Here is a 72,089-nt window from a genome sequence, read left to right as displayed (position 1 = left end):
AACAATATATTTACTGCGTCTTCTAAGAAATCTGACGATTCTGTGAGTTATTTTTCTTTTTGTGCGTGAAACATCATAAAAAAGACTTGCAGCGTTTCATTTCTTTTTCTATTACACTCTCTTGCTGTTTTTATAATGCTCTTTCTAAAAAGTATAGATATATAATAACAAGAAAATTTGTTTTCAGAATAGAATGGATCACACATTGGGTTTATATCTCTGTGTGTGTATTTTTCTCCCCAGCCATATTTGTACACATGGGAAATAATCCTGTCTATAATGTCATCTTTAAAGGGCTGCCTCAAGGAATTTCAGTGTTGTTGGCAAAATTGAATTTTGCTGCCCTGGATCACATTATTGCTTTTCTAATTTGACTATGGCTCATCCAGAACTAGAAAACTTGGTCAGCTGGCCTATTGATTGCTTACCCAAAAAACTTTTCCACTTGTCCCTCAAGCTGAACTTGCACCTCATATTTTAACTTGCTGTTCAGAAGACACAAGGTTCAGGTTTTTAATCTTTCTGAAAATGGTGGTTTTACAGATTTCCTTTTTCTTCTTTTGAAGTGCTAGTGCCACTCGAGAATGACGCAGGCCAAGGAGGCAGAGATGAGAAGGCGACTTTATTTAACCTGTGTAGATATCTGATTCGAACGTGAGACAGATGCTGGGACCACTGACTCCCACCACTTCTGGAGGGGGCATGCAGTGATAGGAAAGTGCACTGCCATAGCAGACCCAGAAATCCAGAAGCCCTGGATTTTTAGTGCTGGCTGTGCCACTAACTACCTGTGTGACCCTGGGCAAGTCACCATATCATTCTGGTCCTCAGTCATCTCAGCTAGGCAATGATGAGCTTGGATGGTATGCCTTTCCATCTAAGCCAAAATAATACTTTCTGGAATGCAACTTTATAATGTTTCTATACACATTCTATGTTATCAGTAGCTCCTTCCCTGACCAGGCAGGGTCAAGAGCAAGAGGATGAGCACCCTTTCATTTTCCTAACCATGAAACATCTTAGCGTGCTTTAGGGAGCAGGAAGAACGCTCCTCTACTACAAACTCCTCAGCCAATCCCTTCAAGGCCTGTTCTCTGACATCTTTGGCATTACTTTATGCTTAACTCCTGGAAGATATTCCCACTGATGATGCTTTTCTTCATTTAACATTCCAAAACCAGATTATCCCCTTAGAGGAGGGCAACGTTGATGTTTACTATGTAACATTAGAAATTCTCACTGCCGTCCTGTCTCCTTTGCGACCTGCACTCAATGAACGGGCTTGTCTGAATTACCACAGTAGAAAATCTCTTCACCCCCATTCTCAAAACAAGTGACCACGCAGAAAATTGATACTTGGGATAACCAAGCACTCTTGCTTTGGGTTATGACTCTCTCTCGCAGTGGTTTCAAATTGGCCTCCCTCCTCAGGTCCCCGCGATGCCTCAGGAGCTACCTCTGAGGTGCCAAACAGAAAGAACTCTGGCTACCCCAGCTTCACTCAGATCAATTCCATTACTTCTTTGCTCCAATTTTATTGATATTAATCCTAGAGTTCTATATAATATTTCATTTTGGGAAACAATGTTTTACAGCTTTAAAACTTATAATGAAAAAGATGGAAAACCATTGCCTCACTGAACCTCTCTAGATCTGCACCCATTGTCAAGCTCCTCCTTTCAAAAGATTTTTGTCCACTTCCCTCAGTTCATCTGCCCACTTTACAAAAATATGGTCATGTGCCACAGAGTATGCACATGTGCCAATTATTATGTTGGGTGTGGGAGAACTCAAGTTAAAATACACAAACGTTGTCTTAGTCTTGTTTCTACCTGCAAAAACAGAGCTGGAGAAAAAGAGTTTCATTCGGGACTATGATCCCAGGGAGCAGGGTAGCAGGAGAGGATTTGTGAAAGAGGGAAGCGAAGAAACCAAAATGCAGATGAATCAGCAAGTTGCCCATCCACTCCTGATGCAGGAACCTAGAATGCTAGGGAATCAATGCCGCTTCCAACTCCCAGCAGGCCTAAAGAAAAGACGGCAGCAATTGACGTCTAAATATACTCTAGCTCCTTCACCCATGGAGAGGGGAAGGGCCATGGAGGCAAGTCTTCTACATTGACTCCTAGAGTTTCTAGGAGCATTAAGCTCTAGTTGCCCACAGTATGAATTGCTTTGGTGATGCACCCTTCGCCTCCTGCCCTTCCCTGTCTCACTTCCCGACTCCCCTACCAGTGTTTTCTGGAAATCTCCACCCAAGTAAACTACTTGCACTTGAATCCTTGTCTCAGGGTTGGCTGCTAAGGTAAGATAGGGATATTTCGCAGAATGTCAGAAATTTGGGGTTGGAACATGAAAGAGAGAGATTGGACAAAAACATCGATTCAAAACCAAATAGCACTTTTATTTTTATATGACACAGTATCTAACATAATTCTCCCAGTACTGTGGACAATTCTTGGTTAGATTGATGCATGACTTCAGAAACCACATAGCTGGACTAGAATTAATCTCCACTTCTGATGGCACGATTAGTCCCAAAAAATAGCCCACTGCCTTCTCAGTGTTTCACTAATCTCTCACTAATGGCACCCAGTGGGACCTCTGGGATACCTTCCTAGTTTTTGGTAACTCTTGGTTTCTTAGGTGTTCCCACCTTTGGTTGAGAATTTCTTTGTCCCTGGCTTGGTTCACTTTGAACCAACTCCTGTACTTATGGCATTTGGAGACTGTCTCCACAAAAGGGAGGTGATTCTCAGTGGAAGAATTGAAGCTGTGGCGTGACCTACTGCCACCATTAACAAGCAGTGCTCCGTAGAGTACTCTGACTCTGTGCAAACAGCAGAGGATTTAAATGACATTTTAAATACCTATAATATTTTTAAATGTATTTGTAAACTGTGATGACAGAACAGCATGCATATTTAGATGTATTTAACAAATATTAACCCATTGAAGATCACGGAAGCACAACTTCTCCTTTTGTGCATTTGAAATGAAGGTTCTCCTACTGGAAATACAGGAGCTGACCACTAAATATTTGTTGAAAGAAGGACTTTCTAGGCCTGTATCTAAATTTCATATAATGTGTAATTGACCGGGAAAGTTTTAGTCAGCCCTGGGGTTGTGTATGTGTGTGATGGAACCTTAGACATGTCTGCTCGGTCCTTGTCCCAGGATAAGAACTAGCGAATCATGTAAAGAGGAATGTTGAAAAGACTGCTGATCTTTTCTAACTTTTAGGATTACGGTAGTGTTGACTAGATCGAGAATTTTTGGCTTGATGACAAGAACTCAAAATTTGGAATTTCCTTAGGGCGACTTTCATTAAGCAGATAATTAGCAACAGGTAGAAGGAAAGGAATTACTTTTAAATAACGTGCAACTGGAATATGTAATGTGTGGTGCTTTCATTCTTCAATTGATTTTGTTTGTGGCCCATGTAATACGTCACAATCACAGTGCCCCTGCCCTAGCAGGAACTGCCATTGTGCTACTGAATGATGAGTTCCAGAAAATGCAAGAACCGCTGCATCGCTGACTCATTATATATTGAGCAGCTTGTATATTCAGATCGCAGTATGTGGGGGTGGGTGCTGTGTACACACAAAGGCAAAATCCCGATGCAGTGGAATCAGCCTCTCCCTTAACATCCTGTTTACAGCTAAACATGCAGAAGCCCACTGTGCCTACCAGCCAGGAGGACAAATTGCGTTTGTGCTGGTCTGGGCTGCCTTTCAGTTAGGCTTTTTAAAAGAGTAGCCTAGAGTATTTCTGAATAATGAAGGTTGTTTTCTTCCCCCTCACATACCAGAGGTTTTTCCTATAGCCTTGAATATGAGCTTTTGAATTCCTGAAAGCCCTCACCACACAATACTTTTTCTTTTCAAAGAGTACGGTATCGGGAAATTCTTTTTCTGAGATGAATAACACGGTTTTAAAGTGATTGCCGAGTTCCTGAAGTTAGTAGGACTTTGGAGAATACAGGACAACTTGAACTTAAGGTGCTTAAGACCCTTGTAAAAGTTTTATGGTTCTTTCATGCTTTTGCTTTTGTGTTCTAAAATGCAGAAAGACCTTGAGGGAGAGAAGAGGAAGCAAAATGTTATCAGAAGGAAAAAAAATCTCGCGAATGCTACGTGGAGGGGAAAATGTGAAGCTGGATCTTAATTTCCTTTTTGTTTTTTAGAAAAATGTTGCTGCCTGTGAAATAGGAGGCCTGTTAAGGACAAAATGTTCCAAAGTCACTCCTATAACAGCCCCCAAATTCCACATCTGGGGTGTTTTCCCCACGTGATTGATTGGACAATTGTAACTGACTGTAAAGGCTCTGGGGCGCCCTTTTTCTCCACTCACACGTCTCATTCTCCAGTTCCCTGTCACCTATCAGGTATTATTCATTCAATAACTACTTTTGTAATACCTACTATGTGCCAGGTACAGCATCATGTTGTGAAGATGCAAAGCTGGAGATAACAGTGAGCAAAACAGATACCTTCCTTTATCTCTTGGAGTTTACCATCTAGTGTACACAGAGATAATTGCAACAACTCTGGGTGTTGCCAAGGAGGACAGGAGAGGCCATAAGCACAGGAAGACCTATCTGCTTTGGGGGTCAGGAAACAGGCCCCTGGAAGGCAGTAATGATTGAGCTGAAATCTGAAGGGACATTCCAGGCTGTGGGAAGAACCCAGAAAAAGACTCTAGGACAGGAAGGAAGGTGCATGCTCCTGGAACTGAAAGACCAGAATGGAAAAATGGAGGTAGGGTGGGGAAAATTTGGGGGAAGGAGGCTCCAGCGTACGCCTGAGCAGATCATAGAGCTGCTTTTTGGCCTCTTCTGGATTTTTGCCTTTATGTTAAAGAAAATGGGCAGCCATTACAGGATGTGAAAGATGTGACAAGATTTGATGGGTGTTTTAAAAAGGTCACTCTGGCTAGAGGGTAGACAAGAGGTTGGAAGGCAGCAGGAGGGGTTATGGGGGTTTCAGTTCAAAGGCTGTAGCTGTAGTCCCAACAAGAGATAGTGGTGACTTGAAACAGACTGGTGGCAGAAGAGATAGAATTGGAGAGTGTCTTGAAATATTTGGGCCAGTACCTGAGAGCTGGATTGGGAGAGTGAGCAATATGAAGGGCTGATGGCCATGTCCCCAGCTGGTGTAAGCGGCTGGATAATGGGGCCGATAACTGAGAGGCAGAGCAGGAGAGAAGGACCGGGGGTTGTGTGTCAGCAGGTGAGGAGAGAGTGAGGTGTGGATGGCAACGGCAGGGAAGAGCAGAAGTTCATCCCCTTCTAGCGCCTGTGCCTTCAATTTTTCCAACCAAAGCCGTGGCTTTCAATTTTTTGACAGTGACCCACAGTAAGAAATACATTTTACACAGCCTCCCCGTACTCATACAGGGTATTTAGAAATTCGCAAAACAGTGCTCCCTCAGTTCACGTGCAATTCAGGGATATTTCCTATCTTACTCCATTAAAAAAATAAAGACAGCACCATGGGCCACGAGACGGTGACGGAGGCGGTGACGGAGGTGATGACGGCGGTGATGACGGTGGCGATGACAGCGGCGGTGACCACTGTGGCGTTGTTTGTGTCATCCTTTGTGACGCCACGACCTGGGGAGGCTGGCTGCTAGGGCGCTGGGGCCGTGGTCCAGACACACCGCGCTGCAGCTTCAGACTGGAGCGCGGCGGGCGGCTGCGGCGGCCCAACCCTCGAGCGGAGGCCCTTCACTCCCCAAGCATGGCGGCCTCCACCACCTCGCAGCACCGGCCCATCAAGGGGATCCTGAAGAACAAAGGCTCCACGGCTTCCTCGATGGCGGCCTCCACCCAGCAGTCCGGAGGGGCTACCCAGGAGGTGCAGAGAAAAAAGTCCCAGAAGTGGGACGAATCGAACATCCTGGCGACATACCGCCCAGCATACAGAGATCATGAATTAATGAAGACAAATGAGCCCAGTAGTCCGCACCTCAGTGTGCAAGATGATGGGGAAGATGCAATGAGTGATTTAGAAGCAAAAGAAGTCATGACCCTAGACATCTTAGCCTTGAAATTAGCTGTCACTGATATGTCGGAGTCCAACTATCAGGTCGGGGAGCCAGAGAGCCACGGGGCGCACACCAGCAAAATCTTCGTCGACATTCAAGAAAAACATCAGCAGTTCGAAATGAAAAGAAAGCTTCACTACAACGAGGGGCTGAACATCAAATTAGCTAGACAATTAATTTCGAAAGAGCTACAACTGGAAGAAGAGGATAAAAACGAAGAAAGTCTACATGCTACTAACGAAGAGAAGACTACTACAGAAGAATCGGATGAAGGTCCTGACGGTGATCAACTGCAAACCCAGGGCCGCTATGCGTAGAAGACACTTGTTCGACGCTGCAATTGGAAGAAACAAGCCCTGGTACTACAGCTAACTGCTTCTTGTTCTGTAGAGCTCATGCTTCAAGTACTGAAATACTTACAGTTGAATTGTACAGCAATAATTAAATGGTAAACCTAGAAAATAACAGATTAAGTGAAAATTGTGTGCTTGATATCCTTGTGCCTGGTTATTTCGCCACAAATACAGATTCTAACAGTCCAAAACTGCATTACTTTTATAAAACTATTAATTAATGCATATGTTATATAGCTTTTTATGTGTTAAAGGCTTAAAGGGGGAATATTTTATATTCACTTCTAGTTGTTGTACTAGCTTTTATAGAAAAGGTTCTGTTACAAAATCAAAATGCAGTTGGTACAGAGGTTATGTAGTCTGATAAATATTCAGGCTGAAAAACACTTGTCTTTAGGGAGATTTGCCTGTTTAACTGAGAGGGAATACATTATAAGAGTTAGTGTTGCATTTCCTTAGTACCTTTAAATTTTCTCTTAATTTTCTTTGTGTTCACAAGGAAATGACTGAACTTTTTCTCATAAAAAATAATCCATTTTCATGAATCATCAGGTTAAAATTGTGCCGATGTCTATTCTGACTGTTTTTTGTACACTAGATAGGCAGATTTGCTATCAATATTTTTTAAAGTCTAATGTTATCTCAGTAGTCCCTTCTCATACCTGTCTTAACCTCTACCCTTTGTTCCGCAGTCCTCCTGGCACGTGGACACAAAGGCCTTTATGGACTATCATAGATTGTCAAGACATTAGGAACTGTTCCTTCTCTCAAATAGTCTATCATTTATTGCAACAGTGTCTTTTGTATTTTGACCGCCAGGGCCTGTTCAGTCTTCCAATATGTGGAGAAAATAGATTGAATAGCAGAAGTGCTATAGTCAGGAAATAGAATTCAACTGCTAAATTTCTACACCTTTTTGGTTTACAGCTTGCTAAATAGCTTGCTATTATTAGTTTATCATTGGACCTAATTAGCTTTTAGAAAGCATCTAAGGTTTTTTTTCATGACAGAATCCTGTGCAACCAGTGACATGGTTATGAATGTACATGGACAGAAGTAAGCCCAAAGGTTTTTCATATGTGTTTTTGCTTAGTTTAAAATTTTACTGAGATAATTTTAGATTCATGTGCAGTTGTGGGAAATAGTATGGAGAGATCCTGCATGCCATTGACCCAGGTTCCCCTAATGGTAACATACTGCAAAACTATAGTACAATGCCACAACTAGGATATTGACGTTCATACAGTCAAGATACAAGAACATTCCATCACCACAAAGATTCCTCATGTTGCCCTTTCATAGCCACATCGGTTCTCCATTTTTATAATTTTGTCATTTCAAGAATATTATATAAATGAAATCATAGAGTAAATAAACCTTTAGGATGTATCACAATTTTTTTAGCCATTCAACCATTGAAGGACATCTGGACTAGTCCCAGGTTTTGGTATAACAAGTGAAGCTATTGTGAACATTTGTGTACAGGTTTTTGTGTGAACGTAAGTTTTCACTTTTCTGGGAAAAATGCCCAGGAATGCAATTGCAGGTTTGCATGGTAGTTGCAGTTTCTTAAGAAACTGCCAAACTGTTTTCCAGAGTGGCTGTGCCATTTTACATTCCCACCAGCAATTCCACCTTCTCTGCATCCTCACCAGCATTTGGTATTGTTGCTACTTTTAAGTCATTTTTATAAATGTGTCCTGATGTCTTAATTTGCATTTCACTAATGGCTAATGATGTTGAGCATCTTTTCATGTGCTTATTTGCCATCTGTATATCCTCTTCTGTGAAATGTCCTTTGCCCTTTTTTTGGTTTGAGTATTTGTTTTTACTGCTGAGTTTTTAATTAATTAATTTATTTTTTAAACTATTCTTTTTTTTTTTTTTCAAGACTGGCACCTGGGCTAACAACTGTTGCCAATCTTCCTTTTTTTTTTCTGCTTTATCTCCCCAAACCCCCTCTGTACACAGTTGTATATCTTAGTTGCATGTCCTTCTAGTTGTGGGATGTGGGACACCACCTCAATGTGGCCTGACGAGTGGTGCCATGTCCGTGCCCAGGATCTGAACCCTGGGCCGCCACAGCGGAGCGCGCAAACTTAACCACTCGGCCACAGAGCCAGCCCCTACTGCTGAGTTTTGAGAGTTCTTTGATTTGCAAATCTTTTCTCACAATCTGTAGCTTATCTTATCCTCTTACAGAGACTTTTGCAGAGCAAAAGTTTTTAGTTTTGATGTAGTTCAGTTTATCGGTTTTTCCTTTTACGCATGATGCTCTTGGTACCCTAGTTAAATATAATCCAGAAAGATTTTTCCCAAATCATGTTTTCCTAATTAAGTGACATGGCATTTGGCTGTATAGAAAATGGACCTTTATTATTTAAGTTAGATTTTCCTTTGGAGACAGAGATCTGACAATGTTCAGTTCCAATTTCAACTCTATATCCATTTCACCTCCTCTGCTTAACTCCTTTGATGCCACTATTTGTTTCCTCATTTTTCGGACTGAAATTCAACAAGGTTGGTTATTTAAAACCTGGGACATAACATACAAATAGATTGTTACATACAAGTAACTTCCACTTGAAGGTTAAAGCAAATACATTTTCCCCCTAGATTTTTGAACTGTTTACAATTTTCTCCTCTACATTAGGACACTAAAATAGCATGTTGTAAGAAGGTGCAATAATATGAAAAGAATGATAGTCAGGAGCCACTAAATTGATTCCTTTAAATTGCAACCTGCAATTTGAAAAACACTGAACTCAAAGGATCTTAATGTTTCTCAGTTAGAGGATTTTGTTCTTCTTTGTGTGAAAATATCACCTGAGAGTAACACTGTGGCTGCTAATCAGCCATTCACACCTTAGAGTAAATTAAGAACATAATATGAAGTATAGATTGGGAAGGGAGTGGGCCAGAATTGGGAGAGCAGGCATTATAAAAATGAAAGGAGAGGAAGAAGTACCCAGAAGTGAGGAGTTGGAAAAGGAAGGGAAAATCAAATGAGAAAAAAGAATAGAGGATTAAGTTCACCAGCTTTAAAAGTTATGGCTGTAATGGAATACTGCTCAGCCATAAGAAATGATGAAATCCGGCCATTTGTGACAACATGGATGGACCCTGAGGGTATTATGCTGAGTGAAAAAAGTCAGAGGGAGAAAGTCAAATACCATATGATCTCACTCATAAGTAGAAGATAAAAACAACGACAAGCAAACACATAGCAACTGAGATTGGATTGGTGGTTACCACAGGGGAAGGGGGGAGGGGGGAGGGCAAAAGGGGTGATTAGGCTCACGTGTAAGGGGATGGACCATAATCGGGCTTTGGGTGGTGAACATGATGTAATCTACACAGAATTTGAAATACATTACGATGTACATCTGAAAGCTATGTAACGTTATAATCCAATGTTACTGCAATTAAAAAAATAAAAAATTTAAAAAAAATTTTTTTAAAAGTTATGGCTGACTCTCAGTGAGTCAGTAACACTCTGAACTGTCATAAAGAGGACACAAAATCTTAGTGAAGAAATGATGAGGAAAAGGATAGTTCTCTTTTCCACCCAACCAAAAAATTATAGCAATACTATTACCACTACTACTACTAATTGCCATTTATTGAGTATATGCGATGTGTCAGCCCCTGTACTAGGGCTTCAAAAACATTGTCTCATTCAAGTACGCCAAGAATCCTTTGAAATAGTCTTGTTTTGCCCATTTTAGTGATGAGAAATTTTAAAATCAAGGCAATTACCTAACTTCCCCAAATCCACAGCTACTAGGTGATAGAATCAGGAGTCAAACTCAGGCTTGTCTGGCTTACTCTGTCTTTTCCCCACTACACCACACTGGATTGAAGGCCCTTTTCCTGTTGCTCTCTAAGCACAGGTCTCCCCTGACAATGCAGCAGGGGCTGCTTTTCTGTACAGCTGTAAAGTGGGAGTGGTCTAAGGAGAATGTTCTCCAATCTAGGAGCTGCCCTCCCCCCACCACACCACACTGCCTTGAGCCCCAAGTCCTCGTGCTACACCCTCCCACCTTCTGCTCTGAGTCTGCGCTCAGCAAGAAACCTGAGATGTTCACTCATACAGAGATGCCACTGGATGAAAGCAACATTTTTGTCAATTGGACTTTCAACAAGTAAACATTTACCAAACATGGCCATGTGCCAGGGGCAGTAGCTGGTGCTAGGGAGAGAAAGAGACACAGCCTCTGCCCAAAGGAGGTCTGAGTCTAGTCGAGGAGACCTCTATGGTTCTGAAATGATCATTTATGATGCCTTCCAAGGAAGAGAATGCCTATATTAAAAGAGGGACAATAGTCCTTGTTTAGGTTACATAACTACTTGAAAGCAAAGAAGTGGTTTCCAGGTGCCTGCAGAGTGAGCACCAGCCTCCAGAAGAGGTTTGCTCTCTTCTGAATTCCTTCTGTATGAAGGTGAGGATAGAGGGAGCCCAGCCCTCAAGACCTGTTCTGCTTCAGGAGAAGAGGAAGCCCAGCTGACACTTGCTAAGGTTAGGGGAGGAGCACAGCATGGAAAAGACGAGGGGAAAACCATAGAAGGATTCACAAGTGGGAAGGAAAATAGAGAGATGAGCACATTGGAGGGAATAATACATGGTTCTGTGTTGAGTGGGGAGTGTCCACTTAGAGAATGCTTTTCCATAAGATGATGCTCAGAGTTTTCAGAAGTGAAGCAGTTACGTAAAATATGAACCGTAAACCATGCTTTCTTTTGTTGGGTCATGCTTTAGCTATATTGTCCTCCTCTGGAACATTGGGGCCTATTGTTGTAACTGTGGGTCAGAGAAGATGCTGTTTGTGATGTGGGAAGAGGAGTGTACAACGCTATACTTTAAGTCCTCCACACCTAGACTGCTGGGGAGGAAGCAGGGAGAAAGGCCAGGGGAGTGGCAGGAAGAGAGGCAAGTCAGGATGGAGCATAACAGAAGGAAAGAAGAGAGGGAAGAAAAACGAAGATGAAAGACTCAGGTTATGCTTGGAAATACTGGGAAAGAAACGACAGCATTCAAGACCATAAACCTCTTGCACTTTTCCAATATTTTACAATTTTGCATCTGTTTCTTGGGTTATTGAGCCAGTTCCTATCTGTTTTATAAATGGTATGAGTCCTGCCACTCCTGTGCTACCCTAGTGACAGGTCTTTGGGGAGGGTACCTGGGCGAGAGGCTGGTGAGTGAGGACAGAAATGAGAAGTAGGGAAGAGCAAATGCAGACAAAATGAGGTGGCTGGAAAGATAGAGATTTGGGAGCAAGAGGGGAGTGAAATGATGTCATGTGTTGGGCCAAACCACTTAGGAGCCACCTCTGTGCCCCCTCTTGTTCTCTGGCTTCTTTCCCCTCCCCACCCCCAGTCTCAGGTGGTGACCAAGTCTCCCCCTCCGTGTTGATGACGCTCATACTATTGTTTACCCAACACAATACTACACTTTGATTATAAGGATTATTAGGGAGAAATATACATGGGCAAGGAGAGAGATGAGGGATGGAGCCTCCAAAACCCAAACTTAGGGAAGAATACAACTGAAAATGTTTTATAAGAAACTTGATCAAATTAGTGCTACCATCTTAAATTTGGAAAAGTCAGTCCATAAGTTACAGGATGCAACATTTATACGCATTCATCTTATAAGCTCTCTCAGTGTCCACACTGGTTGGGCTTTAGCAGCTGAAGCTGCGTGTGCAGGGGCTTTTGGAGGATTTCAGGATGCAGGCTGCAAAAAGTCTGGGGAACACTGAAAATTACAGATATGTGTTTATGCCTGTGTTTGTGTGTGTGTGTGTGTGTGCATGTGTGTGTGTGAGCATGGGGGAAAGCTGCCTTAGGCATTCTTCCTTACCAGTATAAACACGGTTCTCTAATACAAGGTTATACATTATTAGCTCTAAAAAATATAAAGAATTGTTTTCATCATTGTGTAGGCAGAGCATTTTTGCATCACTGAACCTGCCTATGCATGCTGCGTACTAATAGCTTATTCTTTCAAGGAGCCTTCTTTTTCCTCTTCTTTTTTTTTTTTTTCCTCTTTTAAAGCTGGCTCTTTGAAAGGTGCATATGAACCCGGTTTCCATAGCAATTGCAAGCATCAGTGATAACCCAGAGCTTCTAAGTTATAATATACAGGCTACCCTATTAATGAGTTTCAAACTGCATTTCCATGAGACAACGGCTCAGCCACTGATAGATAAGGTCAGACCCCATCTCCAAACTTTAAATTAAATCAGGATAGATCAAAATGCAGCAGAAGGAGTGTCCTTTTGGAAAGTGTGCTGTTAAAAAAATATGTTCTTTGTGGAGGCAAAACAGTTGCTTTTGTGGTTTGTAATGCCCAGATGGAAAAATCCTAAAACAGATACAGCTTTTTCTGGGTTATTAATGGCATATTATTTCCTTATTCTATTTGTGAACAAATTTTTCTTGTGGTAGCTCAGACTCTAAGAAAACACATAATCGTTTGCCCCAGGAAAAGCAGATGTGATGGTTAATTCTCACCAGGTCTGGAATAACACTAGTTCAATTATAATTTATTAACCTGTTTATTCATGTGCTAAGTGCCAAGACTCAGTGCCTACCTTCAAGGAGCTCTCAAATTAGTGGAGAGCTCAGCCTTGTCACCAGGCCATTTCTATTCTGTGCAAGAGTGCTTCACAGAGGCCCATGAGGGGCGTTGCCCAAGGTCTTGAAAGACCTTCTGATGGAGTTGATTTCAAGGATAACACTTGGAGCAGAAAGGGAACTTAACCAAATGAAGAGAGGTGGGCCTGGGGAGATTGACATTCCAGATGTGGGTAAGAGGCAATACGGCTTTTTCAGGGAGCTGCAAGGCATCCTATAAAGGAGAATATGAGGGATTAAAGAGGTAGGAAGAGCTCTGAAAGGATTAATATACCATGCAAAGGCAAAGGGAGCCATGAACATTTTTAAGCATGAGAGTGACATGATCAGACTCCTGGTTTTGAAAGATTCTATGGCTAGAACAGAATAGGGTGGGGAGGACAAAGCTGGAGACAGGAGCACAAACATGATATTGGTTTCAGGAAGTGAACGATTTTTACGTTCAAATGCTGAACCTCTCACCTTTCACTCACAGCAAAGTCATACCCCGCCCTACATCAGTGCCATATAAAGCTTGTTCCCAAGAACTGCAGCATTAGCATCACTTGGAAGTTGGTTAGAAATGCAAATTCTCAGGCCCCACCCCAGACTTACTGAATCAGCATGTTGGGCTGGTGCCCAACAATGTGTGCTTTAACAAGTTTCCCGGGGGATTCTTATGGATATGGATGTTCAAGTCTGAGAACCACTGCCCTATAATGCAGATTTTTAGTTAGCTGAGCTCAACTCTCTGTGGGATAGACCTCACTGTTACTGTGAGTGTGTGTGTGTGTGTGTGTGTGTATAATGTGTGCACCATTTTTCAAAAAATCATCACATTAAATGTCAGGACTGCACACAGGTTTGCTGAGAAGCTTCCACAGGTATGCTGCCTCATTCAAATCACAGCTATACTCAGTCTGTTCCCACCCTTCCGCATGCAACGCCTTCTCTCTTCCCTCCCCCTCCCTATCCTGTACACTACCCCCACACACACATGTACACACTCACTGGTGCAGTGGGCGTTCTACTGCCACCTGCAGAGTCTCAGGACTTTTTCCACATCTCCATCTGCTTGGGCTATTCATTTTGCCCAGAATATATATCTTCCTGTTTTTACTGCAAGTTTTACTCAGTCTTCCAAATTCAGTACAAACCACACCTCTAACTCCTAAGTAAGAATAGCGGGTGCCTGCCTTTGGGGAGACAGAAGAGTACAGTCATTGACAGTAAAGGATTTAAAATCAAAAAGATCTAGATTTGAATCCAGGCTCTACCATATATTAGCTGAGTCACCTGAGGCAAACCACGTCACCTCTTTGAACCAAGTTTCCTCACATTCAAATGACGGTAATAATGACAATACCTTCCACTTATGGTTGTTGGCATGATTAAATGAAAAGATCTTAGTAAGACACATGGTCTTTAGTAAGTATTCAATAAAGGGTAGCTATTATTATATTATTTTTATCATCTGCACACATTTTTCTCTACCTCTGTTAAACTGCTGATCATTTCTGTAATTGTGCTAGACATTTCTGAATTTCTCTCTTTTCTCCCACTGGACTGAGGGGCTCTTGGAGACAAGAGTTGTGCCCACATGTCTGACATCTCCCAGCATGGTGCCCTCTACCCAATAAATGTTGTAGGATGGAACTGAGAAGTTGCACTTGAACGTTTCTTCCTCCTGTCCATTTGGATTCTATAATTCACCTGTGACTTACCTACTCAAATACAGCTTATTCCCTGAGGCTCCTCAAGCGTCAGTGCCATGAGCTGTGAGGGGCACAGGTGAAGACAAAGTGAAAAGTGACAGTCCCAAAAGGTAAGGCTTGAGTGGCAGCTGCTTCAAGTAACCTTCTCTTTGAAGATGTCCTTGGTGTTTTCATCACCATTAAGTTTGCAAAGTAGGAGATGAAATGGGAGGACAGCAAGCAGGATTTAGATGTAAAGCCAGTCTACATTTTAATTTTAAAATGCATTAAAACTTCTAGGACACAGCCAAGTTTATGAAATAAAGGAATTAATTCTGTCTCATGAATCCAAACTACAGGTAAGAACCACATTCAGTTATTTATAGTAAAACATGACACTTTATATTCTCAGAATGTTTCTCGTTTCCTCTGAATTCTCTTTATTAATTACCGTCGACTTTGAAAGCAACATAATCTTTTAGAGCTGGGAGAGGTCTTATAGACCCTTTAGTTCAACTGCCTCACCTTACAGGTAAGTTTCTCCGTCTCATAAGCAGCAGAGACCAAAAGATCACCCAGGGCTTATGAAACCAAGGGGGAGGCGATGTTGGCTTATAGACACACCATCTCTCCCTTTATATACAGGGAACATAAATTGAAGACAGATTGAAGTGTGTTTTTAAATTGATTCGGGGGCTGCTCTTATATGTAGAACTCAGAAAAGCCTTCAGGGAGAGTCTGTCCTTTCTTAGAAAGCCTGACCCCAGACCAACACCTGACTCCCTCTCTGGCTGATACTTCACCTTTTCCAGCTGTGTAGGTGGGCACCTTGCTCCTCTGGGAGCATCTGAGCATAAAGACAATGGAGGAAAATAAGAAAGATCAGTGATGCACCTGATCAACCCACTACCTCCAAATTCCTCATCTTCTTGAATGATGGAAGAGGAGGCACTCATGGTCCCCCCACTGCCTCTGTCCCCTCAGCTTCTTCATTGGTAAGATGCAAAACCACCTATATCATAGGGTTGTTGTGAGGACTTCATGAAGTAACACACAAAGAGGGCTTGGAACAGTGCCAGGCACTGTTGTCTATATTTAATATTCTTCTTGCTGTTGTTAGCACTGTCTTGGAGCTCTCCATGGAGCTCTAGGATTGATCAGAGCCAGCTGGGGCCCTACCTTTAGACCTGGCAGGTCTAAACAAGGGCAGACTCTGCTGCTCACAGATAGGCAGGATGCATCACAGGAGCCAGCACACTCTTCAACTCACAGGCTAGGCTTGGTGCTTGAACTGTGACTTGGCTGCACTGAAATTAGACTTTGTGATGAACACTGTGATCCACCATCCAGACCCCTCCTTCAGCATTACAGCTGCTGAGAGTGCCCTCAGCAGACAGCCCTCAACTGTCAGCCCTCTCCTCCCCAGGACTGCCTCAGCTGAAGAGAAACACTTGGCTCAGGATCATGCCTGTTTCCTGGGATGGCCCAAACTCAATGACTGATCAATGTGGGGGTTTAAGGCGCCTGTCCATTTGGCCCCAATTTGGGACAACTCTGAAAGGCCATTCCAGCTTCAGAGCTTCCTGCGGAGCTGGCTGAGACTTACCACTGAGACTTCATCACAGATAGACTTCCCCCTCTGCCCAGTCCTCTTCCTTCCCCTACCAGAGTTGCTCCCAAGAGTCCCTGTGATAACTTCCTGTTTGCTAATCTCCAACTCAGAGTCAGCTTCCAAAGGAAATCAACCTGTGAGAGACTTCTAACATCAAAAATGCTGAGCTGAGTGTGATTTAATGTCAAACCCAAACCTCTCTGCCCTGTCTTCAGAAATGGGCCATCTGAAGCTGCTGAAATTTCAGAGATATGTCTGGCTACTGGCTTTTTCTTGGCACGGCAGCAGACAAAGTTAGTGACAGAGGGTCGTTAGCAGTGAGAAATAAACAGGGGACAGAACAGCCACCTTAAGCATTGCCACACTAAGGTATTGCTCTGACAGGACCCTCCCACCCCCAACTGTTGGCATGGACTCTGGAAAGAGCCAAGGCTGCCCTTGTTCCATTGGCTCTGTCAGAGCTTTAATCAGCCTTTTGTTTGGGTCCCACAGGACCTCCAAATCTCTTTTTATCCAGAATGTACTAGGGATTTCTGGCCCATTAGTTCATCAAACTCTGATCAGTAATGACTCTCAGTATGGACACTGATTGATGACAATCTCAAGTCCAGCCGACAACAAATAAATACCAGCTACATTGTTAAAAATCCATCAGACATACCTAAGACTGGCTGGTTATGCCATCTGTTAGAAAATACACGCAAGTTATCATTATGAGATGGAAGCTCTTCTATGTTAACTCTGAAATTCACTGAAACTTTATCATAGTTTGAATATTATATATAGTTTTGGTGTATCAACTCTGAAACTCTAATCTGTGCTCTTCTGGTGCCCTGTGATAAGGGGAAAAAATTATATTCTAATTTTCTGTCTACTTCTTCTATTGCTAAAAATTATCTTCTGTCTATGACATTGGATTTTGGAGAAAATATGATGGAGAAGAATAAAGGTAATGTGAATGCTATTTAGTGTTACTTATTTATTTTCATGCAAGACCATTAATATCCTTGGGGTAGCCAAAACTGTTTATATCCTATCTGTTTTCTTCCTGCCACAAACAAAACTTCCATGCCCTGGAAGGCTTTGATACTACTGCTCTGAAGCTTCAGAAAGAACGTGTGCAAACATTCTGAAGTGTGTAAGCATCATGCAGGAAGAAGAAAAAAATTTAAAAAAAACAACAAAAGCAAAAGAATTCTAGAATTTATATCCTCAAATCTCATCTCAGGGTCAGAAATGAGAGTAACCACTGGTGGAAGATATTATGTGCATTGTCAGGTTCTTGACCATCTGGGCCTCCAACAGTTTTGTTTGTTTAAATGTTTACCCTCTATGTATTGAGCTGAATAACAGTAGTGGTATGAACTTTCCTAAAAAGTCACACAATGAGTCTCACTTTTGTAAGTTCGTTGTCTCTAGAGGGCCCAAGAATATGGAAGGGAGTATATAGATTTGGTATTGCCGCTAATGTCCCTTTGTTTAAGTAACTTTAATCAAATATCCTTGAGCTTGAAATTTTACATAAATTTTATACTGCTTTGGGAATGCAAAAAGGAATGATTTGGTCCATGTTCTCAAGGAGCTCCTTTAACTGGGGCAAATGTTTGCTGAATAACTTCAACACATTGTGACAAAGATTTAACAGGTTAGTGTTTAGGAAGCACAGATAAAGGGTACTTAATGCTTGTTTTAAATAGATTACTGCACCCTCCCCAACTTCTATCCATAGAATTTACGTAGCACCACATCTTTGATTAATGGTTAACGAGAACAGAGAGAATTTTATGATCATTCCCAGCTTTAATCTTTAATATTCTTAGCACGTTGAAACAATCTGATACATTGGAAATAACTCGAATTTGGAGTCAGAAAATATGAATTTGTATCTAGGATCTGTTTCTTATTAACTGAGTCTAAGAGTGACTTGACTGATGCCAAATAGTTTTGCCATCTGTAAAAGGGAAAAAAGGGACAATTATGAAGAAAACAATAATAATAATAATAACTAATATTTATTGAGCACTTATAATATGCCAGGCTCTGTTCTAAGTGTTTACAGATATTATAATTTCTTATCATGACCCTTTGAGGGAATTACAATCAGTAATCTAAGTTTACAGATAAAATTAAGTACAAGAAAAATTAAGTAGTTTATAGAAGATTAAGATAGCTTTCAGCAAGTTAACTGGCAACTCCAAGACTAGAAACAAAGCAGTCTAGTTGTCTTCACCATGATGAAGCAGCTAGTATAACCTGATATACCTACCTTAAAGGCTTGTAATGAGGTTCAACTGAGACATATGTAAATACATTATAAGCTTAGTAAACTGTAAACATGTGCATAGAGATTTTAATTGTGCAGTACGGGTAGTTTAATAACAATTAACATTTGTGTATAATTGTTAAATTTGTGTCAGGTATAATTTAGTAATAGAATATGCCAACCAGCATTTCAATATTTAGGATGCCAAGGGAACTTCTGGGAACAGGATTTGAAAGATGGAACTACTACATAAAAATTAACGTAAATAGCCTGACTCCTTTCTATAATTCTCTTTCCTTTGGGGCAGACTTCAGTAGAATGAGGTTTATCTAAAGTTCGTTCAGCTTCCCTCAGGATGGCAGGCTTTATTTTTTCTTTCCAAATCTCACTGAAATGACGGTAAAGAAGCATAAAAAGGAATACATCTACGATAGAACTAAAAAGGGGATAAAGGGCCAAGGATTGACCAGAGATTTTGGCAAGTTTCTGAAAGACTGAAAACATAAAGGGTTATTTCAACAGATGAAATAGTAGAGGGTGCAACAGCTCACAACACAGAAGGCAGAAGGGGAGGAGGCAGCTGAGCAGCCTCTGAAGGTGGAGGGGTTTTGAACTAGAAGCTATCAGGTACAAAGAGTTGGATTGGGAAGTGAGGTGTAACTCAGAAGATTAACGGAAATACTGTGTTAGAAATATCTATATAGGTACTCCACCCCCACATTCCAACGTGGAGAGATTGTCTCTACTTTCAAACAGGAGAATGGTTCTATACAGAAATTGAAAGATCTGGAGTCCTAATGTGGTTCTTGGCAAAGTTATAGTAAAGGCCTCTTTGTTTTAGCTATGTGGGAAATATTCAACCTACCTCCCTTATTTCTGTCCTTTCACCCTCCGAAATAAATTTCCCCCCATGAATGATATGCCTTCCCTTTCAGGTGGAGAACGATTTACGCAGCACCAGAAAAAATCAATACCAACTGCTTTTAAACTTCAACCTGTTCCCACATTTCTAAGTTCAAATGTACAATCTAGGATTACATGGCATTTTAAGAATGCAACAACTCACAATAGAAGAACATAATGTAATAATTTTTAAAAGACTCCAAAAGAGAAGAAAGAATTCAGGGAATAGAAGAGAACTTAAAAACAAGTCTATTTAAAATAGAAGTTTGAGAAAATATTGCATGAATAAAATAAGATGTTATAAAAAGGAGCACGCAAAGGAAAAGAAAAATTCCTGAAAATTAAAAATATAATTCATTAAATACACTTGAGAAAAGACATAAACTTAAAAAAATTGAGATATAGAAGATCACATGTATATGGTTGAATATCTATCTAATAAAAATTCCAGAAAGATGGAGCAAGGAAATGGAGGGAAGAAAATAACCAAAGAAATACTAGAAGAAAACTTACCAGAGTTTAATAGAATCATATCTTCAACTTTAAAGAGCCCAATAAATGTCCAGCAGAATAAGTACAGAAAAGCTCACACTGAGACACACAACTAAAATGTCATAATAATAGTGATGAAGGCATGATCCTAAAACCTTCTAAGGGTAAGAGGTCAGTGGGGAATGGAAAAAGAAATCATAATGATACATGACATCACAAACACCACATGCTAGAAGACAATGGGGAAATGTCTCAAAGTTCTGAAGGAACATTTTTTAAACATATTATTCTATATCCAGGAAAATTTTTAACAAGGTCTAGAAGCCAAATAGAGACATTTTCGGACAGGCAAAGATCGAGGAAGGTTAATAACTACACACACTTCTGAAAACAATTTAAGTTACTTGAGAATATATTTCAGCAAAACCCGAAATAGAAGCAATCCAAGAATGAGAAAAATGAGGAAGACTGGAGAACCAAGACACAGTGCAATGAAAAGAAATTCCAGGAAGACAACTTTACAGCAAGCTTCTAAGGCAACAGGTCAGTATTAAACACAGACATATGAAGGCATGAAGAATTTCTTTAAGCATATGGATTTATTTTAACAAAGTGATTTTGAAGTGGGTGGTCTTAGTGATTAGGTGAAAACATATGCCACATTTGTTAATAAGGAGACAGAAAATGGGCGATTAAAAATTCCAAAGGGGGAAAAACCTAATCAAAAAGAATATAGTCAAAGTAAGAAAACACAATAAAATGTGATGTAAATTTTACTAAGTGAGATAAAGAAGGCAAGGAGGGCAGAAGGTTTGAGGGTGTTTGTGGTGGAGAGAGAGGAGCTGTGAAATAGTAGTGTTCTAACAAGTGTTAGTACATTCTCTTTTATCTAAAATATCCACTAGATAGAAACAGGCTGTTACTAACTATACCTCATGGACATTGTCAGTTTTTCAAGGAAGTGACACATAATAAAATGCATTTAATATTAATGCCATTTTGAATATAATTTAGTCTTTGATGATACAGAAGAAATTCTAAGATGATGCATTGATCAAAGGTCACAGTTCTGAATACCTCGTTCTGATGAGACATAGGATAAAAAGCAAGAAATAGGTTTTTATTCTATGGTGTACACACACACACACACACACACACACACAAAATGAATACTGAGGAACAGCATTCAAGCCTGTCAGTGTTTTCTAAACAATGACTAGAGTTCTGAACACTCACACTTGTTACCCACGGGGCCTGTGGAAGTAGAAATTACACTCCAGAATATTCAACTCATAAACTCATTAATGGCACGAATGGGAACTGTCTACTTCATCTCTCCCCTCTCCCCCATCAATGCTCTACCACATCCTCCTTACTCATCCTTGGTCAGGTGGCATAGAATTTTTGTTTAAAGAATATCCCATGGAGCACTAGAAATGGCATAGAGGGAACTCAGGGGCTCAGAACTTGGAAGGGATGGAGAACCACCTAAACCATCCATCTCTACTACCTCATTCTTAACTAGAGCAGCTTCTCTCTTATTCGCTTTATGTATTATGCTTCCCTGTCAGCTTGCATTTGAAGAAAGAGTTTGCTTCCAGGGAGAAACAATTGCCACAAAATAACTACTAAATCATGAGTTATTAGATTATGAGTCTATCTCTTATGTTGAAATCTATGACATATTGATTGACTTTAGAGCAGCGTATCTGCTGCCTCTGGTCCTTTGCATCACATGGAACTACCCAGTTCCATAAATACCTAGCCATTGGACAGCAGCCTTCTGAACCTGGTACTATACATGGCCACTTTCCCTTGCCCATTAGGATCTTCTTCTTGAATTCCTCCTCTCATAAATCTCACCCTTGGCCCCATACACTGGTCTCAGGACCTACCTTGGATCCACCTTGCTATCATATCCAAATGAGCAACTCTCAACCAACATTTCCCAAATTTCTACTTTGCCTGCCCCACAGCTTGGCATAGCTCCAGGTTGGGAGATCCTTTATTAACCACAAACCCAACTCTGCCCCACCCAACCTCTTCATGAAGAGGGCAGATCAAACAGAAAGACGAGCTCCCTCTAAAAACTCAGTTTATGGTAGGCATGGGAACAGAACCAGAGTGAGTGCACATGGATATGAGAGTTCTGCATGGTAGGCTTCTTCCTGACATAATCTGGGATTCAGGAAGTCGTGCCTGCTGAGCATCCTCGCGGGACCATGGGTACGCCTACACTACTGCATTCCCTGAAAGGCAAACTCTGCCCTACTTATTCTGTGACTCACTCGGCGCCTGTTCCCTCTTGGAATTAACCCAAGGAAAAGAGTCCTCTCAGCAAAACAAAGTTTGCCTGCTTCCTTGTGTGTGGCCTGCTTATTTTAATTTTTGGAGCTTTGCTTTAGAAGTGCAGAGCAGCCTGAAGGCCCTTTTTCTCCATTTTGTTTTGTGTGTCTTCTTAAAATTACGTCTTGGCTAGAACTACTCTTTCTCCCTTTGTGATTTTATAACTCACAAGTTGAACCATGACCCTGAAAGATCGACAGGAATATCCTCAGGGTAAGTAAAAAGAGTATCATATATAACAAATATGCTTCCCAGCACTGGAACAGGGGCCTCAGGAAGAAAGATATGCATTCTATCTTGGTTATGGGAAAATGGGACCAAGAGGGACAGAAGTATTAATACTTCAGGGTAACCTCAGGGCAGAGTTTAAACCCAATAGATACCTTGGGACGAGGAAGAAGTATATTTGAAAAATGCTCTGGGTTTGGGAATGAGATGACAGGAAGAATATGTCCTTATTCCTCTGAATGCCCCACTATCCTAACCTTATACTAGGTCCATGTGAAATTCTAAATACAGTCGTGCATTGTCTAAAGACGATACATTCTGAGAAATGCGTTGTTAGGTGATTCCATCATTGTGCAAACATCATAGAGTGTACTTACACAAACGTAGATGGTATAGCCTACTACACACCTAGGGTATATGGTACTAATCTTATGGGATCACAGTTGTATACACAGTCCGTCATTGACTGAAATGGCGTTATGCGGTGCATGACTATATTTGATTTTACAGGTCTTAGCCTGAGTTACCTAGGAAACAGAGCTTTAAGCAAAAAGCTTATGAGCCAAACTTTATTGGAGAGAGCAAATTCAAGAAAGCAGGAGTGAGGGGAAAGGGGGTTCTGAAGCAGGGAAGGTGGGAGAAAAGTTTTTGAAGATATGTTTTCAAGCTAGCCACAGCTTCATAACAAGTGTAGACAATTGCCTGGTCTTGTGAGGCATTTTCAGAAAGCCTGTTTGAACTATAGCATCTCAGAACAGTCTATCATGGTGGAAGAAAGAAACATGTATCCTCTGGACAGAGTAGGCCCCTGCCATGATAGAAGTTCTCAAAAACAGATATACAGATGCTAGCAGTTGGAAGTCAAGCCAGGGTGCACTAAAATTAGTTGAGCCTAGGGGGAATATGAAGGAGATATTGACAGTATCTGCTACAACTGGACTGATCTGATAAACGCGTTAATTTTTAATTTCTATTAGTGAAGTTTTAGAGATCACTTTTAGTTGTGAAGCATTTGTGGTGGACAGACTCTAGGATGGCCCCAAATTTTCCCTGCCTCTTGATATTCACATAGTTGTGTGATCCCCCCACTCTAGTGTGAGAGGGACTTGTGACTTTCTTCCAACCAGTAGAGTAATTGGTGGGATGTCACTTCCAATAGATAACTAATATAGCATTCTAGGAGAAGGCATGGCTTGGAGGGTAGGTTAAGGGACAAGATGAGCCTCTGGTGAGTGTCAGGGAGTGTTAGTGTAAAATAAAATGGACCTGGAGAGTGGAACAGGTTTGAGATCACGTGTAGACATGATGATGCTTTTGGACAACAGGAGGGGTCCTGAAATGCTACTGCCAAGTGCAAAGACATTTTTGTTGTTGTTAATTAGCACTGTCCAGTCGATTCCAACTCCTAGTGACCCTGTGTATGGCATTTCACTCTACCCAGTCTTTTTGTACCTTCTGGCACTATATCAGACAATGCTCGGTTGCTATTCATAGAGTTTTTGAGGCCAATTTTTCAGAACTGCATGGCCAGTTCCTTCTTCCTAGTCTGTCTTAGTCTGGAAGCTCTGCTGAAACCTGCCCACCATGGATGACCCTGCTGGTATTGGAAATACTGGTGGCATAGTTTTCAGTATCACAGCAACACACAACTGCTACAGTATGGCAATTGACAGATAGGTGGTGTGGTTCCCTGACTGAGAAATGAATCTGGTCTACAGCAGTAAGAGCACCAAATCTTAACCACTAGACCACCAGGGCTGGGCAATGACATCTTCAGGAGATTGCAATTGGAAATGTTCAATAGCAAGAATGTTCAAGAAGTTTTTTGTGATTGTGTATAGAGCTCATTAGACACTGAAGAAGAAACAAGTTTTCACAAAGCTTTGAATATAGTAGGACTTCCACAGATGGTTTTGAGTTGCCCACGTCCCTTTGCTATAAGTAATTGTATGGTTACCATGATAATGTAGCTGAGTTGGGGGTTAAGTGAAGCAGATAAAATTTTCTCGAAGCCCATACACTGAGAAAAGGGAAGCATGGTAGTAAAAGTAACCTCTGTGCTTGCTATTTGTTCCAGGGGGGCTCATGAAGGAGGAGAAGATAGAAGATTCCCACTGGACACACGAGACTCAACATCACGGCCCTGAAAGAGGATGGTATGATAATTGCAAGCGTTTTTTCTGCATTTGATGCAGTAGTAAGATAATGCATACTTTATAGGGAGATTTTCTGGTCTCAGAAGGATGTGGTATGGCGGTCAGGATTGTGAGGGAATATTGTTTTATTCAGGCTTTCTTCAGTCACAGAATCCATTAGCAATCTTTCTTTAGCCATAAAATCTAGTAGCAATAGATATGTTTTGTGTTCAGACGAAGGAGAGAAAGGAGAATTTCCCCATCTGTAATGCATGCTTCCTACATATAGGATGAAATAGTCACTTTTCTCTTCTCTCTGCCATTTTGTGATGGTTAGGTTTCCTATACACGATTCTGAGGCTTAAGCTACAAAATAGTTGCTGTTTTGTAGATAAATGAGGGATTTAAGGATGGCTGTATGTGGTATCCATGGTTGATGCAGGCCTAAGGAGTGGGCAGAGGGGGAGCATTCTAAACCCTGGAATACAGTGTTTTATTCCTACCTCTAAGACTGAGGCTGGAAGATTCTGTTTATAAAATATCTTCAAAATTATAGATTTCCTTCTATATTTGAAAGCATTGTCCTGGGCCTGCTAGAATAATCAAAGAAATAGCTTAAAAAAAAAAAAGAAAAAGAAAAGAGCTTAACAAGCATCTGAAGCAGAGCTAACACCATAAAAACACTTTGGGATAGAACAATTGGTGGGGAAATGATCCCCAGAACAATTGATTTTTCTGTGCATTCAACAAGTGCCTATTAGTTACACCCATCAACTTAAGGGGGAAAATATACGCTACCATATACACCTCTGAATATGCTTTACAATAGCTACAATTTCAGAGAAATGAGACCTTATTTAAAGGATGGATTCTCAAAGCTGTTGCAATTTTTGAGTAACACTAATAGGCAGGGGAGGAGCTGGCTTCGGTAATAGTGCTTTATTTTTTTGTAAAAATGCTACTCAGTGGCCCACATCCTATTTCTTGTTCCATACAATTTTTACTACCAAAGGCAGGGTGCAAGGGGAGAGGGGGGACTTGAAAGACCAAACACAAAGATTGAATCCCAGAGCAGAGCACTCCAGCAAAAGGACCCTCCTGACACTCTCACTAGCCAGCAATCTTCTTACCCAACATTATTTTTCAAATTTGAACAATGTACAAATTTCTTTTGAAGGAAAAAAACCCAAAGATTTCAAGTGTTATCTTTGCTATTTCTTATTGTATTATCTAAATCTGTAGGGATATGATGCTAGCTATCATCAACTGCACATGTGTATAGTTATTGTACAAATATAAATAGAAAATAGCTTTACAAATGAAATATGAGCAAAGCTGCAAAGTGGAAAAATACAAATTAACAACATGAATGTGATAAATAAGGTGGATGTGATAAAGTCAAGCTGGAACTCACAGTGTAAACATGAATTCATTCATGCGTTTGCTCGTTTGTTCAACACATGTTAATGGAGCACCTGTTATTTCCAATGATGCTCTTCCAGGGGCTTCAGATACGTCGGTGAGCAAAAGAAAATTCCCTGCCCTCATGGAGCTCACATTCTAGTATGATAAGACAGATAATAAGCCAAATAAATGAGTGAAATATATGGTGTATCAGATCATAATGAGTGCTAAGGAGAAAAATCGAGGGAAGGAGAGACAAAGATTTGGAGGGAACGGGTGTTGCAATTTGTAATATATGAAAGCCCTCACAGAGAGGGTGACACATATGAAAACCTGAAGAGGATGAAAGAGTGAGTATTTGGGTATTATTTGGGGAGGCAGGCAGTAGTGAGTGTTCCAGGCAGAGGGAACAGCGAGTGCAAAGGCTCTGAGGCAGGCGTGAGCCTATTTCTAAGTGGTTCTGCTACAGAGCAGGTTCTTTTGAGTTCAGCAAAACTTTCCTACCATGTGCCATATGGCAACTCAATTTTCGCACTGCTTTTTCCTTTGCCAAACTACTGTGAAACCTTTGCTCTTACTGCGTTGGCTGTTAGATCATTTGTCTTTTACTAGAGGCTAAAGACACCCTTTATATATTATGTCAACGTTATTCTTTTTTAAATTTCATAATGTGATAGTTAATTTTATGCATCAATTTGACTGGCCTAAAGGATGCCCAGAGAGCTAGGAAAACATTATTTCTGGGTGTGTCTGTGAAGGTGTTTCTAGAAGAGATTAGCACTGGACTCAGTAGACTGAGTGAAGAGCTCCACCCTCACCGCTGTGGGTGGGCGTCACCCAATTCACTGGGGGCCAAAATGAACAAAAAGGCAAAGAAGGGCAAATTCTCTCTTCTTGAGCTGGAACATCTATCTTCTCCTGTCCTCGGACATCGTAGCTTCTGGTTCTTGGACCATCAGACTCTGGGACTTATGCCAGGGGCCCCCTGGTTCTCAGGCCCTTGGAATCAGACTGAATTATACCACTGGCTTTCCTGGTTCTCCAGCTTGCAGATGGCAGATTGTGGGACTTCTTGGCCTCCATAACCACGTGAGCCAATTTCTATAATAAATCTCTTCTTAAATATATCTATGTCTATCTATATATCTATAAACATAGATATATCCTATTGGTTCTGTTTCTCTAGAGAACCCTGACAAATACAGGTAATGACAGCAAAGCGATATTATTTAACACCAATGTGACAGCAAACTTAATCACACATGCAGGCACTGAAATAGAGTAACAGGACTCAGAGTTAACTGGTCAATGGAATTATATCGATTATGCTTAATTTAATATATTTAAATCATCAAAATCTAAATATCGAATTAGTAAATTTTCATAGAACACTGACAGACTTCTGACAATATGTCCATGGGCCCTCTGTAGTCTGAGGAATCCCACTTTAGCAAACAAGGAGGGATCCCTTTGAAGCTGGCCTTCTTACTGACTGGCTCATGGCCATATGGTACACTAGCGAGTATGGAAATAAAAGATTTCTCCACTTCAGCCCCTGTGATGTGGGTGAATAATTCAACACATGGTTGGGGAATTTGCAAGACGTGTGTCTAGAAAATAAATCCAAGACAATAACCTTAGTTCTTTTGCTGTCGTACCCACCTGTGAGAAATGCTTCTGCGATTTAGGCTATGTACTGCCCGAATCCTCTGCCCACAATTATCTGGGCAGGAAACAACTTTGTAAATTTTTCAGTATAGAGAGGAGATTAGAGTCTAGGCAAGCAGTATCTGCAGCACTTCTATTGCACCTCCGATCTGCAGCTCCCACAGCATGGAGAGCTTGAAAGCACATTTTGTGATGCTGCCCCATTAGTCATGTGGCAAGACTGGGTCTTAGGGTTGAAAGGGAAATGACATGTAAGGCGACGAAAGTTCAGGCAAAATGTCTTTTTGCCCACGTCTTAGGAGGCTTCGCTGCTGGAGATGACAGTCTGAGAAAGTTCTTTTCCAAAAAAGCATAACACAAGAGAGGTAAATAGGGCCCCACCATTAGAAATGAATGTAGCTGACAATATCTGTTACAATAACTGGTGCATATCTGTGACATTTAAGATGACATTGGAAGAACTTCAAGATATTTTGTAAAGGAACTGTGCATAGTAAAAAAAAAATTCTTACCATGGTCTGGAAAAGCGGCTATGTATTCTTGACCAAAGTTTTTAAATTAACTTCACACGGAAAAGTAAATTATTTTGATAGGCTATCCTGACTAATCCGGACTGGATGGAACTGCTTTAAGGCTCCATCCTTAAATTTTTCTCATCAGCAGTAATTTTAGACCACAGCCTAGCCCTCCTAACTTTCAGTGTAGACTTCCATGAAGTTCCAGGATATGATCTTGGCAGAATAAGATGATTATCACCTCTTAGAATAAGAACATAAATTTCACATGTACAAAAATCTTTTCTCTTTTATTCATGCTCTCTCCTTATACATTTACCACCATCAGCACCACTTTCCCCCCATACACACCCCACACACATTTAAGAGACAGAACTTTCTGGAATCCCATAGAAGTAACATATTGTTTGATCAACTCCAAGAGGTAAGAAATGGAGATCTCGTATTTGAGATCTTACATCATCTTTCGTGTGGGGTATCAGAAGACACATGGAATCAGCATTCGATATCACAAAGGAGCATAGCATAGGGATGAGAAGCAGAAACTCTAGAAGTAGACTACCTGGGTTGAAATCTCAGTTCTACTACCAACCAGCTGTGTGAATTACCTAACCTTCTTTGTGCGTCAGTTTGCTCATCTATAAACTGGGTTTAATAATTTTACCTAATTTGTTGGAGTATTATGAAAATTCAATGAATATTTTTGAAGCAGTTAGAACAGTGTGTGGTACATAGTAAGCACTATGTAATTAATAAATCAAAATAAATAAGCAAATAAATAAAGCTTAGAAAAAATAGTAAAGAGATTATTATAAATTGTGAAAACATGACAATGAGGTAGTCAGAAAGTGTTAGAATCCTGAAATAATAGCAGATATTCATTTTTCAATTTGTGTGGGATTTTGGCTATGCAGATGACATTGTTTTTGAGTAGAAAATAATCAATGCCTCAGAACTATTTGGCATTTTACCCCCTAAGGTGAAGTATGAGTTGTAAGAAAAAGTAATACATATTCATGAAAATTCACTGATAGGCTGAGAAATCAACAACTGCTTGATATTCTTGAAATATCTTTTTCAGTATATCACGAGGGAACTCAGGAATGAGTGCCGTTTGTAGAATAAAAACTCAGTAGATATTAAGAACCAGAAAGAACAAAATGTCCTTAATTGTTGCAGGTGTGCTTGCTTCATATATTATACGCATTGTAGTGGATGCTGTGATGTGCTGCTAAAATGCTACCTGAAGGTTGAAACACTCATTCCCTCAGCTTTTGAGAGTGCTGGCAGCTGAAAGCCTTTAGTTGTTAGCCCTCTCTACAAACTGTCCTCTGCTCAAGGCCACGCCCCCTTCCTGTGGGGAACTGACATCCAGTGATTGCTTGATCTGAGTATATAAAGACCTAACCCACTTAACCCAATTTGGGACAATTCTTTGGGGCCATCCCACGTCTTCAGTGTCCCATAGGATTGGCTGAAGCCTTTGTTGTAATTGCTTCTCAATTCAACTGCTCCTTCTACCCAATCTTGCGTCTTCCATTCTCCCATAGTTATTAAACCCAAAAGTACTCCCCAATAAACCTCCTACATGGAAATCTCTGTCTCAGAGTCTAGTTCTTAGGAACTTGACCTGCAACAGGTACATGTTGAGTAGGGCTTATACCAGCTGCAATGATATGGGATCATGGCCATTCTAATATCTCATTTCCCTTTTCCACAGGGATATCTTCATGTGTTGCAATCTTCTTTAAGGGCTTCCTTAATTTCTTCAACAGGGTCATCATCTATTGGTCCCTGGATCAGACCTGATCAAAGCACCTGGCTACAGTCAGAATCCAAGAATGCAAGATCTCCAGAGAACAATGGCCAAGTCCAGAGTGAATAGAATTTCCAACCAAAAGTCCTACACTTAAACTGATGCCTGCTGAATGAATGTTTAAGCAGTCCTAATTATGATTGTTAAAGAACAGGTGAAATAGTAGTGGGTGAGGTCAAATCATGCAATACCTTGCCCTCAGAAAGAACACGAAGGAGTTTATCAAGTGTCAAGAAAAAGAGTGTGAGTGCTGTTTAAATGCCTTGTTCTGTGAAGTTCCCATGTGATCACATCAAACTAACTCTTATCATTGAGCATAAAGGAAAGCATAATCAGTGCAGTCAAGAAACTTGGGCAATGTGTTTTGTTCAAGGATACTTTGTCTGGTTAGATGCCAAAGATCTTTATTTTTCATCTTAAGCTTAGAAAACAGGTAAGCCTCTATCCTTCACGTGAGGTGGGTCAAGATCTGTATCTAGCCGAAATGGATTTGGCTATCCTCGTGAGTTCCTAAGTTCTCACACAGTGCCCTGAGAATGCTATGACAAAATTCCTGCAGATACACAATTCAAACAGTAGTAATGGCTTGAACATTAATATCCAGTATGATAAAGCAGCCAGGTTCCAAGTTTTCTTGTTGTGGTCTTTTGTAACAACACACAGTAGCAAACAGTGTGGGTATATTGGATAAATATTTACTGAACACATAAAAGGATAAGGATGCTAGCAGAGTTAATTATGCAAATGTAGTGTAGATTATGGCAGCAAGCTGCATTCATGAAAAAGTTATCATTGTTATTTAGATGACTACTTGGTAATTCTAACATTGGCAAGTGACATCTTAAAAAAAGATTGGAGGTATTATTACCAGTTATGAATTCCACACAACAGAGACATCTCCATTTTGAAAGCAGAGCCACTACTGTAAGTTACTGAAAATGCCACATGGTACAGAAGTGTGTTGGTACTGAAACCAGGCCATGTGACATGCTCTCATAGCTCCTGGACTGAGTTTAGCAGCTTTTGATTGGCATACTCTTTCAAGGCCAGTCCAACTTTCAGGACAATCTGCATTTAACGTCCTTGAAGATGTAAACATACTTCCACCTCTTGGGATGGTTGATATGTGCTCAAAATCCTCAGCAGTCTTCCTTATGTTATGCTAGTCCGGATGACAAGAGGTCTATGACTGTGGCTTAAGTACAATACTTATTCCATAAAACAAACTGTGTTTCATCTATGAGCCCTGCCTTCAATAGATTTCACATTCTGTTGGAAGTTATTTCATTTATTTATTTAGTTATTTATTTTGGTGAGGAAGATTCACCCTGAGCTAACATCTGTGCCAATCTGCCTCTATTTTGTATGTGGGTTGCCACCACAGCATGGCTGCCAATGAGTGGTGTAGGTCCATACCCAGGAACTGAACTGGGGCTGCCAAAGCAGAGCATGCCAAATTTAACCACTAGGCCACAGGGCTGCCCCCTGGAAGCTATTTCAAATCTTGGTGAAGAAAGGATCTCTCTTGCTGGATAATTATCTTGAGCATCAAAAATTATGTAATTTCATTCAATCAAGAAACACCATTGGATTACTTTGTTGTAGACCATGTACAAGACACGCCCTCACATACTATGTAAGGACACTCTCTTAAATTATAGTGTTAAAATAAATGACACCTCACTGTGAGGTAAACAGTAATTCCTTTACCAGATTGATTCTGTTTGTGACATTTAAGTCTCTAAACCATGACTGTGCTGGGGAGGAAGGTGTGGCAGATTACATTTTTCAAAAATAGCCTACCCCACATGCTCTTCTGCAATGTGACCTTGCTACTATCCCAGCAAGAGGTGGAGTCTATTTCTCTACCTTTTAAATCTTGGTAAGCCCTATGAATGCTTTGACCTTAAGAGTATGGCAGAAGTGACACCATGCCATTTCTGGGTAAAGCCATTAGTTGGTTCGGCAAATTTTCCTCTTGCATCTTGGAAGCCAGCCACCAGGTTGGAAGTGTAACCACCCTGAAAACACCTTACTGTGAGAAGCCCAAGCCACATGGAATGTGAGATCCCATATGAAAAGAGACAGAGAAAGAGAGAGAGAACAAAGTACCAAGCATGTATGTGAAGTCACCTTGGAAGTACCTCTAGCTCCGGTCACCCCAACTGATGCCACATGGACTCAGGAAGGGCTCAGCTGACAATAAAAGGGCTCAACTCACAAAATCATGAACAAAATAAAATGATTTTTTTAATCCACTAAGTTTTGGGATAGTTTGTTATGTAGCAATAGAGAGCTGAAGCAAAGGGATTTGCTAATAACTTGATTAATTGATCAAACGTGCTGCTCAATATAGGCAGTTAGGTGCATCACTGAGACTAGGGAGCCAGACTGCCTGCCTTTAGATCCTGGCTTTGCCACTTAAAAGCTCTATGATGTTGGGGCTGGCCCCGGGGCCGAGTGGTTAAGTTCGTGCCCTCCGCTGCAGGCGGCCCAGTGTTTCTTTGGTTCGAATCCTGGGCGCAGACATGGCACTGCTCATCGAACCATGCTGAGGCAGCGTCCCACATGCCACAACTGGAAGGAACCACAACGAAGAATATACAACTATGTACCGGGGGGCTTTGGGGAGAAAAAGGAAAAAAAATAAAATCTTAAAAAAAAAAGACACCTGTTTTTTTTTAAAAAAATAAGCTCTATGATGTTGAGTAACCCATACCTCAGTTCTCTCATCTATAAAATGGAGATAATAACTACCTCAGGTTGTTAGGAGAATTTAATTAATTACAACTTACAACAGTGCCTGGAACTTTAGGGAACACTATATAGATTTTAGCTATTATTACTGTGACAGGTAGCTGGGTCTCAATAATGTTGACCAGTACACTGCCCTTCAGTTTAACAGTTAGAGTGAGCCTTTAGATTAAGACAGAGCTGAGACTAAATCCTACATCAACCATCTATGTGTAATTCTGGAGCCATCTCTGGGCCTCAATTTTTCCATCTGTAGTATGGGGATGGTAATATTTACTTCTCAAGGCTGTTGTGAGCATTAGATGAACTAACCAGGTAAAGTGCTGGGCTCAGAGCCTGGTGTGCAGTTAGTGTTTGGTAATTGATTCCTTTGGTTCCCAACCTCCTTATTTGATCCCACATAAGATGAAATTCTCTCAGCACAAGAGAAGAAGAGGATGACTGGTTTTAAATTCTTCAGCAATGTTATACACAGAGAATACTCGGATTTCAGGGTGAAGGCCTAGTTCAGTTGTTTTCAAGGAATATCTGGAAGTGTACCTATTTACAAGAGTAATCTGATGATATCCAGTTTTCTTTTCACAGGATATTATTCTTGTCATACAAAACTGTACTGCTTGGGTAGCGGTAACTGGCTAAGGATGAGTGGCATCAATTATCTATTACAACTCAAAGCTATCAATCAAAACACATGTTATTTCCTATGCCCCAGGCAACCAAAGGCTTCACACTAACCAGAACTCAGAGGAGCAGATAAACATGAATATTGAGCTACCAACTTCCCAGGAACACACAGCACAATAGGAGTCCTTAGTCCCATCAGCCCACTCCAGCTAGTACCAGATGCTGGTAGAAACATAGGGCAGGGGGTGGAGGGGAAATGGGGCAAAAAAAATCCCAAGACTAGAGCTAACATAAACTCGAAAGAGAATGTAAACACTCACTCTGCTGCAGGGAGCAAACAAAGCCTCATCAAAATAAAGGCAGGAGGGCTTGGCCAATGATTCCAGGAGACTTGCCCCCTGGACAAAAGCAATAAGAAAACTTAGAGTGATGTCTGCTCATGAGAAAATAATGGCAAAATCAGAAAAAAATAGAGAAGTGAATCAGAATAAATCACCTTTTAAGTGAGCAGAGTCAGGGACCAGGAAGGAAAAAATTCCCAATACCTGTTTTTTATCAGCGTGGGAAACTAGCTCATTTTACCCTGTCATTGTACATAAATCACTCTTCAAGCTTGGTAGAGGCAGGAATTCTTCCTTTAATACATCATATTTACCTGAAAATGGGTTGCCATAAAACTATAATGGTGGTTATTGCTAAGGAATATGCCACAAGTACAAGAATTGACCCCCAAGAGAAGATAGGTGTGAGGGGAAAGAGTGAAACATACTCTTAAAAGACATTAAAATATGATCAAATTCTTGGTATACTGGGTAAAATAAAGGAAACTGTAATATCATAGTGTAGAGAGTGCTAACTAATAATCGAATGAGCCCTGAATTCCATATTCCTCAATCAGAAGTGATCTAGTGACCTCAACCCTACATCAAGATGTCAATAAATCATACAATAACATGGTATTTATTGAGTATCAGTTGTATGCTAGGATCAGTGCTCCTCTTTTCAAACGCACGGCTTTATTTAATCCTTGCAATAACCCTATGATGCAGGAACCATTTTTAACTCTCATTATGTAAGCAAATAAATTAAGACAGAGAAACTAACCTTCTTGCCCAAAGTCTCACTGCTACCAAGTGGCTGAGTCAGGACTTGAATTTAAAACTCCTTGGTTCCAGAGTCAACCCCCTCAAGCTCTATGCCATATCACCTCTATAAATTCTAGGTGATACTTATATGCTCATGAAGACCTCCCCAACATGGTTACCTAGAATAGGTCATTTCATCTCCTCAGATAACTTTTACTTTCTACATTCTATAACTAGGGTAAATAAAACAAAGAAATAAATTGAAGTCCCATGTATTATAACAGGAGGAGATAGGGCAAATGGTTTAGGAAAGATTCCAGCATATTTTGTACTGCTTGAAATCCTGACTGACTAGTTAACTCCTACACAAAGAAGATACACAGTAAATGCTGTTCATTGACTGACAAATCACTAACTGACCTTGGAAGAAATGTTTTTACCAGGTTTCTAAACAAAGTGAATTAAATGCCTGTGGTAGAGATCCTCTAAGAGATCCCCAGTGGTCTCTGCCTCCTGGTATCCATATTATTTGTGTAATTAATCCCCTCTCCTTTGAGTGTGGACTGGCTCAGGTGGCTTGATTCTAACTAGTTGTTGTTAGTGCCATCAAGTCGATTCCAACTCCTAGCGACCCTGTGTACAGCAGAGTCCCTTCTGAGATTAGGTTACAGAAAGCCCTCTCCCTCTTTCTCTTAGAGCGTCCTCAGTCTCGGGGAAGCAAACTGCCACGTTGTGAAGTACCCTATGGATATGTCCATGTGACAAGCAATTGAAGGAGGCCTCTGGCCAACAGCCAGCGAGACCCTGAGGCCCTCAGTCTGACAGTCCCCCCAAAACTGAATCCTGCCAATAACTATATGAGTGAGCTTGAAGGCTAATCCTCCCTGAGATGAGCCTGCAGCCTCAGCTGGCACCTTGTTTGCAGCCTTGTGAGAAACCTTAAGTCTGAGGACCTAGTCTAGCTGCTCCCAGATTCCTGACCCACAGAAAGTGGGAGATAATAAACATTTGTTGTTTTAAGCCAGTAAGTTTGGGGGTAACTTGTTATGCAGCCATAGATAACTAATACAGCACCCCTCTATTCTTGTGACAAACAAAGGGTGGCAGTGATATAGACGTTTCCATTTAAGAAAGACCAGTTAGAAAAAAATCTCACAGGAAATCTTGTTGCCATGACAACATGTTACTGTTTTCTGATGCCCAGTGTAAACACTGGATAATAATCCCGATGGGTCTGAGCCCACAAGTTTCCTCAATGAAAAGAGGAATCAAATGTTGAGGGAGGCATAGATTGTGGGCCTCTCACACCGTCTTTGGTCTGGGCATCATTCCACAGTGGCCTCTTTGGCATTCTAGTGGTTGCTTTAGGACTGAGCAGAAGGAACAGTAGGGGGAGTTATTACTTAGTCTTTGGCAAGAAGGGTGGAGGTAAAGGAAAGCCAGCTAGATCTCCCATTTCCAGCCAAATAGAGAGGACATTACTTTGCTATCAGATACTTTCAGTTGGAGAAATGGTAACGGAGGAATGAGCTGAATACTTTGCATTTGTTAAATGCTCCATTTTTTTTCAAGCCACTGCCATGATGTTATCTCGTTGGCACCTCACAGTGATCTAATCAGATGGGCAGGGAATTCACTGATTTACATTTGATGTGGTAAAGTGTATTATTGTAATGCGTGCCTTGTATTTAAAAACTGCAAGTGACTATCAGAGAAGTGACTCTTCTGATATCACGAGACCACTGGTCCGCAGAAGTAGGGTGAGAACCAAGTGCTCATTTCCCCAGTGCTGAGTCTTTTCTTTCCGTGGTCACTCACTACAGTCAGACGTTCTCCCTAGCAAGCATTTCTGTTCCACTCTGGAAATATAGCAGTACCGTTTTGGAGGTAGTGCCCCTGAGCCAACACTGGCACCATGAAGCTTGTATGTCTTTTCCAGGAGTTGTAAGAGGCCATCTGTACTTTTCTGCCCTGACATCCCAGAGGCTACTTTTACACTTTAAAAATTAAGGTCATTCTTGTAACTTGTTCAGACAGCAGCACTTTTTAAAACTTAATGCGCAGAGTTGCCTAGGAACTGAGTTAATGTTCAGATTCACAGGCCCCACCTCCCAGAGAGTCTGATTAATTAGAACTGGAATGGGGCCCGAGAGTGCATTTTTTTCCAAGCACTTCCATGTGATTCTGATGGAGTCATAGCCAACTTTGACGAATGCTGCCTGACAAACTTCTCCTTATCAGTGCTGTGCTGTAACAAAGAGCTAAAAGACACGCATGAGCACACACACGAATACACGCAGAGAGGAATATCTTGCTTTACACAGTAAGTTGTTTCTAAAAAGGTTCTATGTGTATTACATTTTATACATCAGTTCACATGTGAAATACTTTACATTCACATAGTATTTCCCTTCAGGGAAAGGACTGCACATTAAAGGTTGTTTAATCCTTAGCACCTAAGCGCAATGCCTGGTACCTAATATTGCTTGAACTGGTATTGGCTGAATGAATGACTATTCACTTTGTTCAAAGCAGGGATAGGTCTGAGTATAACGTGATGATAAGTCAAAGGCTCATTCAGCATACAGCAGCACATCTTAACATCATTCACTCCTATCTCCACTTAATCATCGTAAAGCACTGCTCTCATTTTAGGATTCAGAAGGGTGAAAGACAAAATTTAAGATGGACCCTGAATAGCTCTGTGAATGAGAAACCGTTAGGAAAGAGGTTACCTTAGTCTCAGGGTCTTTCTTTTCCTCTCTAACCTTAAAAGTTACAACCTCTCAGCCTTGCCAGGAGACTTTATGATCTATTACATTTGTAACTCCATGCGAAGAAGGGCTGTGATAAATGGAACCAACATAAGGCCTCAAATTCCCGTCTCCCAAACAACAGAGTACAGGCTTTGTTCCTGAATCAACAAATTACAGCATATTATTTAGCAAAGTGAATTAGAACCTCCTAAACAGATGTGGAACAGTACTACATATACTCACTAGAACAGAAGCTGGTGGGGGTCTCGGTGGCCCAGCTTAGGAGATCAAAATACAGCAAAGACCTGGCTTTGGTATGCTCTGCAGCAAGCGTTTTTCCTGATCTGCTAAATGGAGGTTTTCGGCTGATTTGTTTATGTGACAGCTTGCCTGTTAACAGAAAAATATTGATTCCTCTGGCTTAGCAATGAGACTCCTAAAACATTTCATCCCTAAACTCATAAATTGGTAATAAAAAAATTTAAGCTTTCCCAAGGAGTTTGCTTGGCCTCAAATGTTTGATTGGACAAGGCACAGATATTTTTCCTGATTCTGCTGTTAAAAGCCAGACTTTCCACTTTCTCTGGGATGACTTATTGGATAAGCCTTTTGAAAAATGGAACTTGTACTTAGTGTGTTTTATTTTAACCTCAATGATGATATGCACCTCAGCAGTAAATTTTTAAATAGCTGTGTTATATATGCTGAATAAAAGATGAACCCAATTGTGCTTTCAGCTATTCTCATAGAGCATCTGGAAGGTAATGAGGGTCAAGATTCAGAGACAGAAATACAGAGAGGGAGAAAGATATAATATATGCCATGTTCTGACAAGTGAAGAATCATTGATTTATGACAAATTAGACTTAAAAAAACTAAAACCACCATATATGGTACAATCATTGGTGACACACTCCCCACACACCAAGAAAGGTCTTGTGAAAATTTGCATAAGTAAACTTCATCATCAACACTTAACAAAGTTGGTAAGATATAGGCCTAGATAATAACAGCAGCTAACATTGTACACTGTTTCTAAAGCCCTTGCATATGCAGTATCTCATTTCATCATAATAGTCCTTTCATGTAAGAATTACGATCATTCTGTTTTTTTCTTTAATTTTCAACAGCTTTATTGAGGCATAATTGACATGCAATAAGCTGTACATATTTAAAGTATATAATTTAAATTTTGACATATATATACACCTATGAAACCATTGCCACTATCAAGATGGTGAACATATGCGTCACCCCCAAAAGTTTCCTCATTCCCCTTTAGAATCCCTCTCTCCCACCCCTCCCAACCCTCTCCCAAGCAACCGCTAATTTGCTTTCTGTCACAATACATTAGTTCGCACTTTCTAAAATTTTATATAAATAGAATCATATACTATGTACTCTTTTTTGTTGTTATTGGGGCTCTTTCACTCAGCATAATTGAGTTTCATCTGTGTTGTTGCGTATTTCAAAGTTCATTCGTTTTAACTGTTGAGTAGCATTCTATTGTATGGATATACCACAATGTTGATACCTTCACTTGTTGAGGACACTTGGGTGGTTTCCAGTTTGAGGCCATTACAAATAAAGTTACTATGAACATTCACATACAAGTCTTTGTATGAGCGTGTGCTTTCTTTCCTCTTGGGTAAACGCTTATGTGTGAAATACCTGGATCGTATGGTAGGCATATGTTTAATTTTCTAAGAAACTGCAAAAATTTTTCCAAAGTAGTTACATCATTTTATATTCACAGCAGCAGTATATGAAAGTTTCAGTTCCTCTGCATTCTCACCAAATCTTGGTATGGTCAGTCTTTATAATTTAATTTGAATTTGAATTTAAATTAATAGATATGTAGTGGTATTTCATTGTGACTTTAATTTACATTTCCTTACTGACTAATTATGTTGAACATATTTTCCTGTGCTTATTTGTCATCAGCATATATTTAGTGAAGTATCTGTTAAAACAGTTTGCCCATTTTTTGGATTGTTTGTTTTCTTATTATTGAGCTTTGAGAGTTCTTTATATATTTGGAATAGAAGTCTTGTATCAGACACATGCTTTGTAAAGATTTTCCCTCATGTTTTCTATTAGAAGTTTTATAGTTTTAGTTTTTATATTTAACTCTAGGATCCATATTGAGTTAAATTTTGTATATAGTACAAGGTACGGACTGAAGTTTTTTTTTTTTGCACATGGTTATCTGATTGCTCTAGCACAGTTTGTTGAAAAGACTATCTTTCTCCATTGAATTGCCATTAAGCTTTTGTCTAAAATCAGTTGTCCACACGTAAATGAGTCCATGAGTCCATTTTTGAACTTTCTATTCTGTTTCATTGGTCTATTTGTCTGTCTTGATGCAATTCCATATTGTCTTGATTACTACTATAGCTTCATAATAAGTCTTGAAATCAGGTAGTGTATGTCATCTAAAATTATTGTTCTTCAAAGTTGTTCTGATCATTCTAGGTCTTTTGCATTTCCACATAAATTTTAGAGTTTGATTTTCATTTTCTATGAAAAAGTCCTGTTGAGACTTTGAATGAGATTATATTAAATCTATTGATCAATTTAAGGAAGCTTCATATCTGAATTATATTGTCTTCTGATCCATAAACTAGGTATACCTCTCCATTTATTTAGATCTTGTTTGATTTCTCTCAGCAATGTTTTCTAATCTTTGGTGTATAAGACTTCCACGTCTTTTGTCAGATTTATCCCTATTTCATATTTTTGATGTTATTTCAAATGTTATTGCCTATTTAAGTTCAATTTCTGATTGTTTAGGAATACAGTGAATTTTTGTATAATGATCTTACATTCTGCAAATTTGCTAAACTTATGTTTTAGTTCCAGTAGATTTTTGTAGATGCAATCAGATTTTTCTCATAGATGATAATATTGTCTAAGAATAAAGGGAGTTTTACATCTTACTTTCCAATCTGAATGTCTTGTATTTATTTTCCTTGTTTGACTGTACTGGCTAGAACTCTAATCCAATGTTGAATAGAAGTGGTGAAAGCAAACATCCTTGTCTTGTTTCTGATCTTAGGCAGAAAGCATTTAATCTTTCACTATTAAGTATAATGTTAGTAGGAGATTTTTTGTACATGCCTATATTCATTTTCTATTGCTGCATGACAAATTACCCCAAAACTCAGCAACTTAAAGTAACAGACATTTATTATCTCACAATTTCTGTCTGTCAGGAATCCAGACGTGACTTAGCTGGATGTCTCTGCCTCAAGGTTTCTCACAGACTGTGATCAAGATATTAGCTGTGGCTCTTGTTTCATCTGAAGTCTGAGTTCAGGGAAGATCTGATTCCAACCTCACTTATGTGGTTGGGGGCAGGATTTATTTCTTCCCAGGCTGTTTGATCGTGTCAGTTTCTCTTTGGCTGTTGGCCTGGGGACTCCATCAGTTCTTTGCCACATGGGGCATTCCGTAGGGCAGCTGAGCTTCCCTGAAAGCAAGCCAACAAGAGCAAGAGAGGGCAAGCAAGATGGAAGTCACATTCGTTTTGTAAGTTAATCTCAGAAGTGACATCCTAACACTTTTACAGAATTCTATTTGTAAAAAGTGTCACTCCTAGGTCTGACCCACACTCAGGGGAAGGGCTTACATAGGAGGCAGGGATCATTGGAAGCCATCTTAGAGTCGGCCTCCCACAATGCCCGTTAACGAGTTGAGGAAGTCCCCTTCTATTATTACTTTGCTGAGAGTTTTTATCAGAAAGGTATACTGGATTACATCAAATGAACTTTGCTTCTATTGAAATGATTATGAGGGTTTTTTTAGTTTTTTCATATGGTGACTCTTTAAGGTTTGTTTACATTGATTGATTTTCAGATGTTAAACAGAAACTGAATTCCTAGGATTAACATCACTTAGTCGTGATGTATTATCCTTTTTATACGTTGTTTGATTCTACTTGATACAATTCTGTTTATAATTTTTGCGTGTATGTTAATGCAATATGAGGGATATTGGTCTGTACTTTTTTCCCCCTGTAATGTGTTTGCCTGGCTTTGGTGAGAGGGCAGGAGTGTTGGCCTCATAGAACCAGTTAAGAAGTAGCCCCCTTCCTGAGCAATTTTTGGGAAGAGCTTGTGTAAAACTGGTATTGTTTCTTCCTTATATATTTGGTAGAACTTATCAGTGAAGCTTTTTGGGCCTGGAGTTTTCTTTGTGGGAAGGTTTTTAACTACAAATTCGATTTTCTTAATGGATATGGACCTATTCAGGTTATCTATGTCTTCTTGGTAAGCGTGGTATGTGTCTTTCAAGGAATTTTTTCATTTTATCTAAGTTGTCAAATTTATTCAGCACAAAGTTGTTCATAACATTCCCTCTTACCCTTTTAATACATGTAGGATCTGTAATGTCACCTCTCTCATTCCTGATATTGGTAATTTGTGTCTTTCTTTTTCCTGAGCAGTCTGACTAGAGGTTAATCCATTTTAATTTTTTTCAAAGAAAGAATTATTGGTTTCATTGATTTACTGCTCTGATTTCTAGTACATTGATTTCAGCTTTGATTTCTCCTAACTCCTTTCTTCTGCTTACTTTGCTTTTCTTTTTCTAGTTTCTTAAGGTAGAAACTTAGGTCATCGATTGAGACTGTCTTGTCTAATATAAGCATTTATTGCTATAAATTTCTTCCTAAGTACTGCTTTGGCAGCAGCCCACGAATTCTCACGTTTTCATTTCATTTAGTAAAAAGTAATTCATAATTTCTCTTTTGATTTCTTCTTTGATTCATGGTTTATTTAAAAATGTGTTATGTTATTTCAAAATATTTGGAGACTTTACAAATATTTTTGTTATTGAATTTTAATTTAATTCCATTGTGGTTAGAGAACCTAATTTGTAAGACTTACCTACTTTTAAAGGTATTGATACTTGTGTTATGGCCCACAATATGAGCTATCTTGGTAAATGTATCTTGCGTATTTGAAAGGGAGATGTTTTGATGCTCTTATTGAGTGGACCGTTCTGTAAATGTCAATCAGGTAAAGTTGCTTGATGGTGTTATTGAAGTCTTCTACGTCTTTGCTGATTTTCCATCTACTCGTTCTATCAATTATTGAGAGAGAAGTATTAAAATCTCCAACTATAATTGTGTATTTGTGAATTTCTCCTTCCAGCGCTGTCAGTTTTTGCTTCATGAATTTGAAAGCTGTTTTATTAGGTTAATAAACATTTAGGATTGTTATGTACTCTTGATGAATTAACTCTATTGTCAAGTGGCCCACTCTATCCCTGGTAATATTCCTTGCCTTAAAATCTGCTTTGTTTGTTATTAATATAGCCACTAAAGCTTTTTTTCCCCTAGTGTTAGTATGATTATCTTTCACCATCCTTTTACTTTTAACCTAGTTGTGTTATAATATTTAAATTGCATTTCTGTTGGCGGCATGTAAGTAAGTCTTGTTTTCTTTTTCAATCTGACAACCTGACTTTTGCTGGATCTTTAGACCATTTACATTTAATGTGATTATTGACATTCTTTGGTTTACATCTACCATCTTGCTATTAGTTTTCTATTTATTTGTCCCATTTTTTCTTTGTTCCCATATTTACCTTTTTCTGCCTTTTTTGTTTTAATTATTTTTAAATTTTATTTTATACCCTCTATTGACTTATTAGCTATAACTTTGTTTTGTTGTATTAGTGGTAGATTTAGGGTTTATACTATGCAGCTTTCACTTACCACAGTCTACCTTCAAGTGATACTATTTCACTTCGTGTCTAGTATAAGAATCTTACAATAGTGTAGTTCCATTTTTCCCCTTCCAGCTTTTATGTTATGGTTGTCATACATTTTATTTAGGCATATGTTAAAAACTCCATTATACATTGTGTTTTTTAAATTTGTTTTTGTTGTTCTTTAAGCAGTCAATTATCTTTTCAAGAGCTTTAAATCATAAATAAAACTCATAAATTTACCCAGGTAGTTACCATTTCCAGTGTTTTTAATTCCTTTGTATAGATCCATATTTCCTTTTAGTATCTATTACCGTGTCCTAAAGTCCACTAGTCTTTACTCCTGCCGTTTATAATCTTCTGTTAATCCCATCCAGTGTGGTTTTTTCATGCCTGACCTGGCAGTTTTCATGGTAGTTTCCATGTTTCCTCAGGCATGGAAGTTTGATTCTTTATATCTTCCATGTTTCCACTTAACATTTTGAGCATATAGAATACTATATAATGACTATATTTTAGAGTCCTTGTCTGCTAATTCTAACATTTGTGCCAACACTGGGTTGGATTTGACTGATTGATTATCTTCCTCCTTATGGGTCTTATTTTCCTGCTTCCTTGCATGCCTTGCAATCTTTGATTTGATGCCAGCCATTGTGAATTTTGTCTTGTTGGCTTCTGGATATTTTTGTATTCCTATCAGTCTTTTCAGGTGGTGCTTTTATGATTCGCTAGGCAGGTTTGGAGCAGTGTTCAGTCTAGAACTAATTATTCCCCACTACTGAGGCAGGAACTTCCTGAATACTCTACCCAACACCTCATGAATTATGACTTTTCTCAGCCTGGCTGGTGATAACACACTATCCTGGCTCAGTTGAGTATCTGGCATTGTTCTCTCTGGTTCTGTCTGGTGGTTCTTACTCCAGCCTCAGATGGTTTATTACACACATGCTTTGATCAGTACTCTACTAAGTACTTGAGTGGAACCCTCTGCAGATCTTCACAGCTCTCTCTCTGTGCACCTCTCTCCTCTCTGGTACTCTGCCCAGCCATCTCTAGTTGCTTTGATCCCCCTAGACTCTCAGCTCTCTCTCCTCAACTCAGAGAGTCCACCAGGCTCTTTCTGCAACACAGCCTGGAAACACTTTCAAACAGTAAGTCAGGGTAATCATAGAGTTTTTTTCTCATTTGTTTCCCTCTCTCAGGGATCATTGTCCTTCACTGTTTGATTTCCAGTAACTCGAACACTGTTGTTTCATATATTTTTGTCTGGTTTCTGTGGTTGTTTCAGGCAGAAATTACAAATCTGGTTCTTGTTGCTTTACCCTGGCTAGAAGTGGAAATATGATCATTCATTTTAAAATGAAGAAGTGATCTCAAGACTGAGAACTCCAAGAGGATTTAGTGCTATAGTAAGTAGTAGAGCTGGAATTCATGACCGGTTCTTTCGACTCCTGCTTCAAAAACATCATCTTAGAAGTATCTGTGTGACTGGAAAAACCACAGGGCTTTTTTTCCCCCTGTCTACAGTTTTTTATAATTGTTCATTTTATGTTAACCCCTTGCATTTTTTCTTTTCTTTTTTTTTTAGGAATAAAGGTGAGCAACTATTTGGGTCTGTTTATCTACTCTCGAACTCTCTTTTCAGAGAAAATAATGTCTTTAAAAGCTCCATTCTCTAATGCCTGGGGTTTGTTGTGAATCAATAGAGAGCCTTTCTCTCTGTGTTTGGACCTTGAGTAAATGTTCAGCTTCTGCTCTTAGTCCCATTTATAGGTCATAACCTTACCCAGTTCAGATCCTTACTTTGTTTCTTCCTCTGGTACTGTACTCTTCTGTCATTCTTCTTCACCAAATTCCACCCATCATTTCAATCCCGTCCCATGCTCTATTTCTACTAGGAAGCGTTCCCCACCTACTTAGTTTCTACCTCTATAAAATCATGCTAAATTCATTTAGATGAGATGCTCTTGAGGTCCCTTCCAGCTTTGAAGCAAGTTTTGTGAGGGCTAATATTAATCTCTCCACTCCCTGAATTACACCATTTGGAATCAATTGACCCTGAATTATATTCTAAAATTGTACCATATATCCTTTCCACTCTGTCTGGCAAGCTGCCCATCATCAATAATTTCTAAATAAATCTTGTTGAAAGAATAGATGAATGGCTTTTTTTCCCTAGTCATTCAATGTATGCGTTTTTTTTTCTTTTTAACCACAAAATGTTTCCTGAGGGCAGAGCCTAATGTCTTTTGCTTGTTTGCTATTACATACGGGACCCACACTATGCTGGAGGCATCATTGAGTGTCTGCAAGGACTCTTATTCCAAGAAACCACTGGCAACCTGATTTTCCAGAATCATGGTACCAGCCTCAGCTGATAATATATAGCCTCAAAGTAAATATATGTTGAATGAACAATGAGATGGCTCTGGAATGGAGTTTAGCAAGACATTCATGCTTACACGGAGAAACAAAGATGCAGATAATGCAGACACACTCAAATTTTATTGTTTGTTTGATACATCTGCTGCTTTGAGGCTTATACTTAATGTGAGTCTGTTGAATGATTTACAGGTATACTCATGCACTGAGATGAAGGGCTTTATTATAAATCTCGCTCCTTGTGCTGTAGGATACTGTGCATTTTTCAATGCTGTAAACCTAAATAGAAAAGTGTTTTGTCTGTGACAAGGACAAATGTCAGTTGGCAAAGCTCTTAAAGATGCAGAGTTTTGAATTTGAGTTTTCATTATTATAGAGTCCTGATTCAAGAGGTAAGCATAAAAAATGATTTATACTTATAAATTTTATTCCATAAACCTTTGAAATAAGAAAAAACAATAAAAGTTATTATATAAAAGTGATACGTGTAGAAAATAGTGTTAAGCAAAAATAAGAAAATAAAACCCATCCCTATCTCCAACATAGATAACCACTGATAACATTTTAGCGCATATTCTCTCAATCTTTTTATATACCTATTTAATTCAAAAATGTAATTATACTGAACATATTATTTTGTTACATACTTTTTCATTAAGTGACATGGAAATCATTCAGTATATATTTATAAAAATTCTCCAGATCATAATTTCTCAATACTGCCTAGCGTTTCAATGTATGGATCTACTGTAATTTACTTATCCAAACCCCTAATTTCGGTCATTTTGGTTGTTTTCAGAATTTTTGCTGTTGTAAAATTAGAGGAATAAGTGTCCTTGCAGCTAAAGCTTTATGCAAATTCCTGATTGTTTCCTTCAAATAAATCCTTAAAAGTGGAATTCTTGGGTCAAGAAGTTTACAAAATTCTAAGGCTTTTGACACAAAAACTACCTTCATTACAATTTAATCTCCCAGCAATGCTTGAAGCACTTTTTAAATGTGATTTCATTTGTACTTATAATCTTTATGCAGAAAAAGTTTAAAGCACATTAAGAAGTTGAGGAAATGAGGGTGCAGAATAATCAAGGGCACACAGCACTCATACTACAACTATAACCCCAATTTCTATGTTCCTTGTACTCTTACAACAATGCCCACTGCATCTACCCAAGTGGTGTTTGCAAAAACTGAGTCTGAGCGATTCCATAGCAAAATTAGGGTTTGTTAGTGAAACACATATTGCAAACAAAGTTAAGCAGGCTGCAAAGCCTGTGATGATAACAGGATAAGTCACGCCTCTAGGCTGGTCTCTGCAATTTAAGTCATTTGCCATCAGGAAGCAGCAGAAAGTCACTTTTGTTCTTTTTCCAAGTAAGAAGTATGGTTTTCCTGCCAAGACAGTCCCTTTTCTACCTCGACACTTGTTGCATAATCACAAGTTACAAAAGTTTGCTTTGTGTCCAAACTGACATTTTTAAAATTAATGGGCTGGCCCGGTAGCCAAGTGGTTAAGTTTGCGCGCTCTGCTTCAGCGGCCCAGGGTTTTGCCAGTTTGAATCCTGGGCACAGAAGTGGCACCGCTTGTCGGGCCATGCTGAAGCGGCACCCCACATGCCACAACTGGAAAGACCCACAACTAAAAGTACACAACTATGTACCAGGGGGCTTTGGGCAGAAAAAGGAAAAATAAAATCTTTAAAAAAAAAATTAAAACTCCCAGTTTGATTGGTTCAAATAGAGATTGAAAATAAGTTTTGTATATTTTCTCATGAAATCTTAGCTCTTCTTAAAACATTTTTTAGAAATTTGTAGGGGATTATCTCACTTTATGCTTTGATCTAGACTTGAGGAAGTTGATTTCTTTTTTAAAACAACAAGATTCTAACTCAAATATAATTTGTTGCTCTTGATCTAGTTAATTTTATGATCTTTAATTTTCAGGATGCCACTGTGACAGCAAAAAAAAAAAAAAAAAAAAACAAAACAGAAAAAGACATCTCCTGATGCAATTATTCACTACCAAACATTGCTTTAATTTTTTCCAACCTGAGAGACATACCCTTAACCTAATACCTGCTTTTCAATTTTTAAGCCTCCTATTCCCATATAGATTTATTGTAAAGACAGCACAATTGTCCATATCCCTCTGAATCCATGCCTTTTGCAATATGACTTTGAAACTTCTTGTATCAAGAGATAGAGTTTATGTCCCCACCTCTTGAAACTGGACCAGCCCTGTGATTTGCTTTGCCAATAGAATGCAGTGGAATTAATGGTGTTGCAATTCCAAGCCTAGGCCTCATAGGACCTTGCACACTTCTGCTTTCTCTCTTGGACCCCAGAGATCTATGTGAACAAAGTTGAACCAGCCTGCTAAGGGATGAGAGATCACATGGAGGAGACCCATCTCAAGCAAGGCCATCACAGACTAGCCAATCCCCAGCTGATCAGCCAGCTACCTACTGACACATGAGTGCTTCCAGATGAGATCATCTTAGCCTGGCCTAGACCAGAAGAATCGCCCAGCTGATCCACAGACCCATGAGCTATGGTTTTATTTTTTTTTAAGTGGTGGAGGGAACTGTTATGTAGCATTATATATGACAATGGATAACTGATCCTTTTGGTCTAAAGCAACTGATCCAATAATGATTATGTACCAGTCTCCTGCCTGGGATTCAGGATGAAATGTCTGTAGAGAAAAGATTCTGTTTCTGATTTGGCAGAATTTGTGGATATGGATCAATGAAGTGGTCAGGCTGTATTCATATACACTGATGATTTACCTCCTGACATTCTTTTTGATTCCCACTAGTAATGCTTAGGAATTGGCTTAAAGATAATTCATTGGCCTGGTGTCTAGTCACTCCCAATCATATGTCATGACCACATTAAACCATCCTTGCCCAAAAAGCCTCCAACACTATAATACTGATATGCCTTCATTTAAACCCAGTAATCTTTCCCTCCTTCTCTCTTTATCAAAATATTTTGTGTAGTCTCAGAACCAGCTGATGTCCTTAAAGCTCTTCTCCTCTGTGAAACATTCTTAATCACAGGTCTCCACCCTCCAATATAATAAATTTCTCTTCTGTTTATTTTAATCTCGATTTTTTTCCTGCTTATTTCAGTTTGACTTGAAGTCAAAGATCGAAAATTCTGCCAGTGTCTAAGGTTCTGCCAGTATCTAATCTTGAAGACTAAGAAAAAGAAAGGCAAGTCTGAGATAGTGTTTTAGGTCTTTTCTTACAGAATATTGTTATGATCTTCTCCCCTTGGGAAAAAAGAAGCAAAGTCATTTTAGCGATGTTTGGAGCTCAGAGAGCAAGTGTATTTTGGCTTAAACTACTCCATGGAATCAGGATTGACTTTGTACTGATCATCATGACATAGTGAAACAATTGCTCTTATTTCTACTATTAAACTTTACCTCCTTAAGAAAAATGGAGCAGACTTCCACTTCTAGACTACCAGCATAGAGAGGGAGGAACAAAGGAGACCTGGCCCAGTTCCAGTGGAGAGGAGTGATTAGTAGACAATTTCATCAATGTCTGGAATGCTATAGCCAGGATTCCATCCATCTTGTTAAGGGACCTAAACCCAAGCCTTTTACTCCCCTATATACGGGGTTAGCACAGCCAATCCTTGCTCTTACATAGAGATTTGAATACCTTGTCTACTCTAAACCACTTCTATCCTGAGAGGAAAAAGTCAGTCTACAAACATTTTTATTGGTCCTGCTTTACCATATGACCAAGAGAGAAGAGTTAGGGAAAGAATATTTGATGCTGGTTTATTTAAAAAACAACTAAATAGGTCCCTTCTCCTTTGTCAAAGAACTTTTTATAATAACGCTCTATTTAATTGCAGCATGTTGGTGAGCTAAGGAGAAATGAAATAGGTTTATAAATCAACGAGCGAGGCTAGAAGTCATTTTGCAGCACGGAGTCATGGCCATAAGACATTCAATCCCAGTGGCTGCGGTGGCATCTAACCCACAGTATAAACTCAAAAAAGGTTTTTGTCTTTAAAACAAAAATGATACAATTGAGTTAACAGAGTTTTAAATGCTATTGAATAGAACATCAATAGAACAGAAAGAAAACGGATTTCATCGCAAAGTCATTGTGGGTCAATAATGACAGTGACAGAAAACATTCAATGATTCATGAGCACACTAAGTTCATGAGAATAATAAGCCCACAATGTTACATATTATCTATTTCTGATTCAATAGCTGTGGAATTGAATAAGTGAAAGTGGAATATTTTTAAAAGGTGCAGTAATAAGTGTGACAAATCTATGCAAAGATGCTTATCTGTAGGATATCTCCAGTATATAGCTACATAAGTATAAAAAATCAAAAGGGTTAGCATGGAATAAATCCAGAAATGTTCCCCGTAACAAAGTTATTAGTAGACACATTTGTGGACCATGGTTAATTATATGCATCAAGGAATGGTTTGCTGCTTGAGCATCTCTGTTATAAGATGGAAACTTATATGCTGAGTTCATTTCCCTACTTCCACTGGGTCATAAAAGAATCACTGTGTTAACAGCAGTGCAAGCACCTCCAAGCTCCATCCCACTCCAGGAATTCTGACTAGTGTGAGAAGAAGGTGACTAGACGACCCAGAAGATCTCCAAGGAGAGAAATGACTGCCAATGAAACCTATTTACTGACCTTCGCCCAACACCGTTATCTCTTTCAGTAACCAAAGTGAGTTCGCAAAGAGATAATATTCAAAATCTCAAAATATTCCCTTCCTGAAACAGTCCTTACTCTGAATGAAGGTTCTCATCATACTGCATACGTCAGTTCCTGTAGAGTCTTATTTTCTCTCTGTCTTTGTGTCTCTGTTTTTCTGTTTCTGTCTCTGTCTCTCTCTGTCACACACACACACACACACACACACACACACACACAACACACACACAGCAAATGTCAGAGTCTCATAAATTCCTAAAACTAGAATGGAGATCTCAAAGTTCAAAAATGAGACATGATTTTAAAAGTCTTCTCTAGCTTATTCTAAAATAACACAAAATGGGGATTCTAAGCTGTGGAAACCTATATTTGGGTCTTTATTAGTGTGTGTCTTTTTCTAGTTATGTTTGTATGTTTATGTGAGTTCACATGTGTGTTCCTTTCTCTTGTGTTACTGTATCTAAGACATCCCCCAACCAGTTTCTCTCTCTCTCTCTTTAATCCTCCTTCTTATTCCTGTAACTATGGACAGCAGAAAATGAAAGTGTGTATATTTTATTTGTTCTATTTATTGAATTTTATATGTTCTCTATTCCTTTTATATAACTTAGAAGAGTCTAATGTTTTACATTTCTCTTTAAAAAAATAAAAACCCAATTAAATTGCCTTTTTCATATTGAACAATAATGGTTTCTACCTCCTTTGAGCCACTGATCCTAAAAAATAATGTCTTACCTTCGTTCTTAACTTATTTTTATGAAGTCTGAGTATTCATTTTCAGAAAAAAAAAGGGGGGAGGGCTTCCAATTTTTTCTTGAAGTCAGAATTTGGGTTATCACTGCTTCTGGACTTCAATTCTTGACTTTTCTTTGCTAAAAACGAGAGTTAATATTTCTGTTTTTCTCTAATTTTGTGCATACATTTTTGTATGTGCCTGGCCTGAATTCTATTCTACCCTTGCCACACTTTACCTCATCTTTTTAAATTAAGGATTCTGCTTAGGAGAAATTCTTTCCTCTCTTTTTACATTCTCATCCAGCCAAGCAATTTTCTTGTGTTAGAAACCCATTCACTTCCTGATTTAGGCAGAAAGCAGCATGTTCTAAAATTACAGCATCTTGAGGTTAGAAGGGATTAGTCAGAGTATCTAATTTAACTTAGTTGCCCCACAGTTGTAGTCTCTTTGGCTTAAAAGATGAGACAAGAAATAAAGCTCATTAATTATTCAACTTGACAAACATTTATAACGTCAGGCACTGGTACCAGGGATTTAGAAATGAATAATATGTAGTTCTTGTCCTCAGGAAGCTCATAATCTAGTGCGTGGAAAAGATAAGTTAACAATTACCAAATATGGAAGTCATTTTCATGAAAGGGAGATATAATGGGAGCAGATAACCCAGTTCTGTGGGGCACTCGTAAGAATGGGGTGCCTGACCAGGGCCTTGAAGGACGAAGCCTCAGAAATCCTCAAACTCTAGAAAGAGTTTCTGTGTGAGAGCATGATCTTCAAAATGCAGTTGCAGTTGGAGAAGTTACTATAGCAATATCTGTAAAAATGTCACCTTTATACTCAAGATAGCACGGCATGGTGTCTGTGTGGTTTATTGGCAATGGCAGGCTTATTACTTTTAATGCTGTAATTTTCCCAGGGTCACCGTTCTACTTTCCCTGTTATATATGTTACATAAAACTGTACTTCTTCGCCTCTATTGGAAAAAGCAAAAATGCCAGTAGAAGAAGTTGCTTTTTGATAATAGCATATTTTCCATGAAGAAAATTAAAGCCTTGCACATTCACTTCACTATACTTTGCTCCCTCCCCTGTGGCTGTCCCTCCCACATCAGCTCCTTCTTTCCTTCTCCCCTTTTCCCCCACAGTCCCTTCTGTTGCCCTGGTGTGGTGATCCTGGTAGGACTAAAAGGATCTATCCAGTGCTCCTGCTAAAGTTATTATGACTCAGAGTATAGACTGATAATCTTCTAATTCTCTTTTGGTAATGGATATTTCAGCCAGAATATATCTGTCCCCATTTAAGGCTGTAAGAATTGCTCGGAAAGCTAGGCTGCTTCTCATGGCATTGTAGTCAGAGAGCAGAGACTGCCCAGCTCTGATCAAAAATATTCTATACCCAGAACGTTAAGGAACATGAACCCATTCCAGGGGCTGCGAAAAAGCGAGGAGTATGCCATGGGGTAGAAAGATGACTCACAGGAACAGGAATTGAGTGGAATAGTGACTAGAAAATTGAGCCCTACTGACAAAGCTGCCATGTTTGCTGCAGTCTGGTTACGAACAAAGAGACTGACCAAGGTAGGAGATCAGAAGCGGGCACTAGGGGTGCTCGCCAACGGGAAGTGGGAACTCGGGCTCTCTGGCACACCTCAGATGCCAGTGCTGGCTGCAAAAGCCAACTTGCTCTAAACAGTGCCAGTTTTGCAGCCTCACACCCTCCTTGCTGGCAGGGCCGTGTCTTGGCCCCCATTCAAGCATAATGAGGTTTCTATAATTGTCACCCCAGAGTTGGCATTTGCACACAGCTGCATTATCACACACAGATCTGCCCAGTCCCCGAGAGTGAGTTCCAAAACAAGAGGGCTGCTGTACTTGACTACACCTCTGCCTTCCAGGGCTCTCAGACCCTGCCATTCCAAAGTGTGATGCTGACCCAGGGCCTGAGATGTTTGCTTTCTTACTTTTTCTAGAGTTTAATTTTAAAAGAAATAAATAATAGTGAATTTGTTTAATATCCTAGACTATAGAACCAACTATTAGCAGGCCTGAAAGTTGAAAGCTATTCTCTAGAACTCACTGTGGCTGGTGCCCTTCCTGTGTCAGCTGAGATGAGAGAAGAACACAATCATCAAAGCCCTGTGTATTCCCAGGGGCTCTGGTCTGGATATGCATCCTGCTTTCTAGGCCAAGTGGAGGGGCTGGGAAAAAGACACTGACTTTTCACTGCCAGTTTTGGATGACAGTGAATGGATTCTCAAACCTCCATGTCTTTTATCCCACCACGATGCATGGGGACCAGAACCAGAAGAGTCTCAGAATTTTCGGAATTAGAAAGGGCCATAAAGGTCCACTAGTCCAACTTCCCTCTCGGTGCAGTTTTCCCCTTGGAAATATCTGGGAGCTGTCATCAAGTCTCTCCTTGGCTACTTCTGGGAATTGGCTGTTCATTCCTTCGCTAGGCAGCTTGATTTCTATCTGAACAGCTCTGATTCTTAGACACGCTTGCTTCCTTTGCTCCGCAATGGAAAGAGAAAATCATACTGGGTGTCTCCCTTGCTTTAAACCTTTCAAGGGGCTCCCATGGCCCTTGGCATCAAATCCACATTCACAACAGCTCTGCATTTTTAACCCTCCTCCCACCTCTCGGCCTCATCTCCTCTCACCAACTGGAAGAGAGAGAAACTCTAGACACTGGAGCCTTCTTTCACTGTCACCTCTAGCCTTCTCTCCTATAAATTCCTCTTTCTGGAACATTCTTACCCAGGTTCTCCTTTCTCTCCCCTGCATTCATTACTCATCTTTCAGGCCTTTTTCAGGGAGGCCTCTCCAAATTCTAACCTAGGTTAACTCCCTTTGCTGCGAGCTTTCGGAGTGCTGCTTCATGCTTAGCACATGCTTGGCACATCATAGAGGCTTAATAAGATTAGTTGAATGAATAAATGAGTTCATGAATCCAATCTTCCTGTAACTTCTACTCTCTTGTCCTAATTCCACCCTCTTTCATATGACAGCCCTTGAAATATTCAAAGACAATCATCCTAATCATTCCAGTATCAGTATGAGTCTGGTCCCAGCAGGAAACAAATCACACACTCAGGCAGGGTAATTGAAGAGAGCATGATAAAAGGGTATTTACAGAGATGTGCGCAGGGTTAAGAAAATAGAGCACGCCAGAGCTAGCAAGAGAAGGATCTCAAGTCTGAAGGGTCAAGGGGAAGGAAAGGTTACCTGAGGCCAGAGAGAGCAGCTGAAGATGGAGGAGAGGACCATCCAGCAAGCTGGAAGAGAGGCAGCCAAGGGAATAAATACCCACCTCACTTTCCTCCTACCCTCTAATATCCCCCTGATGCTTCCCACTGGCAGATAAAAAGCAGGGAGCTGCCTAGGATACAAAACATAATGGAGAACGTTGGAGAATGAATGGAGAGAGACAAGTGAAAAATATTTAGTCAATCATCCACTCCCAACAGCCGCCCCAAATCTACTCTTGCCAGACGAAACAGCTTGAGTTGTTTCTACTATTGCTCAAAAGGTGGTGTCTGCTGGACTCATTATTATCTAAGTCAATGCCATCTGTATAGGTTCTGGATTGCCATTCTCTGCCTGTCCTGAAGCATGCTGCCAAGAATATCACAATGCTCCAGACACCCTGTGACTAGCACAGCAGCCGGGGTAATGGATACCAATCTCTGCCACTCTGAACACTACCCTTGTATTAATGCAAGTTTAAAACTGTAGTTCTTTGCCTATTGAATACATCTCAATTTTTTTTTTATTGTTTATGATCAATTAAGTCCCCCAGGCTTCCTCATACAAACTACCGTGAAATCAAGCTTCTTCCTAAATTATACCCATGTCATTGATTTTTGTTTTAACCTAACTGCAAGATGTTACATTTATCCCTGTCAGATTTTATCTTATTTACTTCTGTCCATTGTTCCAGATTATTAAATCCTTATTTTGTTATGTAGTGTAGCAGCTTTTCATCCCCACTTTGAGTCACTAGCTAATTTGATTAGGTCATTCTTTTTGTTTTCATTGGTATTGGTGATGAGTGAACAAAATCCCAGGCAACTTGGCACTGAAGACCTCCTCTGGTTGAGAGACTGAGTAGTGTAATGTGGCATGTTATCGAGAATGTGAAATAGAACACTATTTCTGCAGTCAGTTAGTGGTATAATGGGAAATAAAAGATTCATGATGAAATAATTTTGGGAAAATTCTGGGTTACACAAGTTAAACAAGTTTCTTTCCTAAAGTGTTCCTTAGAGCTTTTAATATGCTAATATTTATGGACTATCTCTGGAATCAGATATTCAAGACCCTACCTGATTGATTTGGCTATGGAACACACACACGTGTTTGTGTGTGTGTGTGCATATTTGTACATGTGTGTATATGTAGTATTTCATAGGACAGTGTTTCACAGAGCACACCTTGGGAAATGTTGGCTATGGAATCTAAAAAATTTGAGGTTTAGTGCCAACTCTACCATGTACCAGTCTGGGTCAAGTTATTTAATCTCTCTAATCCTCAGTTTTCTTATCTATTAAATGGGCATAGAAGAAGATCTTGCATCATAGATTTATGGTGAGAATTAAATAAGGTCATGCATGAATGAAGGAGTGCCTCTTAGCATGCTAGGATAGTAAATAGTAAATATTAGCCAACATTAAACAATATCTTTATCATCACAATCATTATCATTAATGTTATTTTGACACTGATCCATTAATTAGGCTCCCTACAGCAAGTATATAAAAATATAATAATCCAACAAGCTAAAAGACATATAAGAAACAAGAAATATTTTCTAACTTATATGTCTTATATGATAGATTATATGAATATTCTAAGTATATGAAAAAAATCTCATAATTCAATAAGAAAAAACTTCTAATAGAAAATAGGCAAAGGACTGAGCAAATAATTGACAAAAGAAGAAATATGTTATCTTAAGTTGAAAATTTTTATTTTTCATGAAAATCTTTATGGGTGGCTATTGTGCTGGGAAATAATATATATACTGCTAGTATCAGTGTAAAATGACAACAACAATAATAATAGCTAATTAAAATTTGGTGTTTTTGTATATACCAGGCACTATTCTAAGCATATTATAAATATTTACTCATTTAATTCTCACAATGAAAACTCTATGAGGCAGATGCTTTTATTATTTCTACTTTACAGATGAGAGAACTAAGTATAAGATATTAAGTAGACCTTTTCTGGAGCAATTTTTATGAGACTGTGAAATTTTGACAGTATCTATCAAGAACTTTAAAATATGCATATGCTTTGACTCAATGTAGTGGAACTTGTGATGCATTGCTTAGATACCCTTCAGGACTTACTCCTCCAGCTGCTGCCAGGTAATGGTCCTCAGCTCTCAGCCCTCTCTAGATATTCCCCTCTGCTGGAGACATCTACCTTGCCAATATATGACTTTGGACAAGCCCACATGCAGTGACTGGGTGATGCAGAATGATAAAGGCCTACCTCTCTCACTGCACATAGGACCACTTTTTAGTGCCATCTCTGCTCCAGAACTTCCCATAAGGTCAACTGAATCTTTGTTGAGATTGCATCACAACTGAACTTCTCCCTCTGCTCAATCCTGCTTTTTTCCCTTCCCTTCCAGAGATTTTGATCCTAAGAGTACTTCCTAACAAACTTCTGCAGGTTAATCTCCATCTTAGAGTCTGCTTCCTGGAGAATGCGCACTGTGATACCCAGTAATTTAACATCCAAGAATATATCCTAAGTAAGAGCCAATTATAAAAGCCAACTCATATTATATATGAGCCCTAGTGGATGGTAAAGCCAGAAGAAGAAGAAGCTTAGGTCCCTGAATCAATGCATAAAAAATTTATCCACCAGTTTCACCTTGGAAATATAGAGAGCTAAAACAACCATTACTCCCATCCTTTCAACAACAACAACAACAACAAAAAAGGTGAACTAACTTCAAAGTAATGGCTTTTTATTGAAATCATGAGAGAACTGAAGTCACAGGTTAAATGGTTAACCTGAAATCTAGAGAGAGATAGGTGACTGCAGGGAAAAACAGGATGCTGGCATTTACTTATCTGGCACAAAGGCTGCCAAAATCCATATAAGCCAGGAAGAAGATTTAGCTAGAAATTTTTTAATCAAATTGCTAAAGGCTGAGTGTGGGCTAGTATGAGAGTATAAATCCCGTGGTGTCTGCAGACATGGAAAAGTTCACACCTTCTTGCAGAATTCTGATTGGAACCCCAAAAGTGTTCACAGGGGGGATGGGAAGAATCCTAAGAAAGCTTTCCCCTCCCCTGTGGTACTGACTGGTGGAGGGGAACAGCAGCCACTGTTGAAGCTCCACCCAGAATCCACCCCATCTCCCACAGAAACTAAATAAATCTACAGGGACAAGGGCAACAAAAACTATAGCCTGATGGCACTTTTGGAAACCAGAGCTCACCTGGGAGAACAAAACAGGAACAAAAACCAAACTTCTGCCTCTGGGATGAGACAGGAATGCCTGCCTGGCCCAGCATTATGTCTGGAGGAAGGGCAGGAATACTTGTGAAGGTCACAGCCCCCAACCTAGGTTCATAACACCTACCTAAGACTGAGGCTTAATCAGAACACCAGAGAATGCCTTCCCCCATACCATCAATACCATGCTAACAAGTCTCAAATGAAAATAACAGTGGAATAGAGCTGGGAGAGCTGCAGAAGAAAGATTCTCTTTGCAGAGTGGAGAAGGAGAAGCAGAAGGAGACAAGGAGAAGACATGAAGACTTCTCCATGACACGTGGAGGACCCAAAGCCAAATGGAAAGCAAAGTTCACACTCAGCCCATCTCTTGATTATGTTACTACTTTCACACAAAGGCATAGTAGAAGGAATGGCATGTTCATCTCCAAGCATTAAAAAATGTATACCTTAGTATCTACTGTCCTATATAACACATCCTGCTTTCAACAAAAAAATTCAGAGGCATACAAAAAGTCAAAGAAAGACACACTCTGAAGAGACAAAGCAATTATTAGAAACATTCCCAGTTATGACACAGATATTAGAACTAGTAGGAAATTTACTATGATTAATATGTTAAAGGGTCTAATTGAAAAGGTAGATAACACACAAAAATAGATAGTTGATTTCAGCAGAGAAATGGAGACAACAAGAAAAAACAAAGTGGAAATGCTAGAAATGAAAAATACAGTAACAGGGGCTGGCCCCGTGGCCAAGTGGTTAAGTTCGCGTGCTCCGCTGCAGGCGGCCCAGTGTTTCGTAGGTTCGAATCCTGGGCACAGACATGGCACTGCTCATCAAACCACGCTGAGGCAGCATCCCACATGCCACAACTAGAAGGACCCACCACAAAAAATATACAACTATGTACTGGGGGGCTTTAGGGAGAAAAAGGGAAAAAATTAAAAATCTTTAAAAACAAACAAACAAACAAACAAACAAAAAACACAGTAACAGAGATGGAGAATGTCTTCAAAGGGCTCATCCATAAACTCAACATAGCCAAGGATATAATCAGTGATCTTGATAATAGATCAATAGAAAATACCTGAACTGAAATACAAAGAGGAAAAAACAAATAGGAAGAAAAACAGAAGGTCCAGGAGCTATGGAACAATATCAAATGATCTAACACATTTGTAATGAAATTTCAGAGGAAGAAGAAAGAAAGAACAGGGCAGGAGAAATACTTGAAGAAATCATGAAATAATGGTTGAGAATTTTCTAAAATTAGTGACAGACACCAAACCACAGATCCAAGAGGCTCAGAGAACACCAAGCAAGAAAAACCAAATAACCTAGGTACGCTAGTTTCCAGAGGCTCCTGTAAGAAATTACCACAAAATTGGTGGCTTAAAACAGCAGAGATTTCGCATCTCACAGTTCTGGAAGCCAGAAGTGTGAAATCAGTATCGTGGGCCAAAATCAAAGCAAGGCCATACTCCCTCCTGAGGCTATAGTGAAGAATCCAGTCCTTGCCTCTTTCAGCTCCTGGTGGCTGCTGACATTTCTTGGCTTGAGCTTGAATCACTTCAATCTTAAGGCCAGCATCGTTCAATACCTCTGTTCTGTTTTCACATTTCCTTCTTCTCTGCATGTGTGTCAAAAGCACAAGGGATGGGAGGATGATTCGGAAATATATTGTTATATGATTCTAACATTACACATGAGACAGTATAATAGTCTTTGAAGATAAACTCAGATAATAAACCAATAATCACATTTAGAGAGGTATAAATAATAATTCAATAGAAGAGATAAAAAGAACTCCATAAGAACGTTAAATTTGGAGAAAGCTTAAATGAGGAAATAAAAAAGAACAAATGGAACAAATAGAAAATAGCTAACAAGATGGTAGATTTTAATCCACTATATATAATCTCGTTCGATGTGAATTGTCTAAACATGCCGGCTAAAAAACAGAGACTTTCACATTAGATTTTTTTTTTAAATCAAGACTCAACTGTGTACTGTCTACAAGAAACCCATGTTAAATATAAATTCATAAGTGGATTAAGAATAAAAGGATGGAGAAACATATACCATGTAAACACTAAACAAAAGAAAACTGGAGTAGCTATATTAATTACAGCAAAAGTGAACTTTAGAACAGGAAATACTATCAGGATAAACAGGAACATTGCATAATGATAAAGAGGTCAATTCTCCAAATAATCCTAAATGTGTGTGTGTCTAACAATAAAGCTTCAAAATACATGAGGAAAGAAAAAGGATAGATCTGAAAGGACAAATAGACAAATTCACAATTCTATGCAGAATATATTGATTGATATTTTGCCCAAAATATCAATAAAGATATACATGATCTGAACAACACTCTTAATCAACTTGACCTAGCTAACATTCATAGAATGTTCCAAACGACAACTGCAGAATACGTATTCTTTCTAAGTGCACATGGAACATTTACCAAGATAGACCACATTCTGGGCCATAACACAAACCTCATGAAATTTAAAATAGATGTCATACAAAGTATATTCTTGGGCCATACCAGAATTAACCTGGAAATCAATAATGGAATGCTATTTATAAAATTCTCAAATATTTGGAAACTAAACAACACACTTCTAAATAAGTCATGGGTCAAAAAGGAAGTCTCAACGAAAGTTAGAAATATTTTAACCAAAATGAAAATGGAAACACAACATATCAAAATTTAGCTGATTCTAAGGCTCAGGCAGGAAATGACCCTAGAGCATCTTATAGTAACAGGAAGTAAGAAAGTTCTAAAAAATAAATTCGTAAATAAATACAAGTAAATAGAAAATAAATTTTAAAAGCTAGAAGCACGTCAAAAAGGCACAGGAGCCAACCTGAAAGTGTTCCTAACTACCAAAGCTGGAACAAATTGAGTAACAAAATAAATAACGTTAATGTTGGATTATAAACCCAAAGAACAAATAAATATTCATGATTTCATACTGATATAAATAACTGAATAAATAAATGAGGAGAAAGGAAAAGCCTGTTATAGTAAAATTCCAAATAATAAATGTAGAAAGAATGAGAGAAATAGAAAATCAGCATTAGAAAACCACAGTAATAATTTCTGACAGACCCCTGATGAATGCAAAAATTAGTGACAAAACCTTTAAAAAGCAACAAAATATTTACAGAGGCTCAAAGTATCCCCCCTTAAATATTTATGAATTATTGTGGTGGTTTTAGCATATGTCCACAAATTCCTTGCTACTGTTTCCTCCAGGAAGTGGAGCTTAATTCTCCTCCCCTTGAATATGAATATAGGCTAGACTTGATGACTTGCTTCCAAAGAATAGAGTATGGAATGGAAAAAAGAGTAACTTTACCGTGGAGAATCCTGACAGAAACTGCCTTAACTGAGGAGATCGAGGCTAACAAAATTGATGATAAATCATGTAGATATCATGTACCCCCTGGAATGATGTGACGAGAAAAAGATATTCTTCCCCCCAGCCCATAATCCCAATCTAATCACAAGAACACATCAGACAAACCCAAATTGCTGGAAATTCTAGCAACCACCAGCCTTCAAAAATGCCAAAGTCGTGAAAAGCAAGTAAAGACTGAGAAACTGTCTCAGGTTGGAGGAGACTAAAGAGACGTGAGAACTGAATGCAATGTGATATTCTGGGTTTGACACTGGAACAGAAAGACAATATTAGTGGAAAAACCAGTGAGATCTGATTAAAGTTTGTAGTTTAGTTAATAGGGTTGTACCAATGTTAATTCCATAGTTTTAATAAATGCACCATGATTATATAAGACGTTAACATTAGGAAAAGCTGGGGAAAGGGTATTTGAGAACCCTCTGTATATCTTTGCAATTCTTCTCTAAACCTAAAATTATTTTAAAATAAAAGTTTTTTTTAAAGTTATCCATATACTAAGTACACCCACTCTGGACTTGTATGTAAGAAATTAAATTCTATTGTGTTAAGCCTTTGAAATTCTGAGGGTTTTTCTTAATTGAAATTAGCGTCATTCTAATATACTGCTGATTGTAATTGTTAAGCAGAATCTTTTCAAATTAATTTTATTCCATGAACACATATTTGACCACTCAATCAAAAAGAGAGTTCGTATTTGTTATAAGTTGTTGTAGGAGATCCAGAAGAAGTTGACCGGTTGCTCTCTTTCTGTAATCAGTTCTCCAAAATTAAATTCAAAGTTATTCTCTACTTTTTTCTATTTTTGTTATCTTTATTTTTACAACTCTATTGTAAGTACAATAAAGTTGTTGAGATGAGAGTGACTAGAGGAATCTGAAAGCTAGACTTGAGCAGGACCTTGAATCACAGGGAAGATCTGGCATCATAAATTCAGATGTCTTTGGGGGCCAGGCTGGCAATATACATGTTTAACTTGGGAGGGAGCAAGTAGTAGGGAGTAGCGGGACCTACTAGGAACAGGAGAATGCATGTTACCCTAGAGATATTTCAATATATATATATGTTTTGACATTGTGCTGATCAAATAAGTCTTCCATTTAGAATGTTCTAAGGGTGAGAGACTGACTACAGATGTAGATCCTATGGAGAGGAGAAATCAGAATATCTTTCAAGTATGAAGAATCTCCAGATGAAAGGTAAGTATAAGCAGAGTAGGTTCAGAGGATGATGGGAGATTTAGCCTGGTGTTCAAGGAAAAGAGGTAGCGTGCCTAGGGCATTAGATCCAGAAGGGATTTTGGTGATCATGCAGTTGAGTAGTATGCAGTGTGACACTATGCTGCCTAGGAGTTCACGGAAACTTCCCAAGGCCTAGGGAGAGGGGCTCCCAAAATTTACCTCCCAAATTCATTTAATTTGATCAACCCATGGTATTTCTCTGTGAGGGTTTATTTGAATAAATACTTCAATGTCAAAAACTAGATTTGAAAAACAGTGATCTAAGATACCTAAGTCTTTTCATCTGTTATAAAGAGGCCCAAGATGTTGAAGTGACTTCTCCAAGGTTCCAAATTTATATGGGTTTCCTTAGATTTGACCTGCAAATCTGGCCCCAAAGCCAGTGCTCTTTCCACTATACTGCCTCATTGTGAAGGTCTGGACAGGCCTGGAACAAATGTTCTTCTTGGGACGACTCCTTATTTTATTTTTCCTTACCTTCTGAGCTTCACGTTAGCTGCTGATCTTGGATGACGAATTCAGGAAGGAAAGCAAGACTTTGAATTATTTTCATTTATTCACTAGGTGAATAAAACATCTGAAAGCAGGGTTTAATAAAGAGTTAAAAGCAATGGACATTTGGGGGACAGGCAGCAACAACAATAATAACTTACATTTATTGAATACTTGTTATGTGTTCAGCACTGTCCAAAGCACTTTACAAATATTTTCTCATTTAATCCTCACAGCAACCCTGTCAGGTAACTAGTGTTATCCCCATGTAATAGTAAGAAAAGTACCACCTAATTAAAGTAATTTTCTCAAAGTCAAATTATATTATTATTAATTTTATAATTATTAATATATTATTGGAACCTCTTTGATAGAAGCTCAGGGTCATGGATAAGCCTGTTTTCCTTTCACCGTTTTGTCTAGGGAGAGCTGTATTTGCTGCTGTGAGAACACTAGCCTTCTGTTGGGGTGGTTGCTCCCAGCCACCCCCAGCCCATCCTCCTCCAGGTAGGCTTTGAAAAATGGGCTTTTCCTGATTCCAGTAAAAGGCAGCTAACAGATGTAGGTGAAAATGTTCCTATAGAGACAGCATTTCAATGACAAGGCAGTAGGCCGCAATAACACTAAGAATGAGGGAGCCCAGCTGTAGTTTGCCTTCATCAAATGACTAGATAGTTTTCAGATGTGGTGGATGGGGTGAAACTCAAAGCTTGTTGGATTTCAAACATTTCCCCCTCTGTTTAATGCATCCTGTGTGTTCTCCAGCAGAAATGCAATCCCTTATGCTTCTGTGATTCAACACAGTTGTTGCTTTTAAGTATATTTGAAATCCCAGAGGCCCCTTGGGCAAATCCTTTTAAGTGGGAAAGCTACATTTTACTGAGTCAGATAACTCAATTTTGAATTCCAAGAAGCTTGGAATGTGATTTGAAACTTCCAACCATTAAAGTTGAACTGGTGCAAAAGGTGGAAAAGTGCATCTCATCTTTGCTTGTCTGACACCAGAAGCTTGGCATGTTCCCCTGCCCATCATTTTAATGTATAGGAGGACAGAGGGGGGAAAATATAGAGCAGGAAAAGCAAATTCCCACATAGTCAGGGCAGGAGACTTAGTTCCTGCTCTTTCTCTCTCATCCACTGGAGAAGGAAGTCATAGAATTAGGACTCCTTAGTGTCCTTGATAATATCTGGACTACAGCTTCCCATGATACACTGGCAGTGGTTACTGTTTGAATCCAATCTCTGCCACTTTCAAACTATGTGACTTCAGAAGCCACTTAACCTGTCTGTGCTTCAGTTTTCTTATGTCTGAAATGAGGATAGGGGCCAGCCCAGTGGTGTAGTGGTTAAGTTCACACACTCTGCTTCAGCAGCCCAGGATTTGCAGGTTCAGGTCCCAGGCGCAGACCTAGCACTGCTCATCAAGCCATGCTGTGGCAGCTTCCCACATAAAAAATAGAGGAAGATTGGCACAGATGTTAGCTCGGTGACAATCTTCCTCACAAAATAATAATAATAATAATAATAATAAAGTAAATGAGGATAATAGTAGTTCTGACTTTATTAGGTTGTTGAGAGGATTCAATGCGTCAATCATGTAAAGTCAATCATGTAAAGTGCATGGAACCATGCCTGGCACATTGTAAGAACTCAATAAAGGTTAATGATATTAAAGCTGTAATAACTTGATCCTAAGAGGTTCTGGGAACCCAAAGGAATCCTAAGGCTCTTGAGCTCTGGACATGAAGTTGTCTCCCACAATTAGACTGCCCTTTAGAGGTCATCCAAGAATGGTCTAAACCATTATGACTATTGGTATGGTCTCAATCCTGTTCCTCTAGGACAACTGTAGAGTCTCCTGGTACTATTTCAGACCCTAAATGTGGACACTACAGAAAGAAATGCTATAACAAAAAGTGTCACTGTAACTCAAACCACATGTTAAACGTGGATAGAATACTAGCTGATGGTTAAGCAGGATAGTGACACAACACCACCTTCTATTAGATAATGGTAATAGAAGTCGCATTTGAGGAAGGATATAGATACTGAAAGTGGGTCACTGGCCATGGTGCTAAATAATATTCTTGGGGTAGGAGAGGTCCTGCACTGGATTTCTGGTCACTAAAGTCAAATATTCAATAAACATTTTCTAAACACTTGCTATGCACTAGGTGTGTTGTAAGACAATTATTTCCACAAATGTTTATTGAGCACTTACTATGTACCAGCAAACTTCTAGGTTCTAGGAATACAACAGTGGATAAAATAGGCCAAAATCCCTACCCAAAAGCAACTTATATTTTAGTGGAAGAGATAAACTATCAATAAGACAAATAACTAAAATATCTAGTATGATAAATAGCAATAAGTGCTGAGGTGAAAAATAAAGCAAGGAATGGAAATAGGGAGCATCAAAGATGGAGTGATGATTGCATTTTAGATAGACATTAAGGAGGTGAGGGAATATGCCATATGAATATTTAGAGAAGGAATATTCTATGCAGAGAAAAGAGCAGATACAAAGGGCCCTAAGACAGAAGTGTGCCTGGAATAGTCAGAGAATGTCAAGGAAGCTTTGTGGTGTTGAGTGGCAGGAGATGAGCTTAGAGATGTGGTAACTGAGCAGATCATGTAGGCCCTGCAAATTATTGTAAGAACTTTAACTTTTACAGTCTGAGCTAGGAAGCCATTGTAGGGTTATAAGCAAAGGATTGATATGTTCTGCCTGTGTTTGACAGGATTACTTTGGCTGCTGTGTTTAGAATAGAAATGAAGGAGGCGAGAAAAGAAAGACCAGTTAGGAAGCTATTGCAGCAATCCAAATGAGAGGTAACAGTTGCTTTGGTCAGAGGTGTAGTAGTAAAGCTGGTAAGAACTGGTCAGATTCCAGATATATTTTGAAAGAAGATCCATCAGGATTTTCTGATGAATTTGATGTGCAATGTGAGAAAGAGAGGAGTCAAGGATGCCTTCAAGGTTTCTGACCTGAAGGACTAGAAGATTGGAATTGTCACTAGCTGAGTTTGGTGGTAGGAGGGAGACTTCAAGAAAAGGAGATTTGGAGAAAAAGATCATTTGTTCAGTTAATTTGCATATGAAATGTCTATTAACATGCAGATGGAGATGTCAGGCAGGCCCTTGGGTATATATTTCTGAAGCTCAGGAGAAGGTCTGAGATGGAGATATAATTTAAGAAGTCATCAGCATTTGGAGAGTATAAAAAATTATGAGATTAAATGAGACCATCAAGGCAGTGAGTGTATCCAGAAAAGAGAAGAAGTTCAAAGATTAAGCCCTGAGGCTTCGTTTAGAGGTTGGTGGGATGAGAAGGAAGCAGCAAAGGGATGGAGAAGCAACCAATAATGTAGGAAGCAAGTAGGAGAGTGTGGTGTCCTGGAAGCTGTGTCACTTGGAAGTCAAGCGAAGAAAGTGTCTCAACAGGAAGAGAGTGATCAACTGGGTAAAATACTGCTGATATATATATCAAGTAAAATGCAAACTTAGAATGGACCACTAGGTATAGCAATATGCAGGTCATCCAAGCTGTGTAGCTTTAGGGAGGAGTGAGGAAGAATGATCTAGAAGAGGTAATGAGGAGGAAGACATTACCTTGTACCTAGACCCAGTGATATGAGGGGTCTGGGAGAGAAAACAGCCACCTCCTCAAGTGGAGGCTGCAAAGGAAGCAGGGACCTCTGAGCCGAGGTAAGTTTCAGTTAGAGCAAAAAAAATGAAGGGAATAGTCAAGGAAGTGTGAGGGGATAGGGTCTGATGATTGATAGATGTTTGACAGAAAGATCCAGTTCTTTCAGGAGATGAGGCAGAAGGAGGGGAGATGGTGACAGAAAAGGCAGTGCTTAGAGCCATAAGGAGATTAGAGGCCAGGGGATAAGAGAGGACCTGGAGCCCTAGATTTCTTCTGGTGACTGATATGATCAGAAATATAAGACATGATATTCCAAAGTAGATCGTGCTAGTAAGTGTCGGGCAGTTTGCAAGGGGTGATGGAAATACATGGAATTTGGGGCTACTACTTGACTCCTACTGGTGCAAGATGGAGCCTGCGGAAAGGAAATCTTGCTCCTTGCGTGTGGGCTTCCTCTCAACTTTTCTGATGGAGGACTGGGGACTGAAGGAGAAGTGATCTTACGTTGAATTCACAGGAAATCTCTTGACTCCTGGTGATAGTTGCTTGCCCAGCCTATGCAAGAAATATTCTTTCAATGATGAGTGAAGCCATTGAAGCCTGCTGTATATACCTCCCAACTTCAGCTGGTGAAGGATTGTCACTACCATTGGCACACTGGGCAGCCATTTTTGCCCAATCCTCACTCTCAGGCATATGACCAAAAGTCAACAAAGAACCATTCCCTCAATCATTGGATCTTTTTTTTTAATTGAAGTATAACTGACATACAAAACCCTATTAGTTTCAGGTGTATATCATAGTAATTTGATATGTATATACATTACAAAATAATCACCATGATGTCTAGTAACGATCTGTCACCATACAAAGTTATTACAATATTATTAATTTTATAACTGGAAGTTTGTACCTCTTAATCCCCTTCATTTATTTTGCCCTCCCCGCAACCCCTTCCTCCTCTGGTAACCATAAGTTTGTTTCCTGTATCTATAAGTCTGTTTCTGTTTTATTTTGTTTGTTCATTTGTTTTGTTTTTTAGATTCCACGTATAATTGAAATCCTGTGATATTTGCCTTTGTCTGCCTGACATATTTTACTTAGCATAATACCCTTTGGGTCCCTCTATGTTCTCACAAATGGCAAGATTTTATTATTTTTCTATGGCTAAGAAATATTCCATTTTTTGTGTGTATGTGTGTATATATATATATACCCCACATCTTCTTTATTCATTCATCTATCAATGGACACTTAGGTTGTTTCCATATCTTGGCTATTGTAAAGAATGCTGCAATGAACATAGAGGTGAATACATCTCTTCAAATTAGTGTTTTCCTTTTCTTCAGATAAATAATCGGAAGTAGAATTGCTAGATCATATGGTAGTTCTATTTTTAATTTTTTGAGAAACCTCCGTACTGTTTTTCATAGTGGCTGCACCAATTTACATTCCCAGCAACAGCGTACGAGGTTGCCCTTTCTCCACATCTTCACCAACACTTGTTATTTTTTGTCTTTTTGATAACAGCCATTCTGACAAGCATGAGGTGGTATCTCATTGTGGTTTGAATTTGCATTTCCCTGATTATTAGTGAAGTTGAGCATCTTTTCATGTTGGCCATCTGTATGTCTCCTTTGGAAAACTGTCTATTCATGTTCTCTGCCCATTTTTTAATCAGGTTGTTTGTTTTTTGATGTTAAGTTGTGTACATTCTTTATATATTTTGGATATTAACCCCTTATTGGATGTATGATTTGCAAATATCTTCTCCCATTCAGTAGGTTGCTTTTTCATTTTCTTGATGGTTTCATGTGCTGTGCAAAAGCTTATGCTCATTTAAATTGCATCAAAAAGAATAAAACATCTAGAAATAAGTTTTACCAAGGAGGTGAAGGTCTGTACTCTGAAAACTATAGGACATTGATGAAAGAAATTGAACACGACATAAATAAATGAAAAGATATGCCATGCTCACAGAATGGGAGAATTAATATTGTTAAAATCTCCATACTTCCCAAAGCAATCTACACATTCAATGTAATTCCAATTAAAATACCAATAACATTTTTCAGAGAACTAGAACAAAGAATTCTAAAATTTGTATGGAACCACAAAGGATCCCAAATAGCCAAAGCAATCTTGAGAAAGAGCAAAGCTGGAGGTATCACATTCCCTGATTTCAAACTGTACTACAAAGCTATAGTAATCAAAACAGCATGATACTGGCATGAAAACAGGAACATAGACCAATGGAATAGAATAGAGAGCCCAGAAATAAACCCACGCATATATGGTCAATTAGTCTATGACAAAGGAGGAAAGAATATACAATGAGGAAAAGACAGTCTCTTCAATAAACGATGTTGGGGAAACTGGACAGTTACATGCAAAAGAATGAAACTAGATCACTCTCTTACAGCATACACAAAAATAAATTCAAAATCGATTAAAGACTTGAATGTAAGACCTGAAACCATAAAACTCCTAGAAGAAAACATAGACAGTCAGCTCTTTGACATCAGTCTTAGCAATGTTTTTTTGGACCAGTCTCCTCAGGCAATGGCAACAAAAGCAAAAGTAAACAAATGGGATTTCATCAAACTAAATAGGTTTTGCACACTGATCATTGGATCTGTTTTATAGGACCATTCCCTGTGGTTGTTCTCTGCCAGCTTTGTTCTCGACATGTCCAAATGTATTTTCATGTGGCTGAAAGTGTTTAAACATTCTGACATTTTAATCATGTAATATGGCTGAATGAACTTCCACAGTATTTGGCACAGCAGTGTTGCTTAATTCTTTTCTGACTCTGATCAACAAGCAGGAACCTAAGATGTGGCAGTTACTCCCTAAGGAGATACATAAGGCATATGTCTGCTCATGATTGCAGGGCACTGGTGGTGCAAAGATGTTCTCTTGAGTCCAACGGCAAATGACAGGCATTGTTTTGCATGAAAATTAACAGAGATTCAGAATTTTGAGAGGTCTAAAGTCTTGAGGACATCCATACAACTTTTTAATTTTTCCCAAGATGTCCAAAGGTACTTCACAGTTGATTCTCTTTCCTTGAGCTTCAACCCTATTATCAACATACTGCCAACATAATATCAAAACACAAAGTAACCTATCCAAATTATATTAGAGAGCTTATACATGTCTAGTACTTAGTAATTTAGAAATTAAATGCCTGAAAGTGTATTTTCTGATTGGATAATAACACATCACCCATGAGGTAAGAAGGGCAAGATATTATAATCTTCATTTTACAGATGAGCAAATTTCTTTGTAACTTCGCAGGCGAGAGTTAATACTACCAAACTATACCATTCACTACTTAGTTCACTCATTTATTCAATATGCCTTCATTTAGCCTGAGTAAGGGCTCTTCAATCTGCTCACAGCTAATACTTCTGCTTAAGATTTGAACATTTGAGCATTTTAAACAAACAGCTATTGAATTCCTATTACGTATGATACTCTTTCAAGAACTTTTACTGGGAGGGTAGAAAAATAACTAGAACATGGACTCTGCTCTAAAAGAGCTCAAAGTCACGTTTACAATTTTTATTCTGAATTTCTCAGTCGAAACCCAAGCAGAAATGTCTATCAGTCCAGCAACTTTTCTCAGGGTGTCTCTATTGGTTAAAGTAACCCTAGATGCGGCAACATACAAATCCAAACATGTGTCATACTTCAAACATAATAGAAATGTATTTTTTGCTCATGTTAAATCCAAAATGGGTGGTCCAATTGGTGGGCAGCAATCATTCAAGTAGTGGTTCAGGGACCCAAGCTTCTTCCATGATGTTAGACACATCCTCAGCATGTAGCTTCCAAGCTCTCTGGGCTCATTTGCATCAAGTAAATAGAAAGAAACAACACAGAGGGTATCATGTGGGAGGTTTCTATGGGCCAGATATGAAAGTGGCCACAATAGTTCCCAATTACATTATATTGGCTAGGACTCAGTCACACAGCCACACCAAACCTCAAGAGATGCTTAAAAGTGTATTCTAGCTGTGTGCTCAGGAAGACAAGGTAAAAGGTTTGATGAATAGCTGCCATTCTCTGCCATAGAGTATATGCGTGTGAGTATGTGTGTGTGTGTGTAGCTTTGAGCATGGGAGCTATAAGTGGAGAAGCAAAAAGCTAGGCAGGTGCGCTTCCCAGCAGGTTTCTGAGGTCTGTTGAGAGGGGGGAGTTGTGGTAATCTCCAAGGCTGATCTCCTCTTCACGAGGGTGGTTCATGTTTGAGCAAGGAGTGTGAAAGAATCCTCCAAGATGAGGGAACTTTGCTTTAACGTCAAGTTCTTCTCGTCCCTGGTTCATTCACTCTTCTGAAGTCCTGTCTGCCGGCATGATTTAATCCAACAACCTCTCTCCCTCCAGCTTTGGTACTGCTTCTGGATTCTGAAGGTTTTTACTTTCTGTGCCAAGGATGAAACTCCCAGACTTTCTTTGACTCTTCTGACCCTGGATCACAGATAGTTCTATCTTTCAGATCAATCTCAGCCTATGGGCCTGCGGGACAGAAAGAAATTATTAGATTGAATTTTGTCAGATGTTTAACAGTCTTAGTCAATTGGCTGATTGCACAATAATAGAATTTTTCTCAAGTTCTAACTACTCATTAATGTCTCTAAGAAAGCCACTTCATTTTTCTATAGTTCTAGTTCTTTTTGTGGGAAAAAACCAGAAATGGTATTTTACACATCATAGCCATCTTGAGGGCACATGGTGGTTTCCCAATAAATACCTTTGACATATTAGCCTTTAGTAAAAAGTGATTCTGAAGCCCTCTGCAGATCCAAAAATACCAGCCAAGTGTTCCTTATTGCTGAGTCTGTGGGTACTTCCAAGTGTTGGCTGAGGAAAAAAATAGCCTCCTTGCACTTTTTATTTTGTAATTGGATGTTAAAATAGAAATTTCTGCTGAGACACTAATAGATATCAGATATCAAAATGACTTGTGAGATAGACTTTCCTACAGGGTTTGCCATAAGAAATGGCTGAAAACCAATTTTATGAGTTTTGCAACTCTCACCCACAGCATAGGGAAAAAGAGTTGAGAGTTAGAGGTTAGAGGAATATTTTTTTAGACATAACATTTGACAAAGCTCTTTTGAAAAGACCAGGAAGTGCTTTCCCTCTTTACCTCACGTAAGGAGAGAGGGGCTTTAAGGAGACCATTTGGTGGGGCAATATGTGTTGCCCAGTGTTTGAGGGGGAGACACAGTGGATCAATGTCTACCTCATGCTTATAATGGACAGACTGTTCTAGTGAGAGGCTGCACTGGGATTGACCAATACTCCTGGAATTTACTGGAGAAAAGGATGCATAAGTGTTTCCTGTGAAATAGATTCGAACTAGTGTGTGTGTGAGAGAGAGAGGGAGAGAGAGACAGACAGAGAGACAAAGAGATAGACAGAGACAGAGAGACAGAGACAGAACAAACAAGTAGCACAGAATCAATATAAAAACCATCCAGGAGGGCCCACTTGGAAGAGTGAAAGGCTCTCCGCAGGATAAAGGTAACAGTAGACCCAGGGGAACATCCAGCAACTGAGAAAATAGCAAAGAGATGAGACAGGAGAGAGTCCATCACCTGGAGCAAGAGAACTGCAGGTGAGAGATTCCCAGCATTTGGTGGAGGATGGAATCTCCAAAAATCCCACAGCAGCATCCAGGAGGAAAAGAAGCAGCATTTCACGCCTATCTGACCCATAATGGAAAGGGTTCATAAGCGTTCCAGTTACAAAATGCTGTCTTTCTCCATGCACATCTTCTCCTTCCCCACACACCTATGCAGGAGGGCTGAGGAACCAGGTGAGCAGCCGGGGGAAGAAAACAAAGAAGCACTATTTTTTCTCCTCCAGCTGGAAAGCTGGTCCTCTCTCTCCCGACCCTATCCCTGTTCCAGGCTTCCTAT

The 72,089-nt window shown here is 39.4% G+C and overlaps 1 protein-coding gene and 1 long non-coding RNA gene across 2 annotated transcripts; both read left to right on the top strand.

Moving 5' to 3' along the window:
- Positions 1-5,609: 5,609 nt before the first annotated feature.
- Positions 5,610-6,594, top strand: PPP1R2C (PPP1R2 family member C). Its single transcript, XM_008511735.2, has one exon. The coding sequence runs from the start codon at positions 5,745-5,747 to the stop codon at positions 6,366-6,368; it is 624 nt and encodes a 207-aa protein (XP_008509957.2). The 5' UTR covers positions 5,610-5,744; the 3' UTR covers positions 6,369-6,594.
- A 15,609-nt stretch (positions 6,595-22,203) lies between these two features.
- Positions 22,204-30,729, top strand: LOC139081205 (uncharacterized). Its single transcript, XR_011536332.1, has 3 exons — positions 22,204-22,548; positions 24,641-24,719; positions 30,061-30,729. It is a non-coding gene; the product is annotated as an uncharacterized lncRNA (long non-coding RNA).
- Positions 30,730-72,089: the final 41,360 nt, after the last annotated feature.

Source organism: Equus przewalskii, chromosome X, assembly GCF_037783145.1.
Source record: "Equus przewalskii isolate Varuska chromosome X, EquPr2, whole genome shotgun sequence".
NCBI classification, from domain to species: domain Eukaryota; kingdom Metazoa; phylum Chordata; class Mammalia; order Perissodactyla; family Equidae; genus Equus; species Equus przewalskii.
This window is presented reverse-complemented; position numbering and strand designations above follow the sequence as displayed.

Bases quoted from the DNA above. Each gene is read 5' to 3' on its own strand.
- PPP1R2C (XM_008511735.2), top strand. From the start codon at position 5,745: ATGGCGGCCTCCACCACCTCGCAGCACCGGCCCATCAAGGGGATCCTG.